At 49.3% G+C, this 61,795-nt stretch overlaps 1 protein-coding gene, 1 long non-coding RNA gene, 2 other non-coding genes and 3 pseudogenes across 5 annotated transcripts; 1 reads left to right on the top strand and 6 right to left on the bottom strand.

The window, feature by feature from the left end:
• Positions 1-5,257: 5,257 nt before the first annotated feature.
• Positions 5,258-5,328, bottom strand: TRNAG-CCC (transfer RNA glycine (anticodon CCC)). The gene has a single exon. It is a non-coding gene; the product is annotated as a tRNA-Gly (tRNA).
• Positions 5,329-6,087: 759 nt separating this feature from the next.
• LOC128930097 (metabotropic glutamate receptor 2-like) lies at positions 6,088-15,730 on the bottom strand. The gene is made up of 3 exons (XM_078355519.1): positions 13,416-15,730; positions 9,767-10,604; positions 6,088-7,293 (listed from the first exon to the last, which is right to left on the bottom strand). Exons 1-3 carry the CDS (start codon positions 14,019-14,021, stop codon positions 6,200-6,202), a joined length of 2,538 nt encoding a protein of 845 aa, XP_078211645.1. The 5' UTR covers positions 14,022-15,730; the 3' UTR covers positions 6,088-6,199.
• Positions 15,731-18,383: 2,653 nt separating this feature from the next.
• On the bottom strand, positions 18,384-23,358 carry LOC118149221 (testis-expressed protein 264 pseudogene; annotated as a pseudogene). The gene is made up of 2 exons (XR_004736575.3): positions 23,207-23,358; positions 18,384-18,978 (listed from the first exon to the last, which is right to left on the bottom strand). The product of XR_004736575.3 is annotated as a testis-expressed protein 264 pseudogene (transcript).
• A 5,214-nt stretch (positions 23,359-28,572) lies between these two features.
• Positions 28,573-28,691, top strand: LOC118149309 (5S ribosomal RNA; annotated as a pseudogene).
• Positions 28,692-32,506: 3,815 nt separating this feature from the next.
• LOC144580202 (uncharacterized) lies at positions 32,507-55,683 on the bottom strand. Its single transcript, XR_013529330.1, has 5 exons — positions 55,584-55,683; positions 54,986-55,206; positions 48,035-48,272; positions 46,613-46,747; positions 32,507-33,866 (listed from the first exon to the last, which is right to left on the bottom strand). It is a non-coding gene; the product is annotated as an uncharacterized LOC144580202 (long non-coding RNA).
• TRNAV-CAC (transfer RNA valine (anticodon CAC)) lies at positions 32,831-32,903 on the bottom strand. The gene has a single exon. It is a non-coding gene; the product is annotated as a tRNA-Val (tRNA).
• LOC100390623 (endothelial differentiation-related factor 1 pseudogene) lies at positions 44,077-44,730 on the bottom strand (annotated as a pseudogene).
• Positions 55,684-61,795: the final 6,112 nt, after the last annotated feature.

Below are 61,795 nucleotides of genomic sequence, written 5' to 3' on the forward strand. Positions count from 1 at the left end.
ACCACTGCTCTCCAGCCTGGCGCCTGGCAAAAGAGACTGTCTCAAAAAAAAAAAAAAAAAAGAATATTCATCACAAGACTTCAATAACACCAAAACCAAAATTCAGAAGTGATCTATGATACTATGTGAATAGATCTCATGAGGATAATGAACATAACTACAGAATAAAGGCCAAATACCAAAGATGTATACATTCACTCATGTGAATCTTAAGAACAGGCAATTGTAACCTATGGCATAGACATCAGAATAGTTCTTAACTAAGAGGACACAGGGTGGGAATTGCCTGGAAAGGAGCGCTGCAGGCCTTTCTCAGATGATGACAATTTTAACTTTAGCTGGATGGTGATTACATTCATCAAAATTAAACAAGCTGCACTAAAGACCTGTGCACTTTATGTGAGCTGTAGTTTAATAACTTGCTGTTCTCATTGCTTGAACCTGGGAAACGAAGGTTACAGTGAGCAGAGACTGAGCCACTGCACTCCAGCCTGGGTGACAGAACAAGACTACATCTCAAATAATAATAATAATTGACTGTTCTCATAAATATTAGTGGGCAGGGACTGGAGGCGAGCCGGTGTAGTCGTGGCAACTACTGTAGATTTTATTGTAAACTCATTAAAAGCTCGTTCTCGTTTTGTGTTTTTAAAAAGTCCCACTGATAGAGCCATTTTCTCTCCCAGAAAAGACTATAACCGTATTATTTCATCAGCGGAAGCTATAGGGAAAGAGTCCTTGAGAGGCGGCATCTTCGCCTATGGGATTGTGAGACAAAGAGCACGTCCACGTTTTCCTTTTGGCCGGGACGCCTCTAGTTTATGCGCTGAGGGCTGAACTCTTCTGACCGCGGTGCGCTCCGGGCCAGCGGGTTACCCTGCTCTCTGGAGATTGCTGGGATTAAAGGCAAACAAAACGGCAGGTCTATCAGTCACAATCGCAGGGCAGAAAACACTACCGTGACTTGGATTAGAACCGAGGCTGCGGCAACCACAACCACAGGTATTAACCACTGCTCGACCTCAAAGCCTGCCGACAACCATCGCACTTCTTACAGTTTTTGATGTGAAAACACACACTGTTTTCTCTGCTTTATTCCTGGACGGCTGCAGATTTTCCTGCTTTTCTTTCATGCGCTTCTCCGTTTCTTTTTTTTTTTTTTTTTTTTGAGACAAAGTTTTACTCGGCCGGGCGCGGTGGCTCAAGCCTGTAAAGCCAGCACTTTGGGAGGCCAAGGCGGATGGATCACGAGGTCAAGAGATCGAGACCATCCTGGTCAACATGGTGAAAACCCGTCTTTACTACAAATACAAAAAAAAAAAAAAAAAATAGCTGGGCATGGTGGCGCGTGCCTGTAATCCCAGCTACTCGGGAGGCTGAGGCAGGAGAATTGCCTGAAGCCGGGAGGCGGAGGTTGCAGTGAGCTGAGATCGCGCCATTGCACTCCAGCCTGGGTAACAAGAGCGAAACTCCGTCTCAAAAAAAAAAAAGTTTCGTTCTTGTTACCCAGGCTGGAGTGCAATGGCGCGATCTCGGCTCACCGCAACCTCCGCCTCCTGGGTTCAGGCAATTCTCCTGCCTCAGCCTGCCTAGTAGCTGGGATTACAGGCACGCGCCACCATGCCCAGCTATTTTTTTTTTTTTTTTGTATTTGTAGTAGAGACGGGGTTTCACCATGTTGACCAGGATGGTCTCGATCTCTTGACCTCGTGATCCACCCGCCCCGGCCTCCCAAAATGCTGGGATTACAGGCTTGAGTCACCGGCGCTTCCCCGTTTCTATCGCGTCATTCTGCTACAAAACTTCAAAACATCTCGCCTCTCAGGATCCGGCCACTGCCTCTACAGCAAGCCTCCTGGAGTTCTCCTTGACTCATCTACACCTCTGCCTTCTTTCGCTCCTTTTTTTTTTTTTTTTTTTTTGACGGAGTCATGCTCTGTCTCCGGCTGGAGTGCAGTGGCAGGATCTCGGCTCACTGCAAGCAACCTCTGCCTCCTGGATTCAAGTGATTCTCCTGCCTCAGCCTCCCGAACAGCTGGGACTATAGGCGCGCGCCACCACGCCCAGGTAATTTTTGTATTTTTAGTAGAGACGGGGTTTCACCACGTTGTCCAGGATGGTCTCGATCTCCTGATCTTGTGATCCGCCCCCCTCGGCTCCCAAAGTGCTGGGATTACAGGCGTGAGCCACCACGCCCAGCCTCTGTCACTTTTTCAAGTTTCTCCTTCTGTCACAGTCGGTTTCCTGCCTCCTTTCCCACCACCTGCACAATTGCACTGACCGCACCCACTGCACCGATCTGGCGAGGGGAGTGCAAGCCGCCCCACGAGGCTCAGGCACCGAGGGTCACAGACCCAGGCATCTCAAGGGGCGCTGGCTTCTGAAGCAGGATAAATGTTAAGCAGAAAAAATAACTTTGCTATTGTTTGCAGGTGGGAGCAAGGCCGAAGTCTCTACAGGTTAGGCTTACTGAATAGTATTTGCTTCTTGTTGAGATCACACAACATAAGGATTGCTATCTCTGTGGCGCGATGGATTAGTGCGTTGGGCTGGTAACCCAAAGGTTGGTGGTTTGAGCCCACCCAGGGAAGTGTGCCTCTCCTTTAGAGGAAAATTTCTGCTTGTTCATGCTAACGTATCTAAGACAGAGAGGCTCCCTGGAAGGGCCTAATTATCCACTCACCCTTTGTCTACTTGGCATCCAAGTAGAAACAATAGCAAAGTTATTTTTTCTGCCTAACATTTATCCTATATATAAGTGGAGAAGAAGACCCAAAATCTCCGTTGATATATTTATTGTTCGTCATGGTCTCTTGTAAATTATAGATGTACTAAGGTATAATATTGGTACATCTTATTTTAGACAAGTAAGGTGATAAAGAGCAAAGAAAACAAAGATTTCATATGTATAAAAACATAAGGAAGAAGTACTCATAACTGCTACATTCCTATTTCTGCAACTGGCCTCCTGGCAGCAGCTGCTATTTGTAACCAACCACCTGCTCTCATTGCATTCCATATTCTGCCTTCAGCAAGCTCCTCAGCTGGTTGTGGTGTTTTACCTGGTGAGGGGACATAAACCGTTCCTAAAGGATCTGCTGTGTATCTTTTACCACAATGAAAACTCACACACACACAGGCACATGCACACAAACATACAAACAGATACGGATTTATCCTGAAGAACTTCAAAAAAGCTCCTGTTAAAAAGGAAATGATCTGCTTTAAAAATCAGTTTTTTCCCATTGCTTCACAGTCCACAGCTTCTCTTCTTTTGTCTCAACCAATCTTCCCAATACAATTCTCCCCCTGCTTGTGCCTGTGGGATCTTCCCCCACAACCTGCCTTTCTTCCAGCTTCTTCACTGCAGTAAAAGAAGAAACCTGACTATGGTGGATGCGCTTCCTGACTCATGAGAAGATAAGGAATAGAGTCAAAACACTCTTCAGCAAAAACATACGATATTTTTGGGACTCTAGAGTCTGAACGTGTTTGCTTCATGGCATAAGTAATCCTCAATTTCCTTTTCATGAATCAGGACTTCTAGGTTTTTCTTCCCTAACATCTGATCATTATTTAGAGCTAAATAAAAGAAGACATTATGGGCCAGGCTCCATGGCTCACACCTGTAATGCCAGCTGCAGTGAGCCGTGATCACACCACTGCTCTCCAGCCTGAGTGAGAAAGCAGCAACCCCATCTCTAAAACAAAAACAAAAAGCAACTATGTATTGCAGCTCAGAATTTCTTCACGAAAGTCAGAGATCCCCAAAGAGTTTTAAAATACAAAAAGAAAACAAGCCAGTTAGTTCCAACCTACTATCACCATTGTCTTATACGCAACGTGTAGAGAGGCAGTCACACTCCGAAAACTTTTGATACTGAATGAATTGAAGGTCATTTTTGAAACAGAAAGACAAAAAAAATTCCCTAAATGTGGCTCGTCCTAGATTTTAAGCAATTGTTAAATGGGGAAAAAATCTTCCAAAACTCTTTGGAAGGAAATTCATCACCTGCTGTCATTTGTTGTGTCTCTAACACAGTAACATCCTCACAACACAACAAGATAAACAGTTCCCAGGTTCTGTTCTTTGCTTTCCTGTATTACAAATATATTTCTCGGACCAGGCATGGTGGTTTAGCTGTAATCTCAGCTACTCCAAAGGCTGAGGTGGGAGGATCACTGGAGCCCAGGAGTTCCAGACAGCAGTGAGCTAGGAGCGCGTCACTGCAATGCAGCCGGGCAACAGTGAGACCCTGTCTCTTTAAAAAAATAATAATAATAAATTTAAAAACAAATATAAATGTAATTTTCGGGCCAACATCTTTTCTATTTTTTTGAGACAGAGGCTCACTCTGTTGCCCAGGCTGGGTGCAGTGGCCCCATCTTGGCTCACTGCAACCTCCACCTGCTGGGTTCAAGCGATTCTCCTGCTTCAGCCTCAAGTAGCTGGAATAACCAGTGCACACTACTACACTCGGCTAGTTTTTGTATTTTTAGTAGAAATGTGGTTTCACCGTGTTAGCCAGGCTGGTCTTGAACTCTTGACCTCAAGCCATCCGTCCGCCTCAGCCTCCCAAGCCCCCATGCCAGGCCAAATTTCAGGCCAAAACCTGTTGACACATATTTCCAGACACAGATTCCGGAACCCCTCCCGGAACACCATGGGCCCACAAAACACTTGGAGGCCCCGGTAGCTGACAATGTTAGCAAGTTCGGTTCTCGGTGTCTGGGGTACAGCCCCCAGGGTCCCCTGCACTAGTACCAGTCTCCGCAGCTCCCCGCAGCTCCACGTAGATTCTTCCCCACACACTTCTTTCTTTGGGCCGCTGAGCCTCTTGGACCTCTGAGGTGACTGCCCCACCCACAGCTTCTCTCCTTCCCTGAGCATCATTTCTTGATCCTCAGCATTGTGGCTCAGCGGGAAGCCCAAGGTCCAGCCCGCGAATCAGGAACCTGATGGTTTCTTGGGTTTGCAGGGATCCGCCCAGAAAATAGATAAAGGTAACAGGTACCAATATCAAAACTGCAGTGACTCGCCAGAAATACTTCGTATTTGCCACTTTGCTAAATGGTTTGTGGAGTCCAACGACTGCAGGGGTCCCAGGTTAGTCCCCGGAATGTCTTTTGGCACGACCTTGGTCAGTTTACCTTTCGGTGATGAAGCCTCTAAATGCACTATTAGAGTATGCGGTATAATTTTGCAGGGCAGAAGGGTTAAGGCAGCCATAAGGGAAGTGAAGCTCGAAAGCCCAACTGCATTGGCTGGGAATTGAACCCGGGTCTCCCGCGTGGGAAGCGAGAATTCTACCACTGAACCACCAATGCTTCCCTCTTATCACTGTCTAGCGGAATAAGAATACTGAAAAGCGTATCCAGAAAGACATAGAACCTGTTAGAAGAGGCTTTTCCAGTGTCCACTCAAAGCTAACAAAGACATCCAAACAAATGTTTTTATACAAAAATTCTACTAGTCAAAGTTATAAATATTAAAATAGCTTATTTTTTGTATCAAAAATCTTAACTCTGAAAAAGGTCTTTTTACCTGCATTACAAACCCCTGATAATGAAACATAAAAAGTTCATTCGTGTTTCTTTTTTCTAATCCTAATTCTTCAATTGTCAACCTCAAACTGCTGCTTAGTGGCTCTGAGAAGGTGACAACAGGTAGTTTAGGTAAATAAAGTTCTAACTGGGGAAGAAATGAGGAAGCAGAAGCAGAATTAGAATTAGTAGAAAGAGAAAATAAAAGGCCAGAATCCAGGTAGAGATAATGAAGAAACAAAGGTTGGTCCACTGAGTTAGTCCTTTGTAGCTGTTTTTTGCAAAAGCATAACTGATGATCAGTCTTGTAATCATTATAATACTATTTGTCTGCTTGAAGAACCCCTCAGTGGAGCAGGGCAGAACCCTGTTCATCTGAACATATTTCTGCCCCCCATCTCCTCCCAGGATAGAGGATGACATGCACGTCCTGAAATCTCAGCTCTCTCTAATTCGAGTTCCCCATCTCCCTGGGCATTTCCCTAGGCCCTATTCAGCCCTCCCACCTTCCCCTTGAGATCCACACAAGCTGCTGTCCCCTGAGTGGCCATTTAACCTCTTGGAGCCCCAGAGCTACCAGTAGCAAGATAAATAAGATACCTAGTAAATAAGATACCAGGAAACAGAGGGTCTGGTGTCCCACCTCCCTCCACCTCTATGGCAGGTAGCTCACCCGGTAGTCACTGGAGGTGACGTAGAAGATGGGCAGGAATTCCAGCCAGATGATGCAGGTGGTGTACATGGTGAAGCCAATGAACTTGGCCTCATTGAAGTTTTCGGGGCACTTGCGAGTCTTGAAGGCATAAAGCGTGCAGAGCGCGATGAGAAGCACGGTGTAGGCCAGTGAGCCCAGCATACTTGCATCGCGGTGGTTGCAGCGCAGCGTCACCACCTCCCGCCGTTCGGGAGCGGTCTCCTTGCCTGTGCCCGGCGCCTCCACCACCAGCCAGGCGACCACAATGAGCGGCTGGCCCGAGATAAGCGCCAGGCAGATGGCCACCTGTGAGGCAGGACTGATGAAGCGTGGCCGCAGAGCACCCTCCCGGGCCCCACCAAAGATGCGTGCAATGCGGTTGGTCTTGGTGAGCAGGGCTGAGTAGCAGACAGAGAAGGCAGTGCCCAAACCGAGACGCCATAAGGTACACACTGCCGTGGATGGCTTGGCAATGAAGATGAAGGTCATGCGGTAGCAGAGGAAAACACCACCCAGCAGGATGTGGCAGAGCTCCCGACCTGAGGCCTTGACCACTGGGGTGGCATTGTGCCGCACGAAGACACCCAGCACTAAGAGGGTGGCCAGGGCACCCAGGCAGGCGATGGTGACAGGACCCATGGCCCAGGCATCGCCCCAGCAGATGTACTCCTGGGGCAGTTCGCAGCAGCCAGTCAGGCTGGCATTGGGCCAGTAGCCCAGGCCACAACTGGCACAGGTGACCTCATCTAATCGGTACTCATAGGGCTGGCACGGGATGCAGAGCCAGCAGCAGACCTCGCCCGGCTGCACACTCTTCACCTCATTCTGGAGACAGGGCTCACTGCAGCGAGAGGCAGGCAGGGGGCCGGCTGAGGGTGAGGCCCATGGGATGAGGCTGGTGTCCAGAGTCAAGCCTTCTGCCCAGTAGCCCACCTTCTGGTAGCAATAGCACCCACCGCCTGCACGCAGATAGGTAAAGATGTTGTAGCGGCCAATACCATCACCAAAGCCATCAAAGCAAACCTCGTTGTGGGTGTCAGCTGGATGAAAGGGGGCTAGGATGGGGAGGGAAGGAAGAGACGGTTGGACTGGCGTGCCACCCTGATGTGACCTCAACATCCACCCTAACATAAAACCCAACCACCAGAGCTGAGGCCACCATTAGCCCTTCCAATCCTTAACCTAAAACTAAATCCTGCCTTGACCCCAGTCATTTTTCTAACGGAGAGATGACAACAAAGTCTTACCCCTAAACTCCAACCTCAAACCCCAACCCTAAATGCCAAGTGTAATCCCAGCCTTAAAGCCCAGACATCTCCAGAAACCTAAGGTCCACATCAGTTCCAACCGTGACTCCCCAAATTCAACTTTAGTGCTATCCAACACTTTCCAACCCCGGCCCCAAATCCCAACTTCATCAAAACATACACCACAGCCCTCTCCCCAGACTCAGTGCTAAGGCTAAACCCAGTCTCAGTTCCAATCCTGTCCCCACTAACCCTAACAACAACTCCGGCTCCAGCACCCCCAGTTCTTTTTATTTTTAATTTACTTAATTTATTTTAAAAGTTTTTTCTTTTTAAAGATTAAAATACTATACCTACTCCTAGTTATATAGAATAGTATTACTAATGCAGCATTATAGTATTAGGTAGTGAGGAGTTCTACTAAGTTTTTTTTTTTAATTTTACTTTAGGTGTATGCTATATCCAGCATTTCTCCCCATGTTTTCCCTTTCCACCCCCCCACCCTCCCCAACCCCTGCTGTCCCTCCCCTACCCCCCCCCACAACTGCCCCCAGTGTGTGATGCTCCTCTCCCTGAGTTCACATGTTCTCATTGTTCAACACCCACCTATGAGTGAGAACATGGGGCAGCACCCCCAGTTCTAACAGCCACTCTGGTGCAAACTGAATCCCAACCTCAGTGGTCATCACCTGCAACCACTTCCTCTCTCCACCCGCACTTCATCCCATGAACCCCACATCTCCCAGCCAGGCTCTAGCCAGGATTTACAACCATCCCCAGCCCCAGTGAGAAATCAGAGTTCAAGAAAACAGAAGACGTGCTGAAGGACCAGCCTAGATTCAAACCCAGGTCCCCTCAAGCACCTACTCTTTCTACTCAGCCTCAAAGTTCTCAAAATCCAACTCTAGCCCTACCATAAATTCCACCCAAGCCAAACAGGCTGAATTTAGCCTTGCTCCAACAACCCAATCAGACCCGAGTCCAACCCTAACCCCTACCCTGATTGTAGCATAAGTCTGAATGTCAGTTCTATTGGAATTACTCTTCATCTTAACCCTGAGCCAGGGCTTCCAAGCTTTGTCTCCCACTGTTCCCAAGGTGATTCTTTCTCAAGCATCGTGATGATCTACAGCACTCATTCCTCTTAAAGCTGGTACTTTTGTTAAAATAACTTTTGATTTTGGGAGACTTTCAGGCCACCTTGAGTGGAAAACCAAGACTAGGAATAGAAATTTTCCCTGAAGCTAGGCGCAGTGCTACATGCCTGTCATCCTAGCTACTCAGGAGGCTGAGGCAAGAGGATTGCTTGAGCCCAGGAGTTGGAGGCGGTATTGTGCCTGTGAATCTGTCAATAGCCACTGCACTGCAACCTGGGCAATATAGTGAGACCCCATTGAAAGAGAAAGAAAGGAGGGGGAAGGAAGGAAGGAAGGAAGGAAGGAAGGAAGGAAGGAAGGAGGGAAGGAAGGAAGCAGGGAAGGAAGGAAGGAGAGGGAGAGAGGGAAGGAGGAAGGAGGGAGAGAAAGAGAAAAAAGAGAGAGAGAAAGGGAGAAAGACAGAAAGGGTGGGAGGGAAAGAGAGAGAAAGAAAGGAAGGAAGGAAATAGGGAGGGAGGAAGGAGAGAAAGAGAAAGAACAGGTGGGAGAGAAAGACAGAGAGGAGAAATAGAAATAAAAAAGAGAAAGAAAGAAAGCAGGAAGGAGGGAGGGAGGGAGGGAAGAAGGAAGGAAGGAAGGAAAGAGGGAGGGAGGAAGGAGGGAAAGAAAGAGAGAGAAAGGGAGAAAGAGAAAGAGTGGGAGGGAGAGGGGAAAGAGAGAGAGAAAGAAAAAAGAAAGAAGGAAAGAGGAAAGAAAGAAAGAAAGGAAAGAAAGAGACATTTTCCCTGAATAGATAGTGTCATCCTGATGCTCACACTCAAGCCAGCCCGATTCTGACTCTCACTGCTGCCTGAGAATGGGCTGCTTGAGGTCTCCTGGTCTCCACCCCTGGCAAGATAAGGAGACAGAAGGTAGAAGGCAAGGCCCAGGGAGGAGCCAGAGACCCTCAAAATGGCAGGACCAGGCCAGAGGTCTACTCTGGAAGACAGTGAACCCTCAGCCCCTGCTGCAGTTGGAGTCTTCTCTGCCTAGCATCCTTGCTCTGGCTCTGATGCCAGCTGCCTCTGGGTGAGTCCTTTACTTTCACTATACTGTTTCCTTAGCAAAGGAATGGAACCTGAAGACCTGCTTCCCCTCATCCTCTGCCAGCCAGCAGACCAGTGGACACTGGCCAGCACCATTACCATAAAACTTGACGTTGAGCACAAAGTCCTTGTAGAGGCGGCGCCCATTGACTGGCCGCATGGCGTCACAGAGCCAGGTGGTGTTGGGGCAGAGGGCACGGTGCATGTTGTGCAGCGCATGGGCCATGGCGTACACTGCATTGACCACAAACATGATCTTGGACTCCTGCTCAAAGGGCACAGCCCGTAGAGAGTGGGCTGCACAGTCTGGCTGCCGGAAGCTGCAGCGGAACCTTTGCTCCCAGAATTCGCAGAACCAGGGGTTCCGGCTGTTGTTCCAAGGGTCCAGGCTCTGGAAGTAGGAGGCCAAGTCACTGATGGGGTAGGAGGCCAGCTCGATGGTGATGGCACCCTCATCAGCCCTCTCACTGCCGGCCACCACGCTCTCCAGGGCCCCCCAGCCATCACTAGCCACCCAGGTGAAGCTGGCATTGAGGCGCTGGCTGGCAGCAAGCAGCTCCCGGGCATCCTCAGAACAGGTGAACAGGACAGCCACATGGGCACTGGGCTTCTGCAACAGGGCTCGCACCACGCCCTCAAAGGCCGCACGGCTCATGGCACGGCCCACTTTCTCCAAGGTGGCCACGCAGATGTTGCGGGCACAAGCCTCTAGCTCAAAGGCCTCAATGCCTGTCTCGCCATAGTCACCCTCAGATGCCACAGTGGACACATAGGTCCAGTTGAAGAAGCGGAGAATCTCAGCCATGGCCTTGGCTTGGAAGAAGTCAGGGGGCACTGTGCGGGCAAAGTAGTCATAGCGTGACTTGTCACTCAGCCTGGCACTGGTGGAGGCGTAGCTGATCTGCAGGATCTGAAATAGCCGTAAGAGGTTGGCCACCTGGGGCAGGAGTAGAGAAGGCAAAGATCGGAGGTTGGATGGAACACGAGAGACAGGTGCACCCCACACAGCTAGCAGGTCTTATGTCAAGTGTCTGCAGGCTCAGCCCTAAGGGCTCCCTCTCTACAGGCTGCACCCTAACTTGACAGTCTTCTTTCTGGGGCAGGGAGTTTTTTCTCTCTTCCGAAGGGCTGAGACACCAGGGTCATGAGCCACACCTGATCCCCTCTGCCAACCCCTTTTAAACACGTGGCAGGGGGGCTGAGGGAAGGCCTGGGTGGAAGGAGATTGGCACCTGTCTACGCTGGGGCAGAGGGAGGCGCGAGATGGTGTCTGGCTGCTCAGGGCTCCTCTGCTCTCTACCTATTTGAGGGTAGGTAGTGCTTCCCCAGAATCAATCTGATGGAATGATACAGAAAGAAGAAAAAGGTTCCCCTAAGAAGAAAGACCCAGATCTCAGGGTCCCATAACCCTAATAGTCCAAGGCTTGGTCTCCACTGGATACCCGAGTCTTAAATAAACAAGGTTCCTGATCTACCACTGACTGCCTTGCACCCCATTGCCCACCCTCAGGTCCCACAGGAGTGGGATCTAGCCAAGGGCCTGGTAGAGGGTGGGCAGGTGAAAGCAGAGCATGGCCCAGATTCTATGGCACAGGGATGAGTCCTGTGTTGCAACTGGATACAGGCTATGGCTCTGACAGTCTAGGGCTCAACGTCTCCCCCCACCCCACATGTTCTACCTTTGGGCCCCTGGAGTTGGCAAATCTCCCTGAGCCTCAGTTTCATATCCCTGCCCTACAAGGCTGCTGAGAGGATAAAAATGATCATGCATGGGAGGCCACAGTGCCTGGCAAAGGGAAGATGATAGGGACATGGGCAAGAGAGGAGAGTAGTCATGAGGGGAAATATCAACAGGCAGGTGCAGCCTATGGGTGACGGGCTAGCCTTGTGTTGATCAGGACAAGGGAGAAGCAGACCGCTGCAGAGGCGTGGGCCCTGCTCCAGGAGGCAGGCTGCTCAGGATGGCAAGGAGATAACTGGACTCCTGGAGATAAATGCATGGGCCCTAAAGAGGTCTGTGGAGAAGACATCAGCAGAGGCCCTGGAAGACAGCAGTAGGTAGGAGGCCACCCACTCATCCCTGCCCCCACCCAGGGCTGCAGATGTAGATTCTAGCATAACCACATCTTCCCAGGCTGCTACCTAGCCATCTCCGGTGACTGGGACTAGCAGGACAGATAATCTGCTCCCAGCAGTGGATGGAGCCACCAGGCCTCCCCAACCCCAGGCCAGAAGCTGACTCCAGGATTCTGATTCCTCCTTCTGCTCCATTTCTCCTGAACAACTGTTGCAGGACAGGGGGCCTGTCCCTCTCCATGACGGCAATGGCATCAGTCACTCTCCTAAAGGAAGCTGAGGCCCAGCCAAGGCCTACCTTATGTCCCCCAGCCCTGATTCTAGCTCCAGCCACATCTTCCAGCAGCCTGTGCTGGGCACTTGGCAAGTGGGAATCTGAGTGAGAGCGAGGACCCAGTCAGAGAGTAAGAGGATCAGAGCTGGGCACAGCCCTGGGAGCAGCAGAGGGGTGCCAGTGGGGCCAGCAGCCTCTGCTGAAGCTGAGCCACAGGGCACCCTCTTCTGGTACCTGTGGGAGAGTAGGAGGCAGAGGGCAGGGGAGCTGGCTCCCCACCCTTCCCACACCCTCAAATCCTGTGCCCCTGAAGACTCTCCAGTACCCTCCCCCGACACACATTCTGTTTATCTTCCTCCTGACTCCCCTACCCTGAATTTCTCCTCTGGCCACTCCTGGCTTCTATCTGGCCACCCTTCTCCCATTCAAGCAGAGATGATTTGACAAACCAGGAGAGGCCCTTGGCCCAGAGCTGATTCCACAGCTCCCCTCCACCAGTGCCTTGAATGTGGCCCCACCTCTCTCTCTCTCTCTCTCTGAGCCTCGGTTTCCTCACCTATAAAATGAGTTAAAAATAATAGCAGCTAATATCAACTGTGCCCTTATGACTTGCCAGGCCCCCTGATACATATTGGGCACGGATCAACTCATTACATTTCCGTGGTAAACCTAATAGTAGAAAGCGTTACGGGCCAGGCACAATGGCACACGCCTGTAATCCCAGCACTTTAGGAGGCTGAGTGGGTAGATCACCTGGAGTCAGGAATTTGAGACCAGCCTGACCAACATGGTGAAACCCCCTCTCTACTAAAAATACAAAAATTAGCTGGGCGTGGTGGCATTTGCCTATAATCCCAGCTATTTGGCAGGCCGAGGCAGGAGAATCACTTGAACCCAGGAGGCGGAGGTTGCAGTGAGCCAAGATCACGCCATTGCACTCCAACCTGGGAGACAGTGATACTCTGTCTCAAAAAAAAAAAAGTGTTGTGAATCTGATTTCATAAGGAAGGAACTATGACATGGAAAAGAGAAATAACATGCCCAGGGTCAGGCAGTTAGTAACTGGGAGAGCCAGGATTCAAACCCAGAAGCCTGACTCCAGAGACCTGGTTATAAGGCCCCTCAGGGCTGTTTAACATCAAGGATAAGGGTGTGTGTGTGTGTGTGTGTGTGTGTGTAGTGGGAGTGTGAGTAAGATGTTCTTCTCTTGCACAGTCTCTAAAAATCAACTGCCATTATGTGATTGGGGCACTTTCTTAGCTTCTGTAAAAGCTACTGCAAGGAAGCTTCTAGTTTCCCTGCCAATGCACAGCAGCCCTGAATCCCTTTTCAGCAGGAATTCTGGGTCACCACCTCTGGCCTCCCTCCCTAGCCCCCACTTGGGGGACCTCCACATACCTGGATGGAGACATCACTGTAGGAGCCGCCAATCACACCAGTGATGGCAGTAGGAGCATCACCATGGGTGGCGTAAGAGCCATCGGGGCAGATGTGGCGTGAACCATCAACACCACGGCTAAGTGAGGCACGCACAAAGTCCAGTGCCTGCTCCAGGGCGTGTGTGTCCTTGGAGCAACTGTCGAGAATATGCGCACCCAGGCACACGCCAGGCAGCAGGTGCGGGTCACGGTTGACGTGGTCCAGTGCAAAAAGCATGGCCTCCAGGCGCTGGATGCCACCGTGCTCATTGACAGGACCGCAGTCCTCAGCCGGGCCACCCTTCTGGTGCACTGGGAACAGCCCACCCAGCACCAAGTCTCCCTCCATGGTCAGCACCTTCTTGGCTGGGCCCTCAGCCACAGCACCCCACAGCCGCAGCAGTGCCAGGAGCCCAAGCAGCGATCCCATGGCCCCAGAGGAGATGGATGGGTCCAGCAGACCTGGATCTCCAGGGGGGATAAGATTAGAGGCAGCAAAGGCAAAGAGCGGAGGAAACAGGGACCAGTAAAGGACAGACAAGAAGAGAGATGAGAAGGGACCCAGCTCCTGCAGAGATAGAAACATAGACAAACAGACCAGGAAAAGTGGAACCTGAGAGCAGCTGCCCCTTCTGACTCCACCTCCCCCCAATTGCCTTTCCTAGGTACTCAGGAGCCAGGGACAGGGTGGTTTCATGAACTAGGCTGAGAAGCTCCTGGGACTCCCCTGGGCCTATCTCTCAGCCCTGGTCTCAGCTGGGCAAGAGATGGGGCCTAGTCCCCTACCAAAACCAGCAGTGGGGAGGGATGCAAAGAGTGAAGGCCCAGGCAGATGACAGGAGACCCCAGCCAATGCTCACCCCTCTGTAAATCAAAGGGTGTCCAAGACCAGCACAAACTTCCCAGGATCACGAGGCCAATACCTTTGGAACAGTCTATGTCAGAGTTACAAACTCAGAGGTCTCTATCCTGAGCCTTGGATTTCCAGACAAAAGGACCCATCAGGGAAGAATCTCTAAGGGACAGTCTCCAACCCATGGGGAGATGAGCCTATGTGAACACCCAAGAATCCTAGCCTTTGGTTCTTAAAAAGCCATCCCCACAATGTCCTAACTGAGGAAGGGATAGAGACCCTAAGCCCTGGGAATGAGACAGCAACGTAGAAAGGCTGGCCCCAGGGAGGGTACCCAAGTGGTCAAAGGTCATAAGTCAACAGGGCAAGCAGCGTGTGTGTCAGAGTTGGGGGATAGAGTCTCCAAACAGTGCTGAGGGTGAGAGTGTGGGACTCCCTAGCTCTATGTAGAATGCTGTTTGAGACTTTGTGCCTTTGTTTTCTCTTCACTCCAAACCCAGCAGAGAAAGTCACCATTTCCAATCTCCCCATCCTCAGCTTCAGGGACCTGCCCACCCTAGCCATGACCCTCAGAAACCCCCTCCCTGTCTCTTCCCCCCTGCAGCCTATCATGTGTACTCCAGCTGCCTTCCCAAACACACCCCACAAAGGCTCTCACAATCGCACAGGCTTGGAAAGGCTGGGAGAGGGCTACACCTCTTTCCTCAGAACAGGAAAGGAAACTGAGTTTGAAGAAGGGCAGCAACTAATTCAAGGACCCCATGTGCTGGCCACAGAGGCTAAGGCTCCTCACTTTGCTCCCTCAGCTCCCAGGGCAGGGGCACTGGGCTCCTCTGGGGATCAGGAAAGAAGCAGCTCACACAGGCAGGCGAAGGAGAAGCAGGAAGGAAGACCAGCGCAGATGGGGACAGGGACCCAGGTGGGGGCTGAGGCCAAAACTGGTCAAGTCGCAAGCCTCCCACAGGGGAGGCCCAGACGGAAGCTCAGAGGAAGGAAAGGGACAGAAACCCGGAGTCAGGCAGGCAGGGACCTGGGCCACAAAATCTGGGCAGGGAGAGAACGAGCCTGAGAGGTTGAGACAAAGACGGAGGCACAAACAGAAAGAAGGACCAGAGGACGTTGGAGCAGGAGCAACGGGGAAGCGCTATTCCGAGCGTGCGTTTTCTGGGGAAGAAAGGCGGGACGCCCAGGGCTGTCTTCCCGCTTCCCGGAGCTCCCAGGGAGCGTTGTCTGGACATCCCGGCGTGGGCGCCCCACAACTCAAGGGCCTGCAGGGCCCTGGGACGTGAGGTCAGGGCCAAAAAGGTTGGCAGCGGTAGCGGCACCACCGGCTCACCCTACCTGGTGCGCTCGGCTCTGGTGCGGAGAGAATCGGAGTGGAGCGGGCGGGGGACGCGGGGCTCTGGCTCCCGCTCGCTCCCTTGCTAGCTGGCTCTGCACTCTCCGCCCGCTCGCTCGCCCCGCCGCTTTCAATCGCGGCCCGCCCCGGCCCCGACCCGCCCCCAGCCCCTCCTCCGTTCTTCCCGACTCTGACTCCAGGTCTCCAGCTCCCAACCCTGCCTCCGCCAGCCTCTGGACCCTCCACGCTCCAGCTCTTCTTGGGACCTCTGGGTCTGCAGCTGTTCACATCCTGGTGCTGAATCTCCGAGCGCTCTCCCTCTGTGCTGGAGCAGGTGCTTGGTGGCCCACTCCGCCCCATTATCAGACTACCACCTGGAGAGTACAGGTGGGGGAAGGGGGAATGCCATGGGGCAAGGTGTGAGGAAGGTCACTGCGCCCCAACAGGTGCACATAGTGCTACTGCAGAGTGGAGGAGCTGGCCCTAGCGTCAAGGGGTACCTCTGGGGAACAGGTAAATGGGCACGTGGGAAACAGGCGGAGTCTATTCCCCCCACCCAATGACCAGCTGGATCTACATCCCAGGACTGAGCTGGTGGCATGTGTCCTCAGCCCCTTCTGGGAGCTGGAGCCTGAGCTGGAGCCTCATTAGGAGGAAAAGATTGGGGAAAGGGGAGGTCAGAGGAGAGTGGGGGGTCCCCTTCCTTCCTGCAGATGCCCTTTAAACCTGCCACCTTTTTACTCCCATGTAAAAAGGGTATTCAAGCAAGGAGATAGCAACCTGCAGAACCAAGTACTAGGGTCAACCCTTAGGGAGTGTTATGGATGGCAGGGGGATTTGGAAGGGGAGGGGCCTGGGGAAAGACTTCTGGAACTGGCTGCTGCGTAGGAGGGAGTGAAAGCTGGAGCCCAAGCAGAGGGAGGACAGCTCTGAGAAGATGCTCTTGACTCTTCCCTCCCACAGCAGTATGGGGAAGGACACCCCTGGTTAGAGGGTAGTGGGTAAGCTGTAGTGCCAGACTGTGCTGAAGGAATGGGGATTAAAGAGCCTGTGCTATCTGCCCTAACATGTACACATACTAACAAGTGCCAAGGGGCATGGCATCCCTACACACATTCCCCTGACACTGCCCTTTCCTCCACAGATGTCGGTGGAAGCAAGGCCAGCTCAGATACATGATAAAGAACATGCCAAGCCCAGCCCTCAGGGACACACCCCCACATATGCAAGTGGCAGTACGTAGGGGGGGCAGGGATGATCACCAAGGACAAGCCTTTTCCCTGGACACAGAAACCCGGTGTCCCACTGCTGTGAAAAGAATACAGTTTTGAAACAAAACAGACACATCAAACCCAAATAAACACAAGCCCCATCACTAACAGGAGACAAGGTGGTAGCGGGAGACAGACATGCTGTTTTCCACCTCCAACTCTGCCACCGGCTGCTCTCACCCTCTCTGGCTGCCTCAGAGCAACCACTCCCTGGGGTAGGTGAGCGATGGGCCAGGCCTCTGGAGAGGAGGGGTTGACAGCAGGAGGGCGCTGAGGCGAGTCCTCCCAGCCACACTCCCACTAGCCACACTCCCAGCCTGCTCAACACATCAGCCTCACAAAAGGCATGGGGCTGTATACACAGATATGGCTATGTACAGCACCAGCCCAAAAAGCCCATGATGTGGCCTGCAGCAAACAAGCTGCACAATCACAGCACCTGGACATGCAGTTACACACAGCTAGACAGCCACCACTCCCAGCTGTGCACACAGATGAGGACGTAACACTCAGCCTTACACACAGTTGTACTTGTAGACATAGCCACATATATAGCACACATAAACATGCAACCACACATAACTATACTTGCAAACAGCCATAATACAAATGGGCAAACCCTTGCCCCTATGAACATGCCTACACACCACTGCACATGTGGACACAGCCACATATATGCAGCTGCTCTCATAGACATACCACAGATAGCTGTAGACCAAGACATGGCCACACGTGCACAGCCATAATCATGGATACACAGCTGCACAGAGCCATGGCCTTTATACGCAGACACATAGCAAAACACATAGCTTTTTACATGAACATCATGAACATCACCATACACACAGCTGTACAGGCACCGCCACACACAGCTGTATATGGACAAAGCCCCCACAGAGATGCTGTTAGCCAGCCTCACATGCTCCTATAATTCAACCATACACAGACACAAAGCACAGTCAGCCACACAGACACAGCCATGCTCAGCTACAAGCACACCCTGATGCTCACCTGGGCACAGCTTCACCCAAGCAGCCCCATCCATGGTTACAGAGACAAATGCATGAGCATGGGTGCACACGCATACAGGTACACAGGCACTGGCAGGCACAATGAGACAGCCTTGCCTGCTAGGGAGGTACCACGTGCAGGCACACTAGAGCCACAGACAGAGAGGCATCCCCTGGAGGCAGACGAAGACAGGCTGTGAGCTCCCCACTCCTGAGTTCTGGAGGGTGCCCCGTGCTCAGCTCTCCCACAAGCCAGCTCTGCTTGCTCTCTGGCAGCTGCAATTGAGGGGTAGTTGACCACTGGGGTCACGAAGCAGGACATGGAGGATTTCTAACACCCAGGGTACCTGCCATGTTCTCTCCATTCCTTGTCCTGGGGAGGGGAGGCTCCTGCCCAATCCCAGCCTATCTGTACGGGGACCCGCCCTGCCCACCAAGGCAGAACTAACAAACAAATACACAACCCAAATCTAGGTTAAACAAGTAAATCATTGGCTTTATTCTGGGTCCTGGAAGCTCCAATGTGAGTCTGAAAAAAAGACACAACAGGGGCAGCAGCCCTGGGGGCTGGTGCAGAAAACAGTCCCTGACTTCTTTGGCCCTGGGAGCCAAAAAAGCAGTGAGGAGAAGGCTTAGCAAGAGGCCTGGTACAGGGGAAGTCAGGTCCCTCAGGAACCCCTCCTCCCCCAGGAGAAGGAGGAAGAGGGCTGGAGAGTGCTGGAGAGTTTGCTCAGTTCCTCAGCAATGGCACTGCAGGAGGGTGCAGGCCACAGGTTACTCCTTGCCCTTCTCAGGGGTACTGGGCTGCCAGGGTCACTTGGTAGTCCCCAGGGGCTCAGTCTCAGGGTCCAGCTGTGGCTCCCCCAAGAGCCCCTCGCCCTCCAGGTCCAGCTCCTCAAAAGAGGAGCCGCTGGCGCCTGACTCGCTGTAACTGTGCTCACTGCGGGTGTCACCATCATCCCAGCCACGGCTGCTCGCCCCCGGTGACAGTGTGGCAACTGAAGTCTCCCGGCTGCCAGGGCTCACCTCCAAGCTTACGGAACTCATCGTGTCACTCATCGTGTCAGCTCCTGTGGCCAGGAAAAGGGAGCGCAGGTTAGCCAGGACCACCCCACCCCCTCATCCAGGGAGAGGCAACTCAGCACACACAGCACACTCATGAATAATGCGGCCTCCTGGGCTCAGGGGGCTCGTTCCTGCTGCCCTCTGCCCTCTGCCCTGACTGGGGCTACACAGACAGGGCAGAGGAAGAGAGTGGCAAGGGAGACAGGGAAGGAAGGAGGGAGAAAGCAGGCAGCTGTGCACTCCTCTCCCCACCCTGAATTAGCCTCAGCTCCCTGTACTTCCACAAAGCCTGCCCTCCCCCCACATTTATTAAGGGCCACTCAGCCCTGAGGTGAGGAGCTGAAGTAGAATAAAGAGACCCAAGTAGTGTCCCCTCCACCTCCCCCACCCCCATTTCAAGCTTGGAGAGAGATTTGTCCAGGGCCAGCTACACAACATCGCCCACAGGGCATGAGGACTGCAGAATGCAGCAGGAGGCCCCTCTCCCACCCTCCCCTACACAGAGCTCCCAGGAGCAGCATCCAGGGAGTCAGCAGGCCCCTGCCTCTGGCCCACACCCAAGTCCCCACTTGAGGAGGGAGCTGAAGTGCCAGTAGGATAAAGAAGGCCTGAGAAACACTCAACCAGCTGCAAGGAGGAGGGTGCTGGGATGAAACAGGTTAAGAGATTTCTCTTCCTATGCCTGGGTCGACTCTGAGAAACCCTTACCCACCCACCCTCAATGACTGGGGCTTCCTGAGACACAAGATAGCAAAAGGGGACCATGAGAGCACTCTGCTGGTGGGTGGGGTGCCCCAAACCAGTGCTGAGCCAGGCTGGTGGCCCAAACCCCTTCTAACCTGCTCCTTCCACCCACAATACATCCTCCTAGTAAGGAGCCTCTTCATCTGTCCTGTTCGGGAGCAACCCCTGGGTTCATCTCCCTGGATCAGAGGCACAGAAAGCAGGTCGCGGTGGCAAGGAGGAACACAGGGCTCAGGCCCGTGTGTGCAGGAATCCAGACTGGGAGAAAGAGGATCTGCTACCCTTCCTGTGTGAGAGGGAGAGGGGCAACTGTCACGGAAGGTGAGGGGTGGGCCAGCTTCCCCAGCTGCTGTCTCCATAGTGATAGAGCCAAGCCAGGCGCAGTTGGGGTCTGCTTGGCACTTGGACTCAGCCTAGGGCTTTCCTTGAGCCTCAGCTGGGGCCTAGGTTGTGGGTGAGAATTAGGAGGTGGAGGAATTTGGAGTCTCTCCCTATCCCCACCACCCGCTCAGCCCCCAGAATATGCCCTCTGGGCACTAACTGGCAAAGGTGAGGTCAGCCGTGGAAGCCCAGCTCTTGCTAAGGCCCCAGGTGTGGTTCCCAGGGCAGAGGCCTGTGAGTGAGGTGGTGGGGGATTTGGGGTAGTTTCTTCTGAGCAGGGGACAGGATCCCAGGCCCTCACTGCTCTTTAAATGATGATCAGTGCCCCAGGGACTACAGGCCTGAAAAGAGCAAAGGAGGGAGACAGTTTCTCCCTGGCCCTACTAAACTGTATGTTCTGTCTGCTCACCTATCCAATGGCTCTCTTGGGACCCCAGGTAGCGAAATGTGCCTGTTTCCCAGCATGCTACCTCCTACCACCCAGCTCCTAGGCTAGGAGTATTCAGAGGAAGGAGCCTAGAAGTGCCTCTTTCCAGCCAGTACAGCCTGCTGAGATGAAGACAGCCCCCGGGGACATATATACACTTCAAGCAAGGGAATCCAGCCAGAGGCCAGCGCAGTGGCTCACACCTGCAATCCTAGCACTTTGGGAGGCTGAGGCAGCTTCATCACCTGAGGTCAGGAGTCTGAGATCAGCCTGGCCAACATGCAGAAACCCTGCCTCTACTAAAAATTCAAAAAATAGTCAGGTGTGGTGACAGGTGCCTATGATCCCAGCTACTCAGGAAGCTGAGGCAGGAGAATCACTTGAACCCAGGAGGCTGAAGTTGCAGTGAGCCGAGATTATGCCACTTCACTCCAGCCTGAGAGAAGGAGCAAAATGCCATTTAAAAAAAAAGAATCCAGCTGGGCATGGTGGCTCATGCCTGTAATCCCAACACTTCAGGAGGCTGAGGCAGGAGGATCATTTGAGCTAAGTTCAAGGCCAGACTGGGCAATATGGCAAAACACCATCTCTACAAAAAATATAAAAATTAGCCAGGCGTGGTGGTGCACGCCTGTTGTCCCAACTACTCAGGAGGCTGAGGTGGGAGGACAGCTTAAGCCTGAGAGGCAAAGGTTGCAGTGAGCTGAGATCTCGCCACTGCACCACTCCAGCCTGGGCAATAGAGCCAGACCTTGCCTCAGAATTTAAAAAAAAAAAAAGAGTGCAATGCAGGGAAGTGGCATCCCTATAGCCCCACCAAGATCTACACAGGATGAGGCTCCAGAGTCTCATGCCTGCATCCCTAGGGAGAAGATACCAGGTAAGGCAGGGCCCTACCTAAATCCCCATGGCTGCTGGGGCAGGGGATGTGAAGCCACCCCCTTCACCCCAATCCCTCCCTCCCGCTCTGCCCATAGCCAGTGCAAGACGATCAAATATTCATCGCCTCTCTGGAGCTAAATAATACATCAATGTAATAACAGGCACAAGGCAGCTAATCACCCCCTTTCACCTCCAAGCTGAGGCCACAGCAGGGAGGCAGGCAGGGACAGGCCAAGCCTTGGGCAGTCAGACACCCTCCATACATCCACCACCAACTGCTGTGTCAATGGCATGCACCTGGCAGGCAAACACCCAGAGTCCTCCTGGAGTGTCAGGATGGGCCCTGTGAGAAGTGGGCAGACCCCTTGGCCTCAACACCAGGGAGTGGGTGGGGGGCTGGAGGGGAGGAAAATAGGCTGAGGAGCTGGGGAATGTGGGAACTGCGGCTGCAGCCAGCTGTAGCGGATGCCAAGCAGTCCTTCAATGCCCCTGGCAGGCAGTGTTTGGGAGGGAAGGAAGCTGGGTGGGTGGGTCAAGGAGGGGGAGACAGGCAGCAGCGGGAGGTCACAGGAAAGTGAATACGCTGTCTTCCTGCCCTGGAGGCTGCCTGGGCCTGCTGACCTTGTGCCATGTCCTGTGCCCACAGTGGGGGCTCTGAAGAGTGTCTGCCGGGCACTACCAGGCAGAAGGGAGCTGTACCCCACGGAGGTAATTAAGTGGCAGATGAAGTTAACTGGGTTGGACACAGGCCCCTAGGGAGTAGAGACTGCTCCCAGTACCCTCCTGCCCAGCCCCAGCTGACACGTCTCCCTAGGGTGACCTTGACTGCTGAAGACTGGATGGGCAGAATGTCTGCTAAAGAAGGAGGAGAAGAGGGACAGTTCCTCTACCCAGAGCTTGTACCACTCCTAGGAGTCATGGAGAGAAGAGGGACAGTTCCTCTACCCAGAGCCCTGTACCACTCCTAGGAGTCATGGAGAGAAGAGGGACAGTTCTTCTACCCAGAGCCTGTACCACTCCTAGGAGTCATGGAGAGAAGAGGGACAGTTCCTCTACCCAGAGCCTGTACCACTCCTAGAAGTCATGGACTCCACATGGTTGGCCAAAGTTATAAGGTCCCCTGAGACCATCTGGGATGTAACCAGCAGACCTCCTTGTGCCTGGGACAGCCCAGGGTCACAGAGATCATTGCGGAGAGTTGAGCAACCTGGACTTGGAGCCTTGAGGCTGCCAGCAGGAGTGTAGGCTGGCCCTGGAGGAAGGCCCAGGGACTGATCTCCTGGCTCCCCTCTGCATGCTCCCTGGTTGCTCCCTGGCAGGGAGAAAGCAGCTGGCTCTGGGCGGGGCCCATACTGAGAGACAAGAGAACTCTTTGCTCCCCTCCTTACCTTCCAGATCCAGTGCCAATCTTATTTCCTGCTGAGCCCCACCCAAGGGACTCCTTTCCTGAGCAGCCTCAGCCCCCTCCCATGAGCACTGAGCTATCTGTGATCTTTGTTTCCAAGGGTACTCCTGCTGCATCTGGAAGGAATCCGGGCAGGGTCTTTGTATCTGTGTTGCCAGGAGGTAATGTGTGTGAATCCACATCTATGTAGATCCACATGTCTGGGAACAGGAAACTCCACATGGGTCCTCAGGTAGGTGGGTCTGCTTCCTCCCTCTGCCAAGCATAGACTGACACCCACAGTGCCAACCCAGAGAGGAAGGAGCCTCCTCAACCAAGCCCCTGAAATCCAGAAGTGAAGAGCTCCAGGAGGGCCCCACACTCATACCTCACCTTCTGTACCTGTGCCACCCACCTGGGCATCAATGGCCTCTGCAAGCCCCCGCCATTTCTGCTCTGTCTTCTTCGCCTCAGGAACACAGAAATCTCCCTGCCGTGCTAGTGGGCACATGAAATGGATCTGGTCTTGCTGGTAAATCTCCAGCCGAGGATGGGCACACAGCTTCCGCTCCTAGTTAGAAAGTTGCAAAAGGCAGAATGAGCCCTACAGGGCTCACTTGTCCTTGGGTGGCCCCCGGAACTGGCTATTACCTATTCTGTCCCAGGGGCTGACTCTGCCTCTCAATCTCTTCCAAGTTCCAAAGCCCTGCTGAGGGAGGCATACATAGAGCACCCTAACAGCAGGGCCCCAGACTCCAGAGTGCAATAATAGTCTTAAGACCCAGGATGACACCCTAGGGCAGGTGATAAAAGAACCCAGGAGCCTGGCACTGCTCTCCTATGTGTACAACTGAGACCAAAAGGCTGTTCCAGAAGGCACTGGTCTCACAGAGCCATGAAGCTTGGCACCCCTGGACGACCCCCAGGATAGGGACCCCACGTGCCCAAGCCAAGGTATTCTCACCTGCCAGACTTTCCATCCCAGGACCCCCTGGCCCTGACCTTTGGTCTACCCTGGACAATGCTGACTGATCCACAGATATCAGAAGGCCAGTACCCCCAATCCTTAGGCCTCCATCTCCTGCTCTTGCAGACATGCCTCTACAGACCCTGGACAGGGGTCAAGGCCAGCTAAACCCCACTTCCACTCCCATTTATTCCCCTGCTAGTCTATGTCAACCTCTGAGACTGTCAGGTGTAGCTCCCATACCTCCTCACCTGTGGGCTCAGGGTTTTCGCTGATGGGGAGGAGGGAGGCCCTAGACTCAAAGGGCAGGCAGGACAAGAAGATCTAGCACAGGACATTACCCAATGGGCTGATGTACCACCTTTTGGGCCCCAAGTTTCTTTTTTTTTTTGGAAGGGCGGCTGCGCCGGACCCACCTGCCTGACCCCGGCCGCGGGGACGGGAGAGGACTGGAACCCGAGTGGCCGCCCCCTGCCAACCCCTGGGCCACGGGGAGTGAGGCCGCGAGGGAGACGGAAGGGTGGATGGAACACGCCCGCTCCGCCAGGCCCCTGCTCACGCGGACAAACCTTTGTGTCGAGGGCTGATTTTCAATATATCGCAGCGAGGGAGCTGCTCTGCTACGTTCGAAACCCCGACCCAGAAGCAGGTCATCTACGAATGGTTTAGCGCCAGGTTCCCCACGAACGTGCGTTGCGTGACGGGCGAGGGGGCGGCCGCCTTTCCGGCCGCACCCCGTTTCCCAGGACTAGGAGCACTTTTCACCGGACCCGGGTCCCGGCGCGCGGCGGGAGACGCCCCGCGCGAGGCGGAGCAGCCCGCCAGTGGGCCCCAAGTTTCAACAGGCACTTCACCTCCCTCTGCCTAGACATAGAATCCAATGCTTCCCATCCCCCAATGTATATGGAGGGGCACAGACATGCCTGGGGCAGGCAGGGACAGCCAGAACAGGGGTCAAGTGCCTCTCGCTCAGAGCCCGCCCCCGCCTTTCCTGCAATGGGTGGAGCACAAATACCCACTAAGATGACTGCAAGGCCCCTGCCCCGTCACTGCTCACCCGCCAACCTTCACAACACGGCTGTTTATAGCACCTGCCCCGCTCTCACCACAGCTCTGAAATGAGCCTTCCACTTAGCAGTAATGAGAGACTTAACTGCCTTGCAGAGAGAAACCACTCCAGGACTCCACTTGTCTGCCTGCCTGGTCAACCCCAGGACTGAGGAACCTCCTTCAACTAAAGCAAACAAGCAAAGAAGGGTTAAACACAAGCCTACAGATGATAAAGGGAAACAGAAGTGAGCCTGAAAGGTCTATCTAACTAGGACCCTCAGCAGCCAGCTGGAGGGAGGATGCATCTAGGAGGCCATACAGGAGGTGGTTGGCCTGGCCCAGGTCTGGTTGCGGCTCAGCCTCTAACTCCATGAGCCATCTAGGCAAAGCCTTTCATCCCAAGTCTCCATGTGCTCAACGTCAAGTAGAACACTCCAGCCCTCATGATTCCAAGGTCAGTGAAGGAAAGTCATTATTTTTTAATAGCTGAAGTCAAATCTTCTTTGCCAACCTGGGTGCCCTCTGGGCTTTCTCCATCTCAAGAGTCCATGCCCCCAACACCTCCCATTTCTAAACACACAGATGGCTGTCTTTGCTTCCCTACCCACCGACATACCCACTCCAGCCCTGGTCTCCAGGAGGAGGCTAAACAAGATCACAGTGTCAGGAATCAGACGCTGTCAGGATCTGGGGCCCCTCCAATGCCAGCACTTAGAGGCAGGCATCTGCCAAACCTGAGACCCACTCAGCAAACTGGGCCAGGTCACTGAAGCCAAGGGCAAGGAAGCCCCTGAGGCAGGTCCAGGTCCTTCCCCGGTAGCTAGATGGAAGAAAAGGCTTCCTGAATCTAGTCAGGGCATGGCCTTCACCAACATCCTCACACTCTGGGAAAAGGGTCCAAAGGGTAGCAGCTGAGTAGCCATCACCAGAGCAGCAGATATTTGGCTTTTGAAGATTATCCCAAAGGCCAGAGCCTGTGTCCACCCAGAGATTCCAGGGACAATGGGGACCCTAACCCAACCCCTCTCAACACTCAGGCTACTTCCGTAGCTTATCTTATGGAGGAACTTGGCAGTAACAAGATAATAAGAGGGAGTACTGCTCTTTCCACCCTCTCCTCTAGGCTGGGCAGCACCAGGCTGCCACCCTGTGCCACCTGCTCTGCCAGCCCCCTCATTGGCAGGCAGGAGGCAGCTCTGCGGCTGCTCTGTGCATCTGCCTCCTCCAGAGAGCCCCGCTCTGAAGTTTCCTGGCTGTGAACAGCTCCGTTGCCATGGAAACTGCATCCTCCATCCTTGCCGTCGCCTTCATCTCAAAGCCATCGGGGAGAACAGAGGAACAAGGGAGACAGAGGATGAAGAGAAAACTGTGGCCCTGCCACACGGCCCTTCCTTCTCTGTGCAGCTCTCCCTCCTCACAGCATCCCACACAAGGAGCACCAGCTTCCAGAGCCTGTTTCCAGACCCCTGGAGGCAAAACTAGCCTGGTCCTACCCACTGTTACCTGGGGGCTCTGATCCTCCATACTAGAGGGAGGCATGGAGCTAATGAAAATGCCATGACTGTTCAGCGCCAAATCATTGTAACACATGCACCAGGTCCTACCAAAATTCAGACTTGGGCAGAGAAGAGGCAGGAAGAAGGCAAAGGAGCAAACTTCCAAGCCAGGCCCACAGGCAGAGAAGGGTATTGCAGTTGCCCTTGGGCCCTTCCTGGGAGACTGCTCTACCTTCCATGCTCTGCCCACTGAGAAAGAATGAGTCTAGTGAAGGCTGGGGATGGAGGGTGAGGGGCAGGACAAGCTATATGCTCTGTCCCTGAGTGATCAGGAAGAGGACAAACCCTTTCCCTCCCAACCAGGTGCAGCCTCAGAGGGAAGAGAAGGTGACCATGGGCTGGCTCTCAGGTCCTTGCTGCACGGTAGGAATCATGGCCCGGGCAATATGTTAATGAGCCAGTAAATATTGGAAAATGATTGGAGGAAGGTGAGGCCAGCTGCCTCTCCCTCAGCTAGCCCCAGGGAGCCCTTGGAGAGCAGACTGCCAGTGGCCAAGGACACCAGCTCAAGGTCACACTGGGCTGGTCCTGCTGGTGAAGAGCCTGGGTGGGCCTGGAGTCCTCCTAGCCCTGGCACACCCTCTTCCACAGCCCAGACACCCAGAAGTGTATGGAAGCACTGCCAGGACATGAGAACATGCTCTGCCACTGACACCACTGGCCATCTGACAAACCCACAGCCCAGAGCAGCTCACTCCAACACACAGACCCAAGGAGACTATAAAGCCTCTTTCCAAGATGGGAGAGTTGCAGATGTTCACATCCTCTCCACCTAACAGGCAAAAGTCAGTGAATCATGCCAAGGTAGCACCAAGGACTGCAAGAAACTGGATGTGGAGTTCCAGTCCCTCAGACATACCTCCAGGCCTTCCATCCCCCCTGGGTCTTCCACATGCAGAAACAAGATGGGGACTTGGGACACTGCCTATGATGCAGGAACTTCTAGGAGACCTCAGTCACCAGCACTTCCCTACCACCACCCCACCCTGACTAACACCCGCTCACCCACTCAGGAGTGCTGGCAAAAAAAGGGAAGCTCGCCCACTCACACAAGCAGCCACAGTGCCTCAGCTACCTTGAGGACACACCACACATTCCCACCTCACCTCAGTCTAAGGTCATCTCCTGGGCAATGTGCAGGCATTTAGCCCATTCAGCTCAGGGCTCCCATAACAAAAGCAAGACTGATGCACCAGGCCAAAGTTTCCCACGGGACCCACAGTGCCTCCCGAGCAGGTCTTTCTGAATCAGGGGAGAGAAAAGAGGTAAGAGAGAGGGTCTGAACTATCCCCATTTAGTGCTTTGCACTCACGGCATCGCCCTGTGCCCTGGCTTCAGCCAGGGGTGAGGCGTAAACAGAAGACAGAAGAGGTCAGGCCCAGGATGGAAGTTGACAATGGGTCCCACTCCCAGGCTACCCAGAGGCCGGAGGTTTGCTTAGAGCTAGGTGGTGGCAAATGCCAAAAAGGAGGAGGCAATGTGTGGGCCAAGGACTGGGTCACATCTCCTACATGAGCTCTAGGCCCAGAAAGGGATGAGGTCTGGCTGAGGGGCCCTGGGCCTTGCCTTACTATTCACCCTGAGCTACCCAGTCCTAACCAGCCTTCTATGCCAGGCTGGACACCCAGGCAGCTGCACTGCCAGCAAGCAGCTGTTGCATCCCACCCGAGGTGGTGGCGTCTCCTCGCTGGGTGAAGTGATGCGTGCTCATTTTTAATTACAGACACCGAAATGCACCGTCCTGCACACAGTGGTCCCTGCAAGTGGGGGCTCAGACCCTGGAGGCCCCTCAGGCAGCTGGTCTTCATGGCATGTGCGTGCTTGGGGGAGGCATAGCAGGAGGCTGCAGCTAGAAGGTAGCACATTATTATTCTGCCCAGAAACTTTCCTCTCACCCACACCAGGCTGCCCAAAAGCCCCCGGCCCAGAAGCTAAACCTGTCTGTTGGTGCTTTGGTGGCCTTGCCACAACAGCAGGGAGAGCCTGCAGAAGGGCTGGTGAGCACGTTTCCTTCTCTCTACTCTCCTCTCACACCAGGAGAGCCCCAAGCTCTGAAAATGGCAGGAAAGGAGACAGGGAGTAAGACAGGACTGCAAGGAGAGGAGAGAGGAAGCAGGAAGTGGCAGGGAGCACCCAGGCAAGAACGCAGAGCATTGGCTTGGCTAGACAAACGGGTGGCTTCCCTCTTGCCCAAGTATGAAATAAAGGGTCTCCAGCCATACCACCCTGAATGTGCCTGACCTCATCTGATCTCAGAAGCTAAGCAGGTTCGGGTGTAGTTAGTACTTGGATGGAAGACTACCTGGGAGTACCGAGTGCTGTAGGCTTTTGGCCTATCGCTCTCTCTTTCCCTCTTTGGCTAGGCATGGTGGCTCACGCCTATAATCCCATCACTTTGGGAGGCTAAGGCAGGTGGATCACTTGAGGTCAGGAGTTTGAGACCAGCTTCGCCAACATGGTGAAACCCCGTCTCTACTAAAAATACAAAAGTTAGCTGGGTGTGGTGGTGGGCGCCTGTGATACCCGCTACTCAGGAGGCTGAGGTAGAATTACTTGAACATGGGAGATGAAGGCTGCAGTGAGCCAAGATCACACCACTTCACTCTAGCCTGGGCAACAGAGCAAAACTGTCTCAAAAGAGAGAGAGAGAAAGAAACAAAGGAATTAGAATAGATGATCTCAAAAGAAGTGAGGAACTGGAAAGGATGAATAAAAACACCATTATTTGAAGATAAGAAAACTGTATACTCAGAAAACCCAAAAAGAATCAATGGAGGGACTACCACAAACATTAAGTCACAAAGGTAACTCAAGCACAGCCCATTTTTCTGTACAATAGATCAGCCAAATAGTAAACATAATGGAAATGAGATATAACAGCCCTCTTGGGGTCAGATCCAGCCCAGGGCCAGTCTGGGAGCCCCTGGCTGAAAAGCAGGGAATGGCAGAGGAGCCAGGAAGGCAGGTCCCGGCCTGAGTGGGAACCTGGGGAAGGTGTGAGAAGTAGTGGGGTGGGAGACAGTATGCTGTGCCTGGCACCCCAGCCTGCTGCGCCTGCTACCGCCACTGCCTGAAGACTTTTCATTTTCACCTCAGAGCCAGCAGCTTGCCACACAATTTATACCTCTGCTCATCTCCCTGGCACGGATGCAGGCCCTGGCTTCCTGGGTGGCCCATGGAGGAGGGCCTAGGTAGCAGTCAAGCACCAGGACAGGCTGCCGTATTGAGGAGTGGGGAAACAATGCTTCCCTCTAAGCAGGCACATGGGACACAGGCTCTTAAGCACCTTAGTGTCCAGATGGACTGGGAAGCCCCTAATCCTGTAGCCATACACAGGCTTGCCTTTCTCTAGGCCCAGAGGGCCAAGATACAACACTGACTCAGCCCCGCTCTGGCCTTCACAGGGAAATGTGGTGTAAAAAGATTAACAATGCTTGCAGTCAGTGTTTCGTTGTTTGGGAGAATCCAATTTCCTAAGTTCATCTGCTTTGATGTATTGGCTATGTAAGGGGTAGATGGTTTAAGGAAATGTTGAAGGTCAAAATATTAACAAATTAGTCTTCGATGAAGTTCAAAGAATAGAGGGGTTTCCTTCCTCAGTCTTCCCTGGAGGGATTAAACTGAAGAGAAATCTAGCGTTTGGCCACATACTGGGTCTGGGACTCATTAAGCCTTTTTCAAAGACAGGAGCTGTGACGTGAAATCATGTTCTTCTCTAGCCGAGGAGCCAGGTTCAGGCTGAGTCATAAACTTGAGCCCAACAAGGAAACCACCCTTCACACTGACCTCGCAGAGCTGCGGCTCTATCCATTCTCTGCCCAACACCCAAGACACATACCAGCTCTGGCCATCAAATCTCCACATACTGTCTATGTCAACCAGAGCCACATTTATTCCCAAATCTCTTTCTAAAATGCAAACCTGTCCTTTCTATTCTCAACTTCTAAATTTACAAAGGCCTCATATGCCATCTCAGAGTCACAGACACTAAAACTCAACACACCGGGGAGTTCCCTGTCAGCGTCATGTACCACCCTCTACACCCTCTACCTCAACACTCAGTGATCAGCCCCACGCCAGCATCTCCCAGAGAGTAGCGGGTGGTCCTGGGTGTTTCAGCAGACACTGAAAGCTGCTTCTACCCCTGCCTAGACACTTAGCCTCACCACCATCCATCCTATTTCCCAAAGCAAATCTTCCTTTGGATAAACTCTTCTGTTTTCATGACATAACAATTGCAGTTCAATTCAAAAAACAGTGTATAAGTGTATCGGCTACTCCACAAGCGTACTTTTAAGTGTATCGGCTACTCCACAAGCGTACTGCCATTTTATTACCACACTTTTCCATCTATCAGCTCTCGTGACCATTAACATAAGCAGATAAATTACAGCCAGTGTAGTCTGCACCATTGACTTGCCACACTGTATGCTGAGTGACCCTTCCACAGCTGAAATCTGCACCTAACTTCAGCCTAAAGCCATGTCATGTCCCTTTATTTCTTCAGTACAATGACTAATACCGTATTCTCTGGACCCTGTTTCCCTCTATGCTCTTCATTCTAACAGCTCTTGCCAATACTCAAATCCAGGAGCAGCAAACTACTTGACATGTCACAAACTTCTCACGGGTTCACACCAGTGGATTCTGCAGTGAACCAGCGGTCTCAACTCAGGCTTCCATAACAAAATACCACAGGCTGGGTGGCTTAAACACGAGGAATTTCTTTCTCACAGTTTGAGAGGCTGAGAAGTCCAAGATCAAAGTGCCAGCTGATTCAGTTCCCTGGTGAGGGGTCACTCCCTGGCTTGTAGACTGCCACCTTCTTCCTCTCCCTGGCACGATGGAGAGAGAGAGAGAGCACTTTGCTCTTTCTCTGTTTGTTATAAAGAAAGTGATTTCACCATGGAGATTGCATGATCATGACCTCATCTAAATCTGATTATCCTCCAAAGGTCCTACCTCCAAAACTACCTTCACATCGGGGGCCAAGGCTTCAATAAGTAATTTGAAGAGGACACAAACATCCATTCCATCACACCAGCCCCTGTGTTTGCAATCCAGTCTCTGGGCCAGGCTTAGCAGTACAGAGCCCAGGGCTTCAACTGCAGGATTTTTATGCTCTCATGCTCTGGCTCCTTGGCTCCAGAAGCTTCAAGAACCAGTAGGGTGGCACATTCCTTAGCAACCATACTATAAAACACATGGTGGGTAAAGGAGTGCCTTCGTCAGTATTTTGGTTATGCCCCCATTAGTGTGCTTGGCTCAACCTATTAATAGTAAGTAGTAATTCGCATCCACCTCAGTACCATCCCCTGCAGTCATCCTGTCAGTTTCCATTCCATTCTTTTATCCTTGGCTTGCTTGTTCAGTATTCTCAAGTGATTTACTCCTGGTGCTCTCCTTCCCTCAGAGATATCTTGTGATTTCTTTGATTCTTTCCACCTGTACAGGTTAATACGTCTAATTTTTTTTTAATTTTTATTTTTTTCATTGCATTTTAGGTTTTGGGGTCCATGTGAAGAACATGCAAGATTGTTGCAAAGGTACACACATGGCAGTGTGATTTGCTGCCTTTCTCCCCATCACCTAGATCTGGCATTTCTCCCCATGCTATCTCTCCCCAACGTCTAATTTTTAAAAAATCTGTAGAGGGATGTTGGGAAGCTGTGGGGAGAACCCTTGGGCTTTTCACCTGGGTAAATGGCAGATTCCTGGGGATTCTGGGCCTCCGCCTCCAGGAGAGCTGCACTAGTGCTGGCCACTTAGCTGTTCTCAGCAGCGTCACCTGGGGCAACAGTGCTTAAGCCTGCCGTGGAGAGGACAGGAAGCAAAGCGAGAGTCGGTGGCCTGGAATCCATCTAGGCAAAATTGAGGGCGTGCCGGGACAAAGCGGTAGAGAAGGGTGGCCAATCCAGGATCTGGACCTCACACATTAGGAATTGCATTTATTAAATCGTTGATTAAGCCGCAGGAGAGTAGTTTGGACACTTACCGGTTTTCTGAGGATTATTTGGGGAAGGGGTATGCATGCAAATGTGTATGTATATACATAATTCGTGTGATTTCCGAATATTGACTCTACGAGTTCCAGATGCAGATTTAGAACTTTTTCAAAAAATATTTTATTTTTGTTGTCTCGCAAATCAGTCAGACCTGCAACTGTATCAGAGTAAAGCGGAGCCAAGCAGGACGCTTAGGAAATGCGCTGAGATGTCATCCACTTTCAGCGTCAGCCTGTGAAAATTCAGGGGATCCAAGAGCATGAAGAGAACCTTAAGGAATTTCTGGAACCAAAGCTACTATTAAGCAGGCCTGCTGTGATCTGGCAGACCAGTGGCAATTGTAGCCTGGTCGACAATCTGTCTAGATGGATGAGGTCTAAAACGTACACACAGGTTCAACTAGTTTTCTGTTTGTTTCCGAACCTCGATTAATTTCATTAAGTTTAGGGGCAAAATCCTCATGTTTCCGCCCGGTTTCGAACCGGGGACCTTTCGCGTGTGAGGCGAACGTAATAACCACTACACTACGGAAACCACATGTGTACCCAAAGGACAAAATATAATCATGAAAATCTTAGATCAGCCATTTCTATTACAGGGTCTAAAGTAAGAAATCCAACCGCACTGTGAAATTTGACTGAAAAAAAGCCCAGCAAGCACCAGCCATCAAGGAGGCTACGGCTCCCAATAGGGCCAGGCTTAGGGTTCCGCGCCTATCCCCAAAAGGAAGACCATGGGGAACCATACTCGGGCTTTAAACCCGGAGGCCGTGGGGTTTCCAGTTCCAGCACTAAGCGCCAGGGTGCCGGATCCTCCCGGCGGACACTCTCTGCCTCCCAGAAGCTGCAGCAGCAGCTGGGTTTGGAGCATCAGAGCCCCGGGCGCCCCGCGCTGTGGAGGAGTGTGGACGCCGCCTGTCCAGGGATGAGGACCTCACGTCGGGGACTTTTCCCCGGCGCTGGCAGTCAGCGTTCTGCGCTCTTCGCGTCCTCCCAGGAACCGTAGGATCATCCCTGCCCTTCCTTCCCCAGGCGAGGGGCCCGGGCTGCGAGCTCTTTCCTCGCTGGACCTTGGGCCTCAGCGCCTCGACCTCTTCCTCCCAAAGGGCGTCCCTCACTGCCGCCGTCTCTTAGTCTACCCGACTCAATTTAAGTAACAGTTCATCACACTTCCAAATTAAGCAGGTACCGTAGCAAAGTACGACAGCCTTCAATCAGGAAATTCCGCGGGATTCCACCCCTCTAGGGCTCCAAAGTGTCTCAGGGCACTTGGCTGTTTGAAAATATGAGCACATCAGCTCAGGCCAGGCCACGCCTTCGCGAGGCCGAGTGTGAAACCCTGGAAGACGGGGCAGCCCACTCGGATTCACGCTCGCACCTCTCTCCCGCGTCGGTCTTCTGATTCTTCTTGAAGGGCAGTTTCTGCAGTACTGAAACGTCTTATATTTGCTCTTTGTGATTTTCCTGTTCCATGGGGTTACGGAGTGCGGATTTTAACCTAAGAGGACAAAGAGATAAAGGCGGTTTCACTGAAAGCGTCTGGATGGATTTTCACATTCACTCGCAGAAGATGGCCAACAGGCAGAAAGAGTCTTTTTGCTTGAAGACGTTAAAATCTCTATCTCCCCCTCCCGCCCCCCCAAAAAAACTTAACTACTCGGAAGTTGAGGCAGGAGAAGTGCTTGAACCCAGGAGGCAGAAATCTCAGTGAGCCAAGATCGCGCCACTGCACTCCAGCCTGGATGACAGAGCGAGAGGCTCTCAAAAAAGGTTCGGAGAAGGCCAGGCCCAGCGGCTCAAGCCTGTAATCCCAGCACTTTGGGAGGCCGAGGCGGGTGGATCATGAGGTCGAGAGATCGAGACCAACCTGGTCAACATGGTGAAACCCCGTCTCTACTAAAATACAAAAAAATAGCTGGGCATGGTGGCGCGTGCCTGTAATCCCAGCTACTCAGGAGGCTGAGGCAGGAGAACTGCCTGAACCCAGGAGGCGGAGGTTGTGGTGAGCCAAGATCGCGCCATTGCACTCCAGCCTGGGTAACAAGAGTGAAACTCCATCTCAAAAAAAAAAAAAGGTTCGGAGAAGAAGGTGCCATTTTCCTTAGTTGCTTTTCTTCCTGCAGTGGTGACCACATTTCCTTCACACCTGCAGCCCAAGAGCTTCCACCTGGGGAAATATGCAGACCTCTCGGTCAATGACGCCAGGCCGCAGTGCCGGCTTCCTTCTGTTTTTGGCCCAAAATGCAGTGAGGACAAGACTGGACCTCGCCAGATGCTGGTGGGATGTTACCCTCGCCAGATACTGGAGGGCCTTGCTCCCAAAGAGGCCTGCTTCATGACAGCCTTCAATCAGGAAATTCGTGGCATTCCACCCCTCTACCGCCCCATTTCCATATTCTATCTCCTCCCCTGCCCACTCTGAGGATTCGCCGCCTTTCTGGACCCTTTGGAGTCCCACGTGGCCAAGACAAAAAGGGCATTGTCTTTTCCTGCAGGAGCAGGAAGAACAGTCACAGCGAAGGAAACGCGGACGCACCGCGCTCAGCCCCACATACTTGCGCCCTGCCGGGTCCAGCACACCCAGCAAAGCACTCTCCGAAGCTTCTCTGGAAAGGGAAGGAGTGTGAGGTTTCTGATAGGCAAGAGGAGCGGAAGAGAGAGGACCCAGTCCTTCCCCGGCCTCTAGAGAACAAACCCAGAAGAGGGGCAGATTCAAAGGAAAAACGCAAAGGTGGCCGTACCCCACGACCTGAGCCAGCCAAGGGTCGCGCGTTAATTGCGTTTATCAGAACAGTTGTTTGCTCACATTATGAAATCATGGGAAAGGGATTGTGTAAGCAATCTGAGCGTTTTATTCATGAATGGGTATTGGATGTTGCCAATGCTTTTTCTGCCTCAAGGGGTATAATCATATTCCTTTTCTTTACAACTTGCTGATATGGGTGGACGGCACTGATTGATTTTGGAATGTTGACCCAACCTTGCACAATTGGAATAAATCCTGCTTTGTGATGGTGTGTGATTTTTTTATACATTGCTGGATTTGATTTGCTAATATTTTGATGATGATTTTTGCATCTAAATTTAAGAGGGATATTAGTTTATAGTTTCTTTTCTACTGTCTTTGCCTGGTTTTGGTGTCAGGGTGATATTAGCCTCATACAATGACTTGGCAAGTGTTCCCTCCTCTTCTATTTTTCCAGAAGAGATTGTGTGAATTGGTGTTCATTCTTCTTTAAATGTTAATAGAATTCTTCGGTAAAAGCATCTTGGCCTGACCATTTCTTTGTGGGGAGTTGTTTAATTACAAATTCAATTTTCCAGTGTTTATAGGACTATTCAGATTGTCTGTTTCATCTCGGTTGGGTTGGCTATTTTGCAGTTTCTGAGAAATTTGTCCATTTCTTCTAAGTGTTGAATTAAGAATGTAAAGTTGTCCTTATTATGCATTGATTATTGACGCAACGACTGAAGGCCATTCCCCATTTTGAATGTTATTCCCCCTTCCCCATATTTTCATCATATTTTTATTATAGCGCTTCTCATGCAATATGGGCATTATTGACTACTCACCTGAGATCCCCTTGACAGTTTAGATAATGTTTTATTGATCCCTGAATCCATGTATTCAGTGCAGGGCCAGGTATTAAAGAAGGTTCTTAGTGATATTTGTCCAACGGCTGAAAAGAGAGATGCTTGCAAACTTCCAATCATCTCATACACACACTTGTCCCAAGTTTCCTCTTAGGGGTGCTCTCCATTTTCCAAGGATGCAACAATTTCCCTTCCCTAGAAAGAACTCTGCTTTCCACCATGTAGTCCAGGTCCCGGGTCCAGTTATGTGGTGAGACTTGGTGAAAACAGACAGTCCTCAGCAGTTCCTCTCCGTGGTTCACCCTCTCGTCTAGAAGAGGCATTCTTGGCCTGTCTGCCCTCCTTTGAGCTATCACTACACCCAGCTTAGGAGAGCGGCCACGTTTGTTGAAATTATCTGCATTCTTCCTCCCGCCGGCTTGAGCTCCTCAGGAAGACATTAGTATCTGAACCCGAGTGTTAAACACACAGAAAGGAAAATCCAGCGCTTAACACGTTTATAAGATACTGTGTGCAAAGCCTTTCCCAACTGTAAGTACCGAAGCGTATTATTAGTATCGCCGCTTCAGACACAAGAATTCCCCCACCCCGGCCCCTCCTAAACTTAGAGCAGAACTATTTGAGGCAAGAATGGATGTCTCCAACCCTTCTCTAAGCACCATTCATTCCCGCTAAGCCCACACTTACTGGAAGAGAATCCACTGCCAGGGCAGCCCCAAGGTCAAGGCCGCTGGGTCTTAGGCAGGGTTTCATGGAATTGGTGTTCCCCTCTTGGGCTTGGTGTTTCCCCCCAGTATAAACCAGACCTGAGTTCATCCTGTGGATCTCCTTCACACGGTGCAACAGTTCACTGTGGAGTAAGTTACTTACTGCTCAGCCCAAGGTGTTCTTTGAGGAACCTGATAATGCTGTAGACACTCCTTTTTCCCCTGACTTATCCAAACCCAGCTCGAAATCTGTCTTTGTTCTCACCACCGTAGGCTACCCCATGTTCCACCATTACTTTGGAATTTTAAAAAATTATTTTCATCCTCCGAACTTGCTGACTTTCTTCCATTTTGACTCTCAGCTTTGTACTTTAAGGGCATTGGCTCAGGCTGGACCAGGTCCTGAAAACACGCAGTCAGGACCAAGGTCAGGTCTCTGGGGCAGTGTCCGGAGTACGCTGAATACCCATCTCGCTCCCTCAGACTCAGAGAAAACTGAGTAGAACGTGACCTTGGAGAACTAGAACAATAACCTGATCTTTCTGATGAGGAAACTGAGGCTGAGAAAGGCTAAAAGGTTTTCCCGATCTCCCTCACCACTGGATGGCAGCAGAGCCACCACACAAGCTTTGGCTTCAGCTTCCCTGTCCAAAGCACCTAATTGGCCCTCTGGGAACTCACATCTGAATGTCAAAGGACTTGGTACAAACATAGTTATTTCCACTGTTAAAACAAAAATTTTAGAAGGGCTTCTCCTGGGAAATACCTTTTTTCGGTTATACAGTCCTTTTATTTATGGTCAGCCAGTTTTCAATCACTGGCTGATACAAAAGGACCAAGGAGCAGATACATATCAACTAACACCTCCATCCAATAACATGTATTTATGGGATTATCTGTAAAACGTCTAGAGTAAAATTTTGGTAAGTTTCCAAGACGGCTGACTAGGGACAAGTTCTCCTCAGAAAGATTAGTTACCAGTGAATGGACAAAGTCCAAACGGAAATCTGAGAGAAAGCCAGGTCCTGTCGGGGTGCCCACAGGAAGTAGCCGGGGTGCAGAAAAGGAAAGCAGCAGGAGTCTGGCAGAGATCAACCCCTGGAACGTGGAGTGCCACAGGGCAGGTGGGAGTGCTTCTCTGCTCCCCTCACCCCTCAGACAGTCTGCTCACTGCTAAACTGCTGGGGAGACCCTCTGCCCCTGTGACAGGGCAACACCATCGTAGCAGTTTGCAAACTTCCCAGGGACGGAGAACTGTGCAGCCAGGACACTCAGGGATGCCTGCATTCTCCTCAGACCCAAACGGAGCCCGCGGCCGCCATCCTGGCTGTGCACTCGTGGTGGAGCCCTATCCCGCCTGGGGATTCTCTACCCTCATCATTGTCCACCTGCACTTACACCCCCACTGCCTACTCTGACTTCGGCAAGTATAGGGCAGGTCCCTGGGGAGCGGCAGGAGCCCTGAAGATCCAACCCTGAGCGTGGGCCACCCCGAAGCGAGGGGAGCACAGACTGCCACAGCCCTTCTAGGGACAAAGCAAACGCTGGCGTGGCACCAATCGCAGAAGGGGGCAGCACTGACACCCAGGAACGGGCTTGGAAAAGCAGGGGTCACCTCTCCCCTACCCCGTATATGGCCGCAGACACAGCAGTGGTTCTTCTTTCCAGGACCCAGTGAGTGTGCACTAAGAACGTTTTCCAAGTTTTTCATGGTGGCACCACCCAGGCTGCAAGCGAGCCTGTGCCGCTTGGACTTTCAGGAAGGACGGGCCCGACTCTCCCTCCCTATACAGGCGGTGGAGCTGCCTGCCCTGGACTGGAAGCAGCAGCTTTGCCCCAAGCCCCGTTTTAGTGGAAGCTGTTAGAGTGGTATTTCCACAGACATCAGCTGCACCGCAGCCGGGAACCAAAGGACGAAGGCTTCATAAACTGAAGATGTGAGCTCTGTGGCAGGGGTATGAGAGCGACGCGGATCGCATTCGTGCCTACTCAGGAGGAGGAGCCGGTGCACCTCCACCCCTCCCCTGAGGCCTCAGCACAGCCCAGCATGACCTCTTGCTACCACCTGTCAGGGCAGGCGTTTCCGCTAGGCACATGCCTACCTGCCGGCCCTTACTCTTAAGCACCATCTACTGGACTGCATCCGAAACTGCACCACCAAATAAAAACCTGCTGCCTGAAGGGTTTAGTCCATGAGACAAGCTTCCTGAGGATTCCGGACCCTCAGCCCCCAACAAAGGTTAAAGCGTCAGCTTTTACTTCCAATACATCATTACAACAACAGAATCTGAGAAATCTGTTCAGAAACTATCCACAACCAAGAAACACATACAGAGCTTGGGTCCCCTCAAAGCACCCAAATATGAAGCCAAACAATCATACACAGCATACACCACAGTCATACCATCAAGGAAAGAAAAAAGAATAAAACAATTAAAAATCCTCATCCAAACAATAGCAAATTCAAAAATAAGAAGCAACAGCTCCCCAGGATGAGAAGGAATCAGTGCAAGAATTCCAAGTGTTTACTCAGCATTCTCAAGGTTTACACACTTCCAAACGATTGCACTAGTTTCCTAGCAATTGATCCTAGCCAGACTAAAATGTCTGAAATGACAGATAAGTATTCAAAATATGGATTGCAAAGAAACTCAACAAGATCCAAGAAAAAATAGAAGTCTGGGGTACAAAGAAACCAGAAAAACAATGCGGAATATAAAAGTCAAGATAACTGCATTAAGAAAAAACAAATAGAACTTCTGCAATTGAAAAATTTACTAAAGGAATTTCAAATACACTGAAAGCTTTAACAATAGACCAGACAAGCAGAAGAACGAATTTCAGAGCTTGAAGACTGGTCTTTCAAATTCACCCAGTCAGACAAAAATAAAGAAAAAAGAACTTTTTAAAGTGTACAAAGCTTTTGAAAATTATGAGGTTATGTAAGGCAACCTAACCTATGATTATTGGCATTCCTGAGAGAGAAGAAGAAAAAGCAAGTAACCTGGAAAACATATTTGAGGAAATAATTCAGGAAGAAATTTTCCTCATCTTACTAGAGAGATTGATATCCAGATACAAGAAATTTGGACAACTACGCAAGATACTACACGAGATAACTGTGCAAGGCATACAGTCATCAGACTTTCCATGGTCAGTGTGTAAGAAAAAATCTTAAAGGCAGCTAAAGAAAAGGGCCAAATTATCTATAAAGGAAATCCTGTCAGACAAACAGCAAACTTCTCAACAGAAATCTTATAAGTCAGAAGAGATTGGGGCCTATTTTTCAGCTACCTAAAAGAAAAAAAAGTGTCCATCAAACTTTCAGACTCTGCCAAACTAAGCTTCATAAATGAAGGAGAAATAGTTTTTCCCAGCAGAACAATGCTAAGGGAATTCATTAACACCACACAGCTATAAAATATTCAAAGACATTCTGAACATGGATGGTACTTGCTACCATAAAAGCACATGTAATTACAAAGTTCATAGACCCTATAAAGAAGTACATAATTGAGTCTACAAAGCAACTAGCTAAGCACTATGATAGAAACAACACCTCACACATCAATATTAACCTTGAATGTAAATAGCCTAAAAGCTCCACGTAAAAGACAGAGTTGTCCAGATGCGGTGGCTCACACCTGTAATCCCAGCACTTTGGGAGGCCAAGGCGGGCAGATCACTTGTGGTCAGAAGTTCCAGACCAGCCTGGCCGACATGATTAAACTACATCTCTACTAAAAATACAAAAATTAGCTGGATATGGTGGCAGGTGCCTGTAATGCCAGCTAGCTGAGAAGCTGGGGCAGGAGAATCACTTGAACCCGGGAGGCGGAGGTTGCATTGAGCCAAGATGGCATCACTGCACTCCAGCCTGGGCAACAAAGTGAGACTTCATCTCAAAAAGAAGGAAAGAATAGAGTGGCAATTTGGGAGAAAAAAAAATCTAACTTTCTGTGGCCTTTAAGAGACCTATCTCACATGTAATAGCCCCCATAGACTCCAAGTAAAGGGATAGAGAGAGATCTGTCATGCAAATGGAAAACAAAAATGATCAGGAGTTGCTATTCTTGTATCAAATAAAAAAACTAAACCAACAACAGTTAAAAAAAAGACAAAGAAGGTCATTATATAATCATAAAGCATTCAATTCAACAAGAAGATTTAACTAACCTAAATATATATGCACCTAACATTGAAGTACCCAGATTTATAAAGCAAGTACTACTAGACCTAAGCAAAGAAACATACAATAAGAGTGGAGGATGTCAACATCCCACTGTCAACGCTAGACAGGTCACTGAGGCAGAAACCTAACAAAGAAACTTTGGACTTAAATTGGACTCTTGACCAAATGAACCTAGTAGATGTCTATACAATACCCAACAACCACAGGATATACATTCTTCCCATCTGTGCACAGAACATTCTCTAAGATTGACCTCATGCTCAGTCATAAAGCAAGTCTCCATAATGTTTTCTTAAAAAATGAAATCATATCAAGTATCTTCTCGGACAACAGTAGAATAAAAACAGAAATCAATGCCAAGAGGAACTCTCAAAACCACACAAATACATGGAAACTAAACAGCTGAATCAAGTTTGGGTAAACAATAAAATGAAGGCAGAAATAAAACAAATGAAGGTGGAGACAAAACACGCCCAAACTGCTGGGATACAGCAAAAGCAGTATTAAGAGGAAAGTTCACAGCACTAAATGCCTACCTCGAAAAGATAGAAATATCTCAAGTTAACAACCTAATATCACACCTAAAGGAACTAGAAAAACAAGAAGCAAAGCCCAGAGCTAGAAGGAAAAAATAACTAAATCAGAGCAGAACTAAATGAAACAGAGACCAAAAAAAGCCATACAAAGGATCAATGAAATGAAACGTTGGTTGTTTGAATGGACAATCACGATCGATAGACCACTAGCTAGATTAATCAAGAAAAAAGATCCAAATAAGCTCAATCAGAAACGACCAAGGTGACATTACAACTCATACCACAGAAATACAAAAGATCTTCAGAGACTACTATGAGCATCTCTATATGCACAAACTAGAAAACCTAGAGGAAATAGTTAAATTCTGGAAACACGCAGCTTCTTAAAATTGAACCAGAAAGAAATTGAAAACCTGAAATGACCAAAAATGATTTATAAAATTGAATCAGTAATAAAAATTCTACTAGCCAGAAAGAGCCCTGGACCAGACAGATTTACAGCTGAATTCTACCAGACATGCAAAGAAGAGCTGGTACCAGTCTTATTAAAACTATTCCAAAAAATTGAGGCGGAGGGATTCCTGACTCATCCTATGAAACCAGTCTCATCCTGATACCAAAATCTGGCAGGGCCACAATTAAAAAAAGAAAACTACCGGCCAATATCCCTGATGAACATAGATGTGAAAATTTTCAACAAAAATACTAGCAAACTGAATCCCGCGGCACGTCAAAAAGATAATTCATCATGATCAAGTGGGCCTTATTCCTAGGAGGCAAGGATTGTTCAACATATGCAAATCAAAAAAATGCTCTTCACCACCTAAACAGAATTAAAAACACAAACAATATGATTATCCCAATAGGTGCAAAAAAAACATTTAATAAAATCTTACATTCTTTGCATGATACACACCTTCAACAAACCAGGTATCAAAGGAACATTAACTCAAAATAATAAGAGCCATCTGTGATAATCCCATAGCCAACATCATACGGAATAGGCAAAAGTTGGAAGCATTTCCCTTAGTAACTGGAAGAAGACAAGGATGTCCACTCTCACCACTCCTATTCAACATAGTACTGGAAATCCTAGCCAGAGAAATCAGGCAGGAGAAAGAAATAAAAGCCGTCCAAACAGGAAAAGAGGAAGTCAAATTATCTCTGTTCACCAAAGACGCAATCCTCTATCTAGAAACCCTAAAGATTCCTCCAAAATACTCCTAGACTTTATAAACAAGTTGAGTAAAGTTTCAGGTTACAACATCAGCATACATAAATCAGTAGCATTTCTATACACCAGAAATGCTCAAGCTGAGAATCAGATAAAGAACTTACTCCCATTTACAATAGCCACACACACACACACACACACACACACACCACACAAGTAAACAAAATACCTAGGAACACATTTAACCAAGGAGGTGAAAGATCTCTACTGGGAGAACCACAAAACACTGATTAAAGAAATAACAGATGACACAAACAAGTGGGAAAACATTCAATGCTTGTGGACTGGAAGAATCAATATTGTTAAAACAATCATTCTGCCCAAAGCAATCTAAAGATTCAATGAATTCCTATTAAGTTACCATTGTCATTTTTTTTTTTTTACAGAATTAAAAAAAAATGGGCTGGACATGGTGGTTCACACCTGCAACCCCAGCACTTTGGGAGGCCGAGGCAGGAGGATTACTTAAGGTCAGGAGATCAGGAGCAGCCTGGCCAATGTGGTAAAATCCTGTCTCTACCAAAAAAACACAAAAATTAGCCAGGCATAGTTGTGCATGCCTATAGTCCTAGATACTTTAAGAGGCTGAGGTGGGAAAAATCACTCAAACCCAGAGGCAGAGGTTGCAGCGAGCTGAGATCATGCCACAACACTCTAGCCTAGGTGACAGGGAGAGAGATCCCTGTCTCAAAAAAAAAAAAAAAAAATTCAGGAAACCAAAAAAGAACTCGAATAGCCAAGCAGTCTAAAGCAAAAAGAACAATCCAGAGGTAACACATTACCTGCCTTCAAACTATACTACAAGGCTATAGCAACCAAACAGCATGGTACTGGTAAAGAAACAGACACATGAATCAATGGATAAGAATAGAGAACCCAGGAATAAAGCCACACACCTACAACAAACTCATCTTTAACATCGTTTTCAAAATAAACAATGAGGGAAAGGATACCCTATTCAATAAATGGTGCTGGGAAAACTAGCTGGCCAAATGCAGAAGAATGAAACTGGACCCCGACATCCCACCACATACAAAAATTAATTCAAGATGGTTTAGAGACTTAAATACAGGATGTCAAACTATAAAAATGTAGAAGAAAACTCTTCTCAACATCGGCCTGTGACCAAGACCTCAAAAGCAAATACAACAAAAATGAAAATGAACAAACGGGACTGAAACTTAAAAGGCCTCTGCATAGCAAAAGAGACAATCAACAGGGTAGACACACAACCTACAGAATGGGAGAAAGTGTTTGAAAACTACGCATCAGAAAAATACAAGCAACCGACAAACATGGAAAAATGCGCAACATCACTAAGCGTCAGAGAAATGAACATTAAAACTGCAGCGAGATACCGTCTCACAGTAGTCAGAATGGCCATTTTCCAGGCTTGAGCGGGTGTGCTCTTCATGACTTCTCCATCTTTTTTTTCCCGCTCTGCAAGGTTTTGTTTGTTTGACAGCAGGAATGGGCTGGGGAGGCCCTCGCAAGCTGGACCCCTTGTTCTGCTAGGCCCGTGAGGAGACCCACGGAGATGCTGGCGGCCAAGGGGAACCCGCAGAACGAGGTCAGCTGGAGCGCACTGATTTCGAGGCTTTGTGTTCATTTCGCCCTGGGCCCCTTCTCGATGGGCTTTCCAATGCCCTTCCCCCCGAGCTTGAGGTGGACAGCCCGCTCGATTTTGCCCAGCACCTGGTTATTGGGGATGGCCCGTCCACTCTCATAGTCCGTGATCACCTGTGGCTTCTCATTGATTTTCATGGCCAGGTCCTTCTGCGTGAGCCCCTTGCTCTGCCGACCCTGCTGGATCACTTTGCCCACCTCCAGGGTCACCCTGTCATGGTGCAGCTCCTCCGTCTCCCGGTCCAGCTTGGCTGTGTTCTTGGTGATAGAATGCTGTTTGTTCTGGCCAGCAGCCCATCTCTTGGAAGTCTCTGCATCCTCTCCTCGTCTCTGTGCTGCTAAGATAGCCTGCTTGGACCTGGCCTGGGCGGCCGTAGGGCCCTTCGTGCGCAGCAGCGTCACCGTGTCCCAGTCGCTCTCGGCCATGGCGGGCTAAGGCGGGTGTCCCTCCGGCTACTCAGCGGTAGCGGCTACCGGCTTCTCAATCTTGATTCACATTGAGAAGCAGGTTCTGACATCCTCTTGAATGAAGTTCACCTGGTACAGTAAGTTGTCCTCATTTTTAAACATTCAGATTTTATCCTGCTATCCTTTCACATAGGATAGATTGTCTGCTCTTTCTAAGCAGGTAATGGAAGTCAAGAAATTCTACAACCTCACAATCTATTAATATTTCTTACCTTCCCACAGCAGTGAACTTCCCATTCTACTCTGAAACAGGGGTAGCTAATAAAGAAAACTCATTTATCCTTCAGTCTTTTCCATGAACTTCAGACCATTCTAGGTTTTATTCTTTTCTACATAAATTTTACTCTTTATAGGTGTTCAACAAATAAATATAAACCCTAGTTTTAAAAATAATTTGTTAATTTGATCTCTTTATTTAAAGATATTATCAATGCCTCCAAGGTCCCACCCAAGAATTCTGTTGGATAGGGCTGGAGAAGTTCTGGAGAACATTCTTCTAGACCCTCTAGGCTTCATGTCACAGGATGTCCTCACCAGAGCCAGAAGAGTGACTCTGAGTGTACGAATGAGGGGCTAGAGCGGACTGTGCAGTCCTAGGAGGGAGAGGCAGGGCTGCAATGAAGTCTGGATGGATTCAGGGAATTCACTGATTTTACCAAACGGAAACTGATATGCTTCCCCCTCCTATTCCTGCTCAGCTGAGAGTGGGAGACAGGAAGAGGGACACCAAGCTGCTTTCTAATTGACACCCAGTAGCTCTCTGATTATCTGCAGATTGGGAAAGGAACTTGTACATTACATGTAGATTTTCCAGAACTATTTACTCCTGGAGTCAGGAGTCTGCGAACATGTAGGTGAGATCCTGTAAGCAGCAGCCTCATCTAGATTGAGAATACGTGATTATCGTTTTAGGCTGTGTGGATCTGGTCAATTTTTGTGCTGCCCACTTCTCTTTGCTTCTGCAACTGGACATTGCTGCAGAAAGGAAGAAATATGGAAGAGACCTCAGCTTTGACTTTTTCCTTCTGGGAGCCTGAAAATTCCAGTTTGCTTCCCTGAGGTCCTTTTCCTGTTGCAGAGGTAGGATGTGGAGTACAGGTCCTCCCCATAAAACATGGAGGTAGCTACTTCCCAGGGAAGACAAACAACCCAGCTGTGTCACACATTTAGGGAACAGAAACTTTCAAAGATGTACTTTCCTGCACCCACTAAAGTTTTAGTCTCGGCCAAGCAGAAACTGGCATCCCCATGCACTGGGATAACAGTGCAATACGGCTCAGGCTCAGGTTGTGCTGGGCACCCACAGCAGGCCACACATTCTCACGTGCACTGGCTTCAGGTACGGGTCAGGGTCTTTCCCCTAACTGGCTTCTGTTGTGATGCGGGAGGTCATCATTCTTCTGGCCTTAACACGGAAAAAGAAGGGGTGTGGAAGGATTGGCCTCCAAGTGAGAGCATCCAGGGGGAAGAGTGTGGGAATAAGGGTTATTAGCACAAGAGAAGAGGCAGGTGATACCTTGTCATGGCATAAAGGCGTAAGGTCACTCTCACTCTGCTGAAGTGGGCATGGTGCTTGGTGGAAGCACCTTGGTGCTACCACTTGCCAGTCAGGCCACAAGCCCAAGAGCAGCACCAGGCTGTATAAGGACGTATAAGAATGGCATCACTGCACATAGTCCTGAGAAGGAGACCGATCCCTACTTGGGGCAAACCACTCAGTGGGAACAGTAGTACCCTTCCTGCCTCCCTGTCTGGGCTGACAGTAAGGAACAAGTGAAATCAGGCACCCCCACAAGCTTTAAAACTGTGAAACTCTGCCCCTAGAAGCTATATGCTTTTTAAAGACTCCCTAGATGTGAACAGAAAATAAAATGTCTGTCTTCCTACCTTTCCCTTGGTCACCATGACTGAGCACATGCTCAAGCCTCTCCCTCAGGTGGTCATTGACGGTGACGGATGCCTCCAGGTGCTGGCGCAGGTTCTGGATCTCAGCAAGATTCTTTTCCAGCAGGTTGGCCCCTACTGCAAACCACCAAATCACAGGAGAGGTGTGAGGCAGGGAAGCCTGATCATCCCTGGGCAGCTGTGAGGCCCACCTGGCGTCTTTCTGCGGGATCTCTACTGATCTCCATCCTTCTGTCAGCTTCCTCCTCTCCCCTGGGCATTCAGGAAGCATCAGGCAACTTTACTTAAAGAGGTCCTGGGCTTTCAATCACACAGTGACCCCCTGTGAGGAAACACCACAGGCCTCCTTCCAGACAGAGACTGCCAAGCACATCTCAGGGAGATGGACACTGGTTGAGAAACTGCTAAAGGCCTCTAGGCAGAGCTGACCTAGTAATGGGAAAGGCTGCCTCCTGGCCATGGATAACAACCCAGAGAGCCTCCCTCTCCCCCTCATCCCTCTCCCCTGTGATGGCCCCTGACTCCGCAGCCTTTGAGAGAAAGACCAAGGTAAGTGCACTCGAAACTAAACCAGGCTGTGAACAATGAGTGACAGCGAATGTTCTCCTTTAACCAGCTTTGGCAAAGAGGAGCACGGAAGAGCCTGTGGAGGTGTCAGGATCTGAACAGGGACAGGAGAAGGGAACAATCTCCAAGGAAGGAAAAAGATGCACAGAGGGAGGAGGCTGAGAAGAGGCTTCGCCCACTGGGAGGTTTTGCGTGGGGTCCGGTTTTTCTCTGAGAATTTCAAGTGTCTTGTTGTTACACTACCTGGGACCCGGAAATGGAGCTGCTTCAAGCTGTTCCTCTGAACGGCTGCACTCCTAGCTGCTGGTGCCGGCAGGTCTGGCTCCAAATCCAAAAGCAATGTTTACAGGGGCAGGACTGGCTCGTGGTTGTATGCACAGTGTGCGGGAACAAGTGGAAGGGTGTGGAGGGGTGGGTGACTCTGTAGAAATAGTTTCCCATCCTACAGTGGCTCTTGACCTAAGGAAGACCTTCCCCATGGAAATCTGAGCTGAGCCTTCCAGGACACTCTCACTCTAGGCCTAACAGGGTGTAGCATGAAGAGAAGGCAGCATTTAAATGTGAGGTCACTCATCCTCCTTGTGGAGGGCCTCAGAATGTCCCTGACATCTCCTTCTCTCCTGCCCAGAGTGAGTCCCTAGGTAGGGCGCTAGGAGAAGACACTTGTGAGGAACCAGCACTGAGCTGGTTCTCATTGTCTGGCGGATCCACATATTGTCCCCTCATCTTTTGTGAGCCAGGTTCTATCAGAGGAATCAAAAAATTCTCTGGCCAGGAAAGAAATGTGTCTTTCCTATCAATGGGCTCGATTTCACCAAGTGCTCCTTTGTGTTTTACCAGAGGCTTTGGAGTTGGGCCAGTACAAAGAGGAGGAGGAGGTCAGGTCTCCAGATGCATCCATTTTTTGAGGCCTCATCTCGTCCCATAGGCCACTGCTGCCGTGTTCTAGTGTCCTGCTCAGCTGACCGGTGCTGCTCAGAGGATGGAAGGGCTGGGCGGGCCTGGTTCCTCAATTGCTGGGTAAAGCAACTGAATCAGCAGGAATGGCAGGGCTGGCATCTGTCCAGAAAGGAATCTGAGTGAGAAACCAACAGGGAAGTCATAAATGAAGTGTTTTAAAGGGAATTCTGGTGAAATGAAGAGCGCCCTCCAAAAATCCACTCAGTGAATGAATTCATTCATTCAGTTCTCTTGGAACTTCAGAACGTGACCTTATTTGTAAATGGGGTTTTTGCAGATACAATAAGTTAAGATGGGATGATACTGGATTGGAGGTAGGTCTTAAATCCAACATGACTTACGTCCTTATGAGAGGAACACAGAGGTCAAGAGACACACAGAGAAGACCGTGTACCAACAGAGGCAGAAATCGGGGCGATGTGTCTACAAGCCAGGGGAACACCCCCAGAAACCACCAGAAGCTAGGAAGAGGCCAGGAAGAGTCCTTCCCTGGAGCCTTCAGAGGGAGCGTGGCCCTGGACACCCTGATTTCAGACGTCTGACCTCCAGAACAGTAAGAGAACACATTTCTGTTTTAAGATGCCCAGTTTGTGGTGCTTTGCTTTGGAAGCCCAAGATAACTAATAAAGATATCCAGGGAATGAAGACGAAGGCAGATGTCATCAGACTCACTTCCCAGGGACTATCCATTTCACCCCAAAGTCACTGGCGTTCCTTAGCCCATGACCTAAGCAGCAGTGGTTAGATGTAATGTTTGAGCGTCAAGGCACACACAGGAGAAGGATGGGGCCCTCTCCTTGCTTCCTTTACGATTCCCAATGCTGGATCGATCCCGGAGTGGTACTTCAGAAATGCTTCTCCCAATAGCAGGACTCACGGCCAGTCCTGGGAGTTCAGACGGTGAGGGGGAAGCATTTTGTGGTCTGTGAGCAGGTGACTATTTATTCAACAGTCTACGCTCCTGCCAGAAACAAACCAGCTACTCCCGCCTGGAATTTTTCTACGTTGAGGTTGTCGGAGGAGGAGGGAAAATGGCCTCCACTTCTGGACAACATGCAGAGAACCTGGACAGTGTCGTTTCCACTCCTGGTGGTTCTCACTCTGGCCTTGGCTGACTCTGGACCTGCCCTGAAGCTGAGGAGGTTTCTGTCTAAGGCAAGTGGTGATTTGGATTCCACCTAGAATGGCTCGTGACACTGCAAAAATAATTCTTCTGTACAGTTCACATTGTCTGGCTCCTGTACAAAGAATAGCTAGTGTACTCCTGCGTGGGGGATTGCAGAATCAGAAACTACATGGCATCGTACAGCTCAGTGATGTGAGAACATGGCCAGATCCTCTGGGCCCTTCATTACTGTCTCCCTTTGAGGGAAAAAACCAGCTGGGGTGACAGAGCCATAATTCAGAGAAGTTTATTTTTTATGTTTATTTATTTATTTGTTTGTCTATTTTGAGACAGAGTTTCACTCTTGTTGCCCAGGCTGGAGTGCAGTGGCACAATCTCAGCTCACCGCAACCTCCGCCTCCCAAGTTAAAGCAATTCTCCTGCCTCAGCCTCCCAAGTAGCTGGAACTACAGTTGCCCGCCACCATGCCCAGCTAATTTTTGTATTTTTAGTAGGGAGAGGGTTTCATCATGTTGGCCAGGTTGGTCTGGAACGCCTGACCCTGTGGTCCACGCACCTCGGCCTCCCAAAGTGCTGGGATTGCAGGCGTGAACCCCCACACCTGGCCAATTCAGAGAAGTCTAACAGTCTTTCCCTTTTCAAGGATTGTGATCAAGGGCTGCAGAACAGACAAGTTTCTCCTCTGAGCAGGTGGGATGAGGTTTCTGTTTGCCCTCAACAGTATCACATTCTTCTAGGAACTGGATATTTCAATCAGTCTCCAGCAGACCTCTCTTCCTCCAGTGTATAAAGTAGCAGACACTAACTAGAATCACTGTGAAATGAAGAGTAAGGAAAACTGTTCCGTCTTTAGTGCAATGCCTGACTTAGAGTAGGACTCAATCAAAACGTGATCCCGCCTCCTCTCAAACCTCCTTTATGCCAGGAAATCAGTTTACTCTCAGCTATGGCCATAGGAGGCTCTAAGTCTTGCCTGTAGCAGTGATCAGTGTTTTAACGTTCCCTGGTCATGCCCCACGGGGAACACACTCCACACTGCAGATGGAAAGCCACAGAGACTTGGCTTTGGTGAGGGGCATTCAGCCTCACAGTGCAGCTGCTACGCCAGTGCACTACTACTGGTTGGGCGTTCTAGAAATTTTGGCTCAAAAAGCAAAGAGGAAGTGGTGATAAACAGTTGCCCGTCTGAAAGGACAGTGACTTCAAATGGGAAAGAGGAGGGCTTTGATCTCCCTCAGGAAACATGGCCATGACAAAAAGTCAGGCTGGTGCTCTCCAGATTTGTCACTCTGGAGGCCACACCTCCCTGCAGGTGGTGGATGGATTGCAGGTGAGGGAAACGTGTGCTTGCCTTTCTGCCACTGCCTGGGGCTGTGCTGAGGTTGAAACAAGTGCCTCTGGGCAACTGAGTCAAGGACGCACATGAAACTCCTGTTGGCTCCTTGGAACAAGTGATGTGCATATCAAGCACAGCTCATCTATTTATAAATTCTTAGAAGTGCAGGATGTATAAGGTCTTGTCCCATCTTCAGAGGCCAGGACTCTGTGCTGGGTGCACAGAGCAGAAAAACTGGAATGGAAAGAACACTGGCTCCAGAAGCCTAGCAAAGCGGTACTGGGAAGCAGTGAGCACCCTCTGTGTGCACCCCTGACTTCTCAGCCTGCGGAGTGAAGAAGAAGCCCAGCAAAGCGGTGCTGGGGAGCAGCGAGCACCCTCTGTGTGCATCCCTGACTTCTCAGGCTGCGGAGTGAAGGAGAAGCCCAGCAAAGCGGTGCTGGGAAGCAGTGAGCACCCTCTGCGCGCATCCCTGACTTCTCAGGCTGCGGAGTGAAGGAGAAGCCCAGCAAAGCCATGCTGGGAAGCAGTGAGCACCCTCTGTGTGCATCCCTGACTTCTCAGGCTGCGGAGTGATGGAGAAGCCCAGCAAAGCGGTGCTGGGAAGCAGGGAACACCCTCTGTGCACATCCCTGACTTCTCAGGCTGTGGAGTGAAGATGCCCAGCAAAGCGGTGCTGGGAAGCAGGGAACACCCTCTGAGCGCATCCCTGACTTCCCAGGCTGCGGAGTGAAGATGCCCAGCAAAGCAGTGCTGGGAAGCAGGGAGCACCCTCTGTGTGCATCCCTGACTTCTCAGGCTGCGGAGTGAAGGGCTCAGAACCTGAGCTTTGAGTCAGGTAGACTCAAATTTATGTGACCCCAAACTTCTTTGTCTTCAGTAAGTTCCTTAACTTTACTGAGCCTCAGTGTCCTCCACTATAAAACCAGAACACCACTGCTTACTTGAGGGGATCCCTGCGTCAATTAAATGAGGCAACATACGGATAGTGGTCAGTACTGGGAGCATAGTACGTGCTCAGCCATTGAGAAGTTCCGGTCTTTTCTTGGCTGCTATAATCCTAGAGGCAACATTTTGTTGCTTTGTTCCTCAGGGTGAAATGAGGAAAGGGAATAGTACCAGATCAAAGCCCATGTGGGCCGGGCATGGTGGCTCATGCCTGTAAGCCCAGCACTTTGGGAAGCCGAGGCAGGTGGATCACCTGAGGTCAAAAGTTTAAGACCAGCCTAGCCCACATGGTGAAACCTCGTCTCTACTAAACATATAAAAATTAGCCGGATGGTGGTGAGCACCTGTAATCCCAGCTACTTGAGAGACTAAGGCAGGAGAATCATTTGAACCCAGGAGCCAGAGGTTTCAGTGAACCAAGATTGTGGCACGGCACTCCAGCTTGGGTGACAAGAGCAAAATTCCATCTCAAAACAACAAAACCTTTAAGGCTCATTCATTGCCTAAAATAGCCAACTAGGAAAAACATCAGAGATGCAGCCCTCCTTGGGTGTGATCATGGCATGATCATGGCTCATGCAGACTTCCAAAGTGCTGGGATTACAGGAATGAGCCACGGAGCCCAGCTGCATGACTGCTTTTCAGATATAACACAAAAGGCATAACCCATGAAAGAAATAATTGATGATCTGGACTTTATTAAAATTAAAAACTTCTGCTCTGCAAAAGACTCATCAAGAAAATTAGAACAAACTGGGAGAAAATATTTGCAAAAGGCACATCTGGTAAAGGACTGTTATCCCAAATACACAGAGAACTCTTAAATTCAGCACTATTGAACAACCCAATAAAAAATGGGCAAAAGACACCTCACCAAAGATGATGCACAGATAATAAATAAGAATACGGAAAGATGCTCCCATCATATGCCATTAGGGAACAGCAAATTAAAACATGGTCCCACCCTACACCTATTAGAATGGGAAAATCCAGAACACCGATACCACCAGGTGCTGGTAAGGATGAGTACAACAGGTGTTCTCATTCGTTGCTGGTGGGAATGCAAAATAGTAAAGCCACTTTGGAAGACAGTTTGGCATTTTCTTGTGAAACTAAACATACTCTTACCAAATGACCTAGTGATCTGCTCCTCGGTATTTACCCAAATGAGCTGAAAACGTGTGTTCACACAAAAACCTGTACGTGGGGTTTACAGAGGCTTTAGCCATAACTGCAAAGCCGTGGAAGCAGCCAAGACGTCCTTCAGTAGGTGAATGGATACATTGTGGCACATGCAATCAATGGAATATTATTTAGTACTAAAAAGAAATGAGCTACGACGCCATGGAAAGACATGAAAGACCCTTAAGTGTATTACTCCATGAAAGAAGCCAATCTAAAAGAGCTACACACTGTGTGACTCTGACTATATGACACTAGGGAATAGGCCAAACAGTGAAGACAGTGAAAAGATCAGTGGTGGCCAAGTGCTGGGAAAAGGAGAATGAATAGGCCGAACACAGAGCATTTTTAGGGCAGGGAATTTTTTATTATAATGGTGTATACATGCCATTAAACAGTTATTCTTGTGTCAAAACCTATAGAATATATACCACCAGGAATGAACCCACTGCAAACTGTGGACTTTGGGTGATGATGATGAGTCAGTGTAGGTTCATTAACTGTAACAAATGTTATCACTTCGGGGCAAGATACTGAGTGAGGAAGGCTGTGTGTCTGCAGGGGCGGGGCATGTGGGAACTTTGTTACTTTCCACTCAAGTTTGCTGGAACCTAAAACTGCTCTAAGAAAGTCTATTAAAAAAAGAAAAGAATGATCACAGGAGTATAATTTTTAAAAATATATTTGACAAAGTGGGTGTAGTGTGGGTTTGTGAATCGAGATCACAGGATTCTAATGTTATCTCTGCCAGAGGCTATTATGCAACTGATCAAATGACTATCACTTGGGGCCTAAGTGTTCCAGCTTCTAAAATGAGGAAATGAGACTGACTGACTCCAGAGGTTTGGTTTTGTTTTTGTTCTTTTGGTTTTTTGTTTTGAGATGGAGTCTCACTCTGTGGTCCAGGCTGGAGTGCAGTGGCATGATCTAAGCTCACTGCAATCTCTGCCTCCCAGATTCAAGCAATTGTCCTGCCTGAGCTTCCGGAGCAGCTGGGATTACAGGCACCCACCACCATGCTTGGCCAATTTTTGTGTTTTCATTAGAGACTTTCACCATGTTAGCCAGGCTATCTCAGACTCCTGACATCGAGTGATCTGCCCACCTCAGCCTCCCAAACTGCTGGGATCACAGGCATGAGCCACTGCACCCAGCCTAGAGTTATGTTACATCTAAATAACATTATTCTCTGGGTCAGTGAAATTTAAGGGGAATATATTGGAAAGTGACCTAATGGAGCATGAAGCAGGATTTGAATCACTTCCAAAGCTGTGCAGCATTTAGGCAAATTAGTGACAAGTTAGTATTTTCAGTAACTGGTGCTCACAGGCAAATGTGTAATGGATTAACTCCATATTATTTAAATGCTTCCAAAAAGCTGTAGGAAAACGGCCATTAAAAGCAAGCTGACGAATCTAGCCAACAGGCAACTATTTGACAATTCTGTAAGCTTATTTTGAAAACTGAGCTTATCCAATTGCCATTCCAGAAGCCAGGGACCTGAGTTTCCATGTACAATGGAGTATAATGGAGGGACCTCTGTATAAAATCTACCTCCTCAGCTGGGCGCGGTGGCTCATGCCTGTAATCCAAGCACTTTGGGAGGCCAAGGAAGGTGGATCACAAGGTCAAGAGATCGAGACCATCCTGGCCAACATGGTGAAACCCCGTCTTTACTAAAAAATACAAAAATTAGCTGGGTGTGTTGGTACCCACCTGTGGTCCCAGCTACTCTGGAGGCTGAGGCAAGAGAATTGCTTGAACCTGGGAGGCAGACATTGCAGTGAGCCGAGATGGTGCCACTGCACTCCAGCCTGGTGCCTGGCGACAGAGCAAGACTCTGTGTCAAAAAAAAAAAAAATCTACCTCCTCAGGCACTGGGATGGTTCAGCATTCACCAGAGTAACATATGAAGAAACAGGAGATTCCACATGCTCCCGTGGATCCAGAAGAGAGACCATTCACATGACTGGAAGATTTCCATAGCCGTGTGAATGGTCTCTATAAGCTCATGAAGACCATATATTTGGTGAATACATGCAATGTTAGAATGAAACCACATTTCTCTGAATAATATAAAGTCATTACTCATAAAAATTTTACAGATTTTCATCTAAAGAAATTTCCAGGACGATGTTAAGAGCAAGTCCTACGATTAAGGTCTGGAGGCTGGATGCAGGCCCTGAGAGCTGCTCTGACAGCAGTGACTTAACGCTGATAGTGGGAAGTCTCTTACCCACTGCGGGATACAGAGGAGAATTCTGCTTCCTCAGGCCGAGGCTTCTGCTCATCCCCTCCCTTCTCATCAGGTCCCTTCCTCTCTGAGGGCTGATGCATCACTGCCTTCAGTTGGAGCATTTTCTCCTGACGCGCTCTCTCACAGCCGTCTTTGAAAGGAAGGACGGAGAAGAAAGGTGTCTGTGTCTCCACAATGGCCAAGTTTTTCTCCAAAGCTACCTAAAGGAATTGAAACAGTCATGGTTTACAGAAGTTAGATTATTAGTGGAGATCCTGTAGGAGGATGGAATCTCAAGAGCAGAGCCTACGAGGAAGAAAAGAGTGAGCCTACAATGTGCCCCCTTGAGGAGAACGTCCTCAGCCATGAGGACCCAGCCACCCACTGGGTAAAGGAGAGATACAGCAGCTACTGGGGACTGGGGGTGCTGTGATGAGGAGGAAGGGGAGGGCCCACAGGTGTTTCAGAAGAAAACACAGGCAAATTATGAAACAAATGAATGAAAACAAACAGGGTTTAAATTGAGCTAAGGGGTGAGTATTTTTGTTTCCTATAGTTGAGATCAGGTTCTTATAAAGTTCCCAGGGAATGTCCTAACTTCCTTCAGAGGTCAGGAAGCATTTTTCTTTCCAGAAGTTTTGAGAGTCAGGAAGGGAGGAACACATTTTGAGATGCCAGAGCTCAAATCCCATGTCACTGGGACATCAGCAACAGTGCTATGGGGAAGACTTGGTGGCAGCTCTTGAGTCACAATCACAGAATTAGAATGTGGAGGTAGCTCCAGAACCCAGGCGAGTCCCCCACACTCAGTGCAAGGCTGCCTGTTTCAGCCCTGAGGTCCCTGTATCCATGGAGGACGCCCCTCCTCAGCCAGCTTTAATATTTGTGCACACTTTTGCTTATGTTACCAACCAATTTCTAACCACAGTAAAATAACCTAAGCGTGCCGCTCCTTGAAAACATCCAAGCATTTTCTCAGCACCTTGTATTTTCTTGAGGACAGTTTCAATAAAAACTATTTTTGTGGCTTTTCCTAAATGATTCTTTCTTAACTTCTGGTGATTCTTACTGTTCCTTTTTAGGAACTCTCCAGGTTTTCACTTCCTACATTCTTTCAAGAGTATAGTGAGCAAAACTGGAGTATGAACATCTAACTATGACTAATAAATTTAGCCTCGTGCTGTATTACCTTTAATATGTAATAAATAATATATCCCATGTGACACTTGCAGTAGGAATGTGTAGGGGTTTCATTTAATATGATGAAGTCAATTTTAACCTTCCAAACTCCCACCCACCTGCCTTTGCTTGCACTCATGGGAAGGCTCAGTCTGTATCTGTTTTGCCCACATTCCTGGGCTGTAAACCTCTAGGCCTCCCAATTTGAGAGGCACCATTTTTTTGGACGGTACTGGGTTTTTATTTCTGTCTCCTTTGCACCCTTACCAATGAAAGCTGCTGTCAGCCACTCTCTGCTAGCCTCTCTCCAGCACAGAGCTGAATTTGCAAATGCCACGAGGGGAAAACCTTTACCAAGTGTTCAGTTCACGCCTCAATTCACTCTAGAATCTTGGCTTTTCAAGTCAGAATACCTGGACAGCTCCACATGTCTACCTCTCCCCACCCCCACGAGGTTACTAAAAGTGCTGCTGTTTTCTCTCTTAACCACTCCCTCTCCCCAGATTCTCACCCTCTTGTCCCTTGCCAGGAACTAGCAAATGCCCTGAGGAGGCAAAATTTGTTTCATTCCAAGAGCTTCTCTCTCTCTCTCTCTCTCTCTGTCTCCCCCACGCCACTTTCTGTAGCTGGCCCTGTGGGTCCCAGCTTTTCAAAGACTTCAAACAGAATTTCTTTAAACCAGATTTTATCTACTTTTTTTCAGAGGAAGTGCTGGTTTGCTACAAAATTCCATCATAACTGAAAGAGGAAATCTACACATTCCAGGCAAATCAAATTTTCCTACTTTGGTTTCTGAAGAAAACAAAAGAAGAGAAGATGTCCCTGGTAGGTACATACTTGCATTTTTCTTGTAAATCTTGGGTTACGTTTGAATGGATTAAAGGCTCTTGCTCGACTCATGTGCAAAAGATTGTCTACCATCAGCTAAACAATCACGCCTGTCCAGGGTCCAGGAATTTGATGAGGTTGGATCCAGTCCCCTGATGCCCTAACAGAGATCCTGTAGGAGGACAGACCCTGCTATAGGATTCTACATCTGCACTTTGAGTAGACCCTTCAAGTAGCCAGTTTTTCAGAAACCTGGCCATGAATGTGGGGAGAAGAGGTCACCCAAACCACTGAACACTTCTAATTTATTTTCGGGAGTGTTGGAAGTTCTCACAGGTACAGTTAGAAATGAAAACAAAGACATAATGATAGTAATAATAGTAATAACTGATTCAAGAGCATTATTCTGTGACTGGCGGTTCCTGAGTGCTTTACTGTGGAGTAACTTACTTAGTCCACACAACAGCCCTGTAAGATAGTGTTGTTTTTTGGTTTGCTTGTTTTTTGTTGTTTTTTGAGTTGGAGTCTTACTCTGTCACCCAGGCTGTAGAGCAGTGGTGCAATCTTGGCTCGCTGCAACCTCTGCCTGCCGGGTTCAAGCGATGCTCCTGACTCAGCCTCCTGAATAGCTGGATCACAGGTGCCTGCCACCACACCCAGCTAATTATGGTATTTTTAGTAGAGACGGGTTTCACCATGTTGGCCAGGCTGGTCTCAAACTCTTGACCTCAGGTGATCTGCCTGCCTTGGCCTCCCAAAGTGCTGGGACAGGCTGAGCCACTGCTCCCGACTGATAGTGTTGATTATTACAACCCCTTGTTGCAGATGAGAACATTGGACTGAAAGGCTGAACTTACCTTTCCAAGGGCCCCATCATCTCTAGGACAGTGAGAGCCAGGACTCACCCAGACAATTTGTCCTCCAAACCCCTGCTCTGAGCCATTAGGCTTGGTGGTAGCTATGAATTCTCCACTAAGATGTGCATTTCCTCCTTGCTCAATCTCCAAGATTTCAAGAAGAAAATGGAAGTTAAAAGTGAAGCCCACAAGGCTGTCTATTATTTTAAAAAGAAGGAAAGAAAATTACCAGTGTTGATGAGGATGCGGAAAACTGGAACCCCTGTGCACTTTGTTGCTGGGAATGTATTAGGTTGGTGCAAAAGTAAATGCAGTTTTAGTCATTACTTTTAACAGCAAAAATTGCAATTACTTTTGCACCAACCTAATAAAATGGTACAGCTGCTGTGGAAAACCATATGGTGGTTTCTCAAAATATTAAAAATAATGATGATGATGCCACAATTCTCCTTCTGGGTATAGACTCAACAGAACTGAAAGCAGGGACTCAAAGAGACATTCATACTTTTACATCCACAGCGCTATTACTCCCAATAGCTAAAAAATGAAGACAACCCAAATGTCCAACGACAGGTAAATGAATAAGCACAATGTGGTGTATACACGCAATGGAATATTATACAGCCTTAAAAAAGGAAAGAAGCTCTGACACACGCTACAGCATAAATGAACCCAGGCACACTGTGCTGAGTGAAATAAACCAGTCTCAAAAGGAGCAGGCCTGTTTGATTCTGCTTAGATGAAGTACCCAGAGGAGTCAAATTCATCGAGACAGAAAACAGAATGGTGGTTGTGCCAGGGGCTAGGAGGGGAAGAATGGGAAATTAATGGGTATAGGGTTTCGGAACTTTAGTCTAAAAAAGTAGAATATTGGATGCCAGAATTTCAGTTTTCATTCTGTTCCAAGATCCCCTTTAGCTAGAGCAATATATGGAAGTCAGAGTTCTTAAGGGAAAACCCTTGTGTACAAAGATCATCCTTGTGGATTCCACTTTTGCAGATATTGACACCTGTTGGACCCATAGGAGTTTACCTAGTATTAGATAGATAAGATGTGAACCACATCTCAACACTGCAGACTCAAATACCAGGAAGTACTGAGAGTCTCAGGACAAACAAACAGCCCATTAAAACAGACTCACACACTAGATAAGCTTTCCTCCACCACCTACAGAGAATGCATCCCAGTTAACCACTCCACCCAGATGTTCATTTCATAGAATCAAAACCAGAATTCCATGTTGATCACCGATGGCAAAAAATAACTGACAATGTACAAATGAGAGAGAGAGGAAAAATCATTGTCTAAGAATCACATTTAGTGTCTAAAAGCCAAATAGCTTAATTTCTGCTCATGAGACGTAACAGGTGAACTGAGGAAATATATGCCAATAGCTCTGAGATTATAGGTCTGTATGGGATGCCCGTAAGATGCAGGATTCTGTTAGCTATGATGATATGTCTCAGGTGGGCAAATCTTTGTGGAAATAGCAAGAAAAAAGAAAAACTGTCAGTGAATAATATAGAGACAGTGTAGTGGTTAATTTTATGTGTCAACTTAGCTAGACCACAGTGCCCAGGTATGTGGTTAAATATGATTCTGAGAAGCGGTCTTTTGGGTGAGATAAACATTTTTTTTTTTTTCTAGGTCGTCTTTTTTTTTTTTTTTTTTAATTTTTTATTGGATTATAGGTTTTGGGGTACATGAGCAGAGCATGCAAGACAGTTGCGTAGGTACACACATGGCAGTGTGCTTCGCTTTTCTTCTCCCCTTCACCCACATTTGGCATTTCTCCCCAGGCTATCCCTCCCCACCTCCCCCTCCCACTGGCCCTCCCCTTTTCCCCCCAATAGACCCCAGTGTTTAGTACTCCCCTTTCTGTGTCCATGTGTTCTCATTTTTCATCACCCACCTATGAGTGAGAATATGCGGTGTTTCATTTTCTGTTCTTGTGTCAGTTTGCTGAGGATGATGTTCTCCAGATTCATCCATGTCCCTACAAATGACAGGAACTCATCATTTCTGATTGCTGAATAATATTCCATGGTGTATATGTGCCACATTTTTCCAATCCAGTCTATTATCAATGGGCATTTTGGTTGATTCCAGGTCTTTGCTATTGTAAACAGTGCTGCAATGAACATTCGTGTACATGTGTCCTTATAGTAGAACAATTTATAGTCTTTTGGATATATACCCAGTAATGGGATTGCTGGGTCAAATGGAATTTCTATTTCTAAGGCCTTGAGGAATCGCCACACTGTCTTCCACAATGGTTGAACTAATTTACACTCCCACCAACAGTGTAGAAGTGTTCCTTTTTCTCCACATCCTCTCCAGCATCTGTTGTCTCCAGATTTTTTAATGATCGCCATTCTAACTGGCGTGAGATGGTATCTCAATGTGGTTTTGATTTGCATCTCTCTGATGACCAGTGACGATGAGCATTTTTTCATATGATTGTTGGCCTCATATATGTCTTCTTTCGTAAAGTATCTGTTCATATCCTTTGCCCACTTTTGAATGGGCTTGTTTGTTTTTTTCCTGTAAATCTGCTTGAGTTCTTTGTAAATTCTGGATATCAGCCCTTTGTCAGATGGGTAGACTGCGAAAATTTTTTCCCATTCTGTTGGTTGCCGATCCACTCTAGTGACTGTTTCTTTTGCAGTGCAGAAGCTGTGGAGTTTCATTAGGTCCCATTTGTCTATTTTGGCTTTTGTTGCCAATGCTTTTGGTGTTTTGTTCATGAAGTCCAGGTTTACTAGTTTATGCGCATATAGTTGTTTCTAATATTCTCTGATGATGGTTTGAATTTCTGTGGAATCTGTGGTGATTTCCCCTTTATCATTTTTTATTGCATCTATTTGGTTGTTCTCTCTTTTATTTTTAATCAATCTGGCTAGTGGTCTGTCTATTTTGTTGATCTTTTCAAAAAACCAGCTCTTGGATTTATTGATTTTTTGAAGGGTTTTTCGTGTCTCAATCTCCTTCAGCTCTGATCTTAGTAATTTCTTGTCTTCTGCTGGGTTTTGAGTTTTTTTGATCTTGCTCCTCTAGCTCTTTCAATTTTGACGATAGGGTGTCAATTTTGGATCTCTCCATTCTCCTCATATGGGCACTTATTGCTATATACTTTCCTCTAGAGACTGCTTTAAATGTGTCCCAGAGGTTCTGGCACGTTGTGTCTTCGTTCTCATTGGTTTCGAAGAACTTCTTTATTTCTGCCTTCATTTCGTTGTTTACCCAGTCAACATTCAAGAGCCAGTTGTTCAGTTTCCATGAAGCTGTGTGGTTCTGGGTCAGTTTCTGAGTTCTGAGTTCTAACTTGATTGTACTATGGTCTGAGAGGCTGTTTGTTATGATTTCAGTTGTTTTGCATTTGTTGAGCAGTGCTTTACTTCCAATTATGTGGTCAATTTTAGAGTAGGTGTGATGTGGTGCTGAGAAGAATGTGTATTCTGTGGATTTGGGGTGGAGAGTTCTGTAAATGTCCACCAGGTTTGCTTGCTCCAGGTCTGAGTTCAAGCCCTGGATATCCTTGTTAATTTTCTGTCTGGTTGATCTGTCTAGTATTAACAGTGGAGTGTTAAAGTCTCCCACTATTATTGTGTGGGAGTCTAAGTCATTTTGTAAGTCATTAAGAACTTGCCTTATGTATCTGGGTGCTCCTGTGTTGGGTCCATATATGTTTAGGATCGTTAGCTCTTCTTGTTGTATCGATCCTTTTACCATTATGTAATGGCCTTCTTTGTCTCTTTTGATCTTTGTTGCTTTAAAGTCTATTTTATCAGAGATGAGAATTGCAACTCCTGCTTTTTTTTGCTTTCCATTAGCTTGGTAAATCTTCCTCCATCCCTTTATTTTGAGCCTTTATGTATCCTTGCATGTGAGATGGGTTTCCTGGATACAGCACACTGATGGGTTTTGGATTTTTATCCAATTTGC

This window comes from Callithrix jacchus, chromosome 18 (genome assembly GCF_049354715.1).
Source record: "Callithrix jacchus isolate 240 chromosome 18, calJac240_pri, whole genome shotgun sequence".
In the NCBI taxonomy this organism is placed as follows: domain Eukaryota; kingdom Metazoa; phylum Chordata; class Mammalia; order Primates; family Cebidae; genus Callithrix; species Callithrix jacchus.

What these genes read in the sequence shown, in the direction of transcription:
- LOC128930097 (XM_078355519.1), bottom strand. Translation starts at nt 14,021, where the DNA reads ATGTTTCTATCTCTGCAGGAGCTGGGTCCCTTCTCATCTCTCTTCTTG. An exon ending in ACAGTGATGTCTCCATCCAG is followed by an intron (nt 10,605 to 13,415) that starts GTATGTGGAGGT and finishes CTCCTGCCCCAG; the next exon opens with GTGGCCAACCTCTTACGGCT. An exon ending in GCTCAACGTCAAGTTTTATG is followed by an intron (nt 7,294 to 9,766) that starts GTAATGGTGCTG and finishes TCCCCATCCTAG; the next exon opens with CCCCCTTTCATCCAGCTGAC.